Below are 72,089 nucleotides of genomic sequence, written 5' to 3'. Positions count from 1 at the left end.
GACAAGGCAAATGAGAGACAACTTGTGCTCTTTTAGGATGTAAAAGCACTAGTTGATGTAATAAATACTTTCTATTTCCATCCAAGGAGAATGCTTCCACCTCCCTTCTTTGCAACAGGCCAAAAGAGGTGCGTGTGCAGCTAATAAGTCTGGGCACATGTTTTCACATGTTCTCCTCATTTCCCCATTTCCCTGAACATAGGGTTTGTACCTTCCCAGAGTTTTACCAAGATCCTTGTACCCTGTATTTCATAAGCTTGAAGACCAGCTGTTATTCATTAAGTATTTGATGGGAAAAGAAAAGAAAGAAGCCAATAATCTGTACCAGGAGAAGATCCTTAGCCAATCTTTCAAAGTTGTCAAACTTGATTGCAAAGACATAAGTTATGGTAGAACATCTCTGGACTTGAATCCATCTTTGCCAACTAGATCTCCAGGAGAGGATCGTTCTAGAGGCCTGTGTTTGAACGCACAGTTCTAAAACTTTGTAAGAACCTGAATTTAGGCTTCCTAACTAGAATGTTCCAATCCATGGTCCTGTAACCAATTTAGAGGGTTATAATCAGAATTTTTTTAAATTAAAAAAAAATATTGGAGTGGATAAAGATAAATTATGTCTCATGAAGCTTTTGTTTTACTGTGTGTGTGTGTGTGTTTCTATATTGGGTCATATATAAAATGTATTCAACTGCGGGTCGCAGGCAAAAAGACTCGCAAGCCTCTGCCATAACCCTCAAGTTCTTTTCATTTGAAAGTAAAACAGCATTCTGCATTAAAGGGTAAGGATAGAAATAAGAAAATTCTTTTTTTCCTAGGGAATAGGTGGGGGAGGGTAACCTTGCATTTTTTGTAGTTACTAGGAGAGCTGGAGGTAGGTAAACATAAATCACAAGGAAAGCCGCAACTAGCTTCTCTCCCTGATAAGCTTCAGGTCCTTCCCTCGGAGACTTCACCCCTTAATGCCTTCTTTGGTAAACCAGAGCTAAAAAACTAATTAAGTCTTTTTATTTCTTGACTCTGTCTTTCTCCTCTGATTTGCTTTAGGTCCAAGAAATGCAGAAAATATATTTTATAGGGTTTTTTTTAACGCCTATGGTATTCAGAGGTCAGACGTTCAAACCTTGGCTCTGTCATTTACAAGCTGTGTAACTCAGCGCAGAACGCAAACGTCTCTCTGCTTTAGTTTCCACTATAAAATGGGGATAGCTGCGTTGTGAAGATTAAATGAGCATAAACATGAAAAGTGCTTAGCACAGCAGTCATCCTTGGTTATTACCCAGGCTGGCACTGCCCTACCGGCCAGGGACACAATTTTAAAAGACTCCTCTCTGGTCTCACGGAGTTGCATTCCATTTGGGAAACAGGAAGACGTGCTCCTACTAAACATATTTTGGGGAACATGATGGAATAGTGGGAGGAATATGGCCTTTGGAGCCTAGACTTGCGCTCAAACCCTTGTCATGTATTTACTCACTGAGTGACCTTGAGTGATTTCATTAACATCTGAACCCATTTCCCCCTCTCTAAAATGAATATCTAATACTTGACATGGAGATAATGCTTGTAAGGCGTTATCTAGAATGGACTGACTCCTGTTAATTTTCTCCTTTCCTCTTTCAGGACCCCTCACTGTGCATTCTAGAAGTCTGTGGTGATTACTTCAAAGTCAGGATGTTGCCCTTCTGGCTCCCACTAACACTACTCCACAGGCGAATGTCACTTGTAACAGTAAGGCAAAGTGTCCCTGTGCAATCAACTATATCCCGGATCCCCAGAACAAATTGTTACTCCCACCGGAATTGTCCTATGATCGCTGGAAACATTTTTCTTGATAAAATGATTTAAAATGCTAAAATAATTAAAAATGTTAAAAATAAAAATTTTAGAGAGCCATAATTCTCCTTCTTACTAATATATTTTTGCTATTACCTTGTAATCTTTGTTCACATGCAGGCGTGGTTTCCCCTAGTTTCTGTCAAGGACTGATGTATTTATAGTCTACTTTTTTATGTGACATTATCTTATAAAATAGCATCAGAATAGATTGCCTTGTAAATTTTTGTGATATTGAATATGAGTATTATCTGCAGGTTTATGCTACAACAAGCCTTTGTGTGAGAAGAAGAATTTTCATTTTTCTCTTTACCAGATTATATTCTTTGGAAAAATTATGAAAGTTTTGATGTTTTATGTTTGTAATGCAGTCCCCGATAAAAATGAGAATGGCCTTTTGATAACAAACAGTTAGATTCTTTAACTCATGCAGCCAGGAATTTGATCTGGGGGCTGATTTCAGGCTTGGAGATACTGGGGTGCAAATACATTCAAACAGAGCTGCCCTGAGCATCCATGTGGGCAATGCACTCATCTCGTTTTAAAATGGCCAGGAAAAGCAATGTGCGCGTTTCAGCGGTGCAGTCCCCCCACAAATCACGCAGCATTTCAGGAGATGAAAGCCACCCTGGACTCCTGGAAGTCTGCAGCAGAAGTGAAGGAATGGGGGAGGGAGGACAGGAAGGGAACAGGACGAGTAATCCGTTACACATACATTGTGTGCCCCAAGAGCAAACGGAAAGGGAGCTCAGGGCGCTTCGAGAGGTAGGATGTAAATCTGTCCTGAATGGGCATTATGTCCTATCGACGTCTATTGTTTCATGGAGCCCAGGCCTAACAATGTCCCATTGTGGCAAATGCAAAGGCCAGTTCGTTAAATCCCAGTTTTCTAGATCTCTTCCCTCATTTTCTGTCTCCGGGACTGTGCCCCTGAGGATGGCTCTGCTCTCACTGCCTGCGCTGCCACCCTGCTGGCTGTGTAAGTAAAGATGGTTTACAGGCTCCTGGGTCTGGTTGGAGGACACTAAAAATCTCTCGACCTTGCTCTGGTTTTATTGAGGACGGTAGCATGTATTTCCAGAGAGATGACATGGGGAAAACTATCTCTGAAATTGCCAACCCAGAGCAACTGCAAATCTGCAAAGTCACCTCTGGAACTGCAAGGATGCTTCACGCCGATGGAAGATGCTCTTGAGGGTTTTATGCAAATCAATGGATGGTTTGATATTTTCATTTGAAAGGGAATTGAAAGACCAGCTTCAATTGCCAGAGACTGTTTGCTTTAAATAATCCTGGAATGGGCATAAATACTAAATGGATTTTTAAGTCCCTGAGCTAAAACAAAAATATGGCTACAAAGTGTTCTTCCTGCACACTGGTTTCTCGGTCATGTGGCGTCTTGGTATTGCCACAAAGTGCACAAGAACTGAGTAACCAGCCAACTGGAAATGGGTGATAAAGAGGCATTGGGAGGATGGAGAAATGCCTGGAACTCATCCACTTCATGTTCAATACCTCCTAGATGAAGAAGGTGGTAACGGCTAATAATGGGGGTGATTTTACATCAGTTGTCGATGGTTTCTATAGAGCAGCATGCAAACGAAAACCCAAGTGTTTCAAAGAAGGGAAAATGCTGCTGTTGCCACTGTGTTCTGTGGTCATGTTCTTTGCCTTTTCCTTCCTGTCTGGGTCAGAGGACCTTGGTGCAGATTGACCTTGGTACAAGACTCCGAGACAAGAATGCCTGCTGGGCCTGGGAGTACACAGAAAGAAGGGGCTGGGTCTTGGGTCTCATAGGCTGATCCCGTTGAAAAGGGATGAGCTGCGGAGTCTAAAATGTATTCCTATGTCTGGTCAGAGAGCCTGCGAAGTGTAACAGGAAGAAAAGCATCCCAGCCCTGACACACTCTTCCCTGGGTGGCTGGATTAGCCGCTCAACCTCTCTGCTATAAAATGAGGGTGGTAACTGTCCTTGCTTCCTCCCTAGGACACTGTCGGTGAACAGCGACGCGATGCGGGTGAAAGTGCTGAATAAAAGTAAGTTACTAGTATTCAGTGCTGATTATCAAACATTTAGAGGATGATGATACTTGAGCTTGCACTAGTGTCATACTTCTTTCAGGAAGCATTAGTGACAGGTGAACCTCTTCTTAGCACCCCCCCCCCTTTTTTACACTGAGTAGTTGAGAACTGCTTTCCCTATTTGCAGAGGTTGTGTTTTCTCCTTTCCTCCATGGGGGCTGGGGTGTTGGGGTACCTGCTGGTATCTTACTCAAGCCCAGCAGCAAGCCCATGAGGTCTAAGCTCTAGGAAAAGGTGGAAGTAAGCTGAGGTAGGGGGCTTGCGTGGACATGTTGTAAATCAAACCAGGATACACATTTCTCCTGTTAGGACCATTTGATCAAACCCAATTTTGGATAAACAAGACTTAGGTGACATTTTTCTAAGTCATGGTATGATCTTCTTAACTTAAAATGTCGTTTTAATGTGTCTAGCTTTGTTACATGTCTTTAAGATTCTTTGGGTGCCAATTTCTAGATCTACACCCACTCCCCTGATTTACTAAAGTGTTATCCCTTTTCCTGTCTGACTGTAGAATACAGTGCTCTCTAGGTAAGCACTGCACTCTCCCCAGCCTCAGGGAATACTTAGATGGTGTGGGTGACTGAATGTCACATGGAACCTTTGACATGATATAATAGAAAAATAGTAAGTTATAACCCTTCCATGTGATTTATTCAAGCTCTGTTTCCCCATCTGTGATATGAGGCATTTGGATAAGATGATCTCATCGGGTTCAAAAATGAAGTGAACGATATCCTTTCTCTGTGGGGATTTTCTCTTCTGCTTCCCTTTCCTCTTCCTCCAGAGCTTAGTAAATAGTCAACCTGGGGAGGGGTGGGGGAGGCTCATGGTTCCTCTGGTCCACTTCACCCGCCCCCACCTTTCCAATATTTACCAATGGGAAAACCCAATATTTCTCTGAGCCGGTCAGTAATCATGTGGGGAGTGACTCTTATAAACAAAATCCTTGTGAGGCTTTGGGAACACAAAATAAGTGAGTGCCTGTCTTCTAAGGGTCTTTCCAGTTTAGTGAAGGAGAAAGTCAGAGAAACAATGTAATGAGGTCGGTGCTCTGCAAAGCACATGCTCAGGTGGGAGAAGCATAGACGGGGCACTAGAGGACCTAGAGCCAGTCAATTAGGTGTCACGTCAGTACACAGATCTCATAGTAGTATGGGTTCAGATTCATGGGGTTCCATGGCTAGCTTATGCCAAGTGAAGTAAATCATGAAGTGTTGGAACTCTAAGGGAAATTGAGCTACTTTCTAAACATTATAATATAACCAGATTTCATTTTACGAGGTGAGAGACCAGTGGCCAGAGATCTGGGCCTCCATTAACCTTCATACAATGGGACTGATAAAGCCCTCTCTTCAAACAATGTCTCGGTGATCACTTTATCAGATGTAATTACATTTTCTAATCTTACAGTGCCTTTCTTGCAGGTACTGAGGGTCTCAGGTTAAGGATCTTCCTAGAGGTTATCTGTTTAAATTCTGTCCAGTTGAAGGCGGCAGGTCTAAGCTTTATTAAGCATTGTCTGGCTCTACAGGTGGTATCAGAGCAAAGCAATCCCGTAAACCCAGACAGATTGACCCCCAGTGCTAGGGGCCATCTAATCAACGCAGATCTCTGAGCAGATCTCTGAACAATGTCATCGCTACACCACCCATGCCCCTCCCTTCTGCGTGTGGAGCCTGAGAATGATGCAACCTCAAAGGCATTTGGTGAAATTCTGACTGGGGAGGTGCCTGGTTTGTTCAGTGAGATCACCTGAGCTATAGTCACCTCCCGGGGAAAGTTGGGAATACACATGAGGCTCATGGTTGCTAGACCCAAAGATTTCACATACTAGGAGGCTCTCAGTGTGATGATGTGATTAAAGACAAGTGGGATTAAAACCTGCACTGGTCCGAGATTGTGTTAAAAACCTCAGGTAGATGCATGACCTAGTTGTTATATGCTTGTCCTCACCTGGCTCTTCTTGTGACTTGATTAAAGAGAGGAAAAACATGGGGTGGGTGAGTAGCGGGAAGGATTAACCTTAAATGTCTTACAGTTATCCAATACCTTCTTTTGGTGAATTCCTTTCTTCATGTGGAAGTATTCTCCTAGTAGATTTAGATGCCACCAGCTCTGATCAGGCTTCTTGCTTAGTGCTGATTTAATTACAATCCCCTTTACCATCTCAGTAAACAAAAGACATCACTATCCACCATACCTAAAGCTACAAGGTTAAAAACCTCAGAATTTCTCTCTTTTTAAGTAAGAACCTTGAATATCTGGTTAAATAAATAAATAAATAAATAAATAAATAAATCTTGCAGGTCCATTCTTTGGAAATAATTGTGCAATATTTTCATTTCTAACACATTGGTTCCTAATACTTACATTGTCAGGGCTTATCCTTAACCTTTGCACATTACACCCAAGTTCTTCAGGGGGTAGCCCTTAAGATGTGATACAGCAAAGCTTTCCTTATGAAAAAGTTGTCCTGTATTTTTGTTCAAAATTTGTCCTTTCAGAAGTGATAAATGTTTCTGACATCCAGGTAATTCAGGCACTGTAAGATGGTAAGTGGTGAGAAGGGATAAATTAGCTCCTGGTTTGGTGTGACCAGGGAAGTCATGCCCAATGCAATTTGGACACCTGGTGTCCTGGGGAAACATGGTACCCAAAAGCCAAAAATATTGTCACAGCTCTACCACTAAACCAGCTCTGCAACCAAGAGTCACTGGGCCTCTATGTAGTTTGAAATTTACATTTTCATGAGGAAGTGGGACCTGTGATGTCACTTCTAGGCCTAAAATGCAGGAGGATGGGATTTAAACTGGACAGGGGGCCTTTCTTTCTTGTACCATCTTTAATTTATGGGAACTATTAATCTAATCTATTTAAAGAAAGTGGTGCTAGTAATACCAAGATGAAGATTCTACCAGTAAAAAATAAAATCCTTGCCACTTTTTAAAAGTTACATTTATTAAATTAACATTTATTACCAAGTGCCAGGTAAGCTGTTCAAAAGGAATCACTGGGTTAAACCTCACAGCAACCTTTGGGGTAGGTACTATTATCATATCCATTTTTGAGATGAGGAAACTGGGTACAGAGATATGAGGAATATTCTCAGGATCATACACTGATAAATAGTGGAGCTGAGATTAGAATGAATTCAGACCACAGGTTCTTTACTATTATTCATATTATCTAAAATTCATAGTGATTTGAACTGTGTTTCATCTGTGAACACCAGGGATTGCACAGAGCAGTCAGTGTGTCCTACAGGGCTGGGGCTGGGACTGACTTAAAATTCTCCACTTACATGAACTTGAGTTTTTGTTTAAATTTTCTTTATAACCCTGTAAGTTAAAATCTGTAAGTTCTTGGTCTTGTGTGAATCAAAAGAAAATGTCAAAGATGCTTATGGAGGAAGAGAGAGTATGAAATATAATTAAGTAATTGAAGGAAATTATAAGTTTCAAGCTGCTTTAATCAACTGAATCTCTCTCTATTTGTTGTAGAAAGAGAACAGGATGATTCAAAGCCAATCCGTGTTCCTATCTTTGGGGAGTGACCATTGTGATTAGTACAGTTTCTGAAGATATTTTAGCAATCCCGCCCTACCTCCACTCCTCTCACCCCCAACCAGGCAAATCAGTCCTAGAGGCCTGAGGACTCCACCTCTCTGTGATATGTAGAGGTGAGAGAAAGGTTCATGTGAGCAAGCAAGCTATGCAAAGAATTTGCAGTGGACACTGAAATTCAGGAATGGAATGGCCTCCAAATTCCCCAAAGTATTTCATTTCCAATCTTCTTTTGAATTAGAGAACATGGTCTGAAACCACAGCCAGCCAGAATTAAAAGACAAAGCTCATTTTCCACGAGGGAGGGCCCTTCTCCACGGAACACCCTTCCTCTCATATTCTTACAAAATGATGATTTGCTGACCCTCTAAGTGTGGAATCTCCCTTGAATCTCCTGTTGGCCACCCTGCCCATCGGCTAACACTGAACTCTCCCATGGCCCCCTCTTGTAAGTAACATATGACCAGGTAGCCAAAAGAAGTGAGTGGGACAGGATTTTTAGGCCAAGGCAGCAGCAAAGGCCAAGAGAGGAGAGAACACTCAAGCAGCTCACAAACACTGAGCAGATGTTCTTCAACTTGGCTGCCTATTAGAATCACCTGGGGAGCTTAGGAAAGTCCCCATGCTCATGTTGCACCCCAAAGTAATGAACAGGATCTCTGGAGTCAGGACACAGACATCTGTGATTCCAGTTTGAGATGCTGTGGCCTGGATGGCAGAGAGTCGGCCCAAAGAAAGGCCAAGGAAGAGGCTTGGGCTGGCGCTGAAAACAGGATAGGGCAGGGATGAGGCTATGTGGAGGAGAGAGTGGGGCCTTCAATGAATTGTCTGGTTTTTCATCACGAGAGATGACCAGATGCTGCAGGTGAATACGAAATGAGAACAGTAAAGCAGGAAAGACAGTGAAGAGGCCGCTGTGAAGGCCAGACGGGGGTAGCAGTGACAGGCCAAGCGAAGCTCCAGACGCAGTCAGGCTCCAGAGCACACAGAAGGTGGGGCTAAGGTATTAAAGGAAGGGGCATGGGAAGCGTCAGGGAACGGGGACAGACACATGACCCAAGGGGATGACGAGTGGAGAGCGGGTCATGACTATCCAAAGCAGCCCCGTAGGCCTCTCCCGCTGCCTCTCAAGATGTACTCACAAGAACAAGCCAATGAGACCAGTAGCTTTTGGGCCTCTGCTCTGTGCTCTCACCTTGGTCACTGGAGTCACCTGCTCCTTGTTGTGGGGAAACAACCAGAAGAGCAGGAGTTATCGTCTCCAGTCTAGCAGCGACCACACCTATGTCTTAGGGCCATGACCAGCTTCCATGAGCATCATGAAAGTATCTGTAAATGACCATCTTCTCCAAACCAAAAAGTGGAACACATAAGCTGACCATAATTTTTTATAACACTTCAAGTATAATCTCAGAGACATCATTTGGATACCAAAACATTAAAATTTCTAGCTCCTTTTTCCTTTTTATGTGAATATAAAGATAAGATATTTAAAACAGGACTGTGCTAGGAAGCAGGCCATCAATGACTCTCTCAACATTGATGTTTCAATCTCTCTCTCTCCCTCTCCCTCCCTTTATATTTATTTAAAATATAAAGATATATTTTAAATAAATAAATAATAAATAAAATAAAATAGGACTATGCTAGAAAATTTGTAAGTATAATCTCCATCATCACACACTGCATGTATTGTACACTTTGTACAAAAAGGTTTTGAAAATTTTCACCAAAAATGAAGGCATTAGCACAGAAAAAATAACAAGCTTTCATGAGCTTCAATCTTCTAAAGTCATTCTAGAATCTATGCAAAGTTATTTGGAAAGAGAAAGGAGGAACCAAGAAGTAAAGGAATTTTCAAAAATGACAAAATAAAAATAAAATAAAAAGTACTTTGAATTATGAAATAAAGCTATAAGAAAGAAACTGAGCTCCATGATTGCAAATTTAAGTATTTAGCATTCAATTCATTCTTAGATTAATTTCAGTTAAGGGTACCAATAAGTTAAAGTGTGAACAAAGACTGCTAAATGGAGCACAGAGTCCCAGCCTGGAGGTGCCCTTAAACTTTCTGTGGGACCCCACAAGCCCTTCCTTTCTGCCCTTCAGATATCACATATGTCTAATGAGCCATTGAAGTAAGTGTTTCTCCATCCTGCTGCCCATTAGAATCACTTAGAGAGATTTTAAAACCCTAGAAATTTCCAGAACAATTAAATTGGACTCAGGTAGTGGGTCTTTGGCATCAATATTTTAAAAACTCCCAAGTGATTCTTCTGCATTGCCGGAGTTGAGAGTTTCTAGATGAGCTAGATGATTGCTATGTTCTCTTTAAAAAATTAGATTTCTATTTCATGGGACACTTCTCCCTCAGATTCTCATTCCAGAAACGAAAATCCAGAATAGCACAAACTTCCTTTTGTTTTCAGCTGTGATACATACACATACAAAAACACCACACATGGAGGTCAAGATCAACGTTTTAAAAGGGAATATGCTTTCAGACTTTAAGTATGACCCTCAATATCGTAATGGTTTGGTTTGTTTTAAGGAGAAATTGTAAATCGCTTCTAAAAGGTATTTGGTGCTTTCAGGTGCTGACAGGTCCTCAGGTGAGCACAAAGACAATGACAGTGGGACAGAGTCCTTTGCCAGGGGTGAGTGCCACGTGGGAAACTGGCTCATGGTGGTGTCATTTCAGCTCCTAACCTTTATGCCAGTGGAGTGAGCAGTCTCTCTAAATACAATGGAACCTCTGCCACTTTGAAGATAAGCTTGCACAGGCCGCTTAAAACAATAATTCTGTACTTTCTTTCCTGTTTCTAGATTTATTTTAAGTATTAGTATAAAATGTCAGAGCAGCTGATAGCAGCCAGATCAGTTTGTATAAAGCTCAACTGCCTGTTTGTAGTATATTACAGCTATATTTGACACAGGAAAGCACTTAATCATGCATGCTATCAGAGCACCACACCCACCTTTGTGAGGGACCCTCGGAGGCTTCGAGATTTATCACTGTGAACTTGAACTGGATGGACAGGCCCTAATGGATAATGCAAGCTACTTCTGAGAAGTTAGGGCTAAAAGTGTACCATCCACAACCCAACTGCCAAGAGAAAGGTCGGGAATGCAAGCCACCTCCCAGGCATGGCCCAAGTGTGTCTCATCTATGCCCTAGCTTTTATCTCGAGATGTTGAAATTTTATGAGAATAAATCTGATGACATTGTAAGAACCTTTCTATGCCCCATTTGTGTCCAAAACTGCCTTTTCTGAAGTTCCCTTAACCACATTTTCCTCTTTGTGCCAACTGATAAGGGACACTGCCCAGACAGAAAAGGCGAGCATTTTTCTGGTGTTTTTGCAGTTAACCAACTTCTTTTCCCTTGAATCATTTTATTGGCACTTGGGAGTGGGGGCAGGGGTCATGCTCTCCATTTTCATATTGGACATCAGAGACCCTTAGAGATAAGCCAGCTGACCAAGGAGGAGCTGTCCACAAGGGACCCCAATCCAGAAGTCCCATCCCTAAACCCTCCCCCTTAATTGGGAAGCTCTTGGGCTCTGACTCTGAGCATTGTGAAAAGAGTGATAATACACTTGCAGATCACCAGAAACCATTACTAATTGAAAAAGAAAGCCCAGAGTCTACCAAGATCTCTTAATGTCTCCATGTGACCATTGCCATAGTGAGAGGGGCTGAGGGCAGCCGCACTGGGGACGTGGGTAGAAGGAGAGACACCAAGACTCCAGCAGTGGGAGGAACATGGGCCGCCCAGACCAGGAGATGGCATCTAAGGGACTAGGAATAATGGGCCATTGCTATGGCACCTTTATTTTCTGTTCCCATCCATCCTCCAGGTAGCCTTTTGATTTAGCTTCCCTAGTAGACTTCTCTCTTGAAAAGACATGGTTCCCATTAGAAAAAAGTGCATGGCCTTCCTGTCTCAGACCAGTTTTATTAGCTTGGACAGTATAAGCCAGTTTTCCCCTAGAACCTGGTTACCCTGGAAAAGCTGAAATGACAAAGCAATATGACCAGAGCTTGGCAACTCTTCAGATATGAGGGGTTAACAATGAAGAAAGAATTTAAGACAATATCAAATTTCTAAGTGAAAGTTCCTAGAAGGATGATACGTCCCATATGGAATAGGAAAAGGTAGAATCTACCAAAGTATTATTAACCTTAAGGCCTTCCCTCACCACTGACCCTCTCTTTTAATATCTTGTGGTGAAGGGTCTGTTGGAAGCAGTATGTAATTTCAGGGGTCATATTTCACTTCCATGTTCAGTTAACACTATGTATTAAGTGCTTACTGCATGCAGGACACTGAGATGTACAAGAATGTAAGACACAACCTACCATACCCAATTCAACATAGTAGAGAATATAAACCACACATATAAGTAACTAAAAAGCCAAATGTATTGGTTATTTGTACTATATATGATTTAGGATGTTGTCAGCTGAAGATAATAGAAAATTCCAACTTTTAATTTGATTTAAAGAATAAAGTAAGTGTATTATCCGCCTTACCAGGAAGTCTAGAAATAGGGTGATTCTGAGGAGATCACCACAGACTCGGTTCTTCCCATCCTTCCCCTCTGCCATCTGGGCATGTTGGCCTTGGTCCTCAATCTCATTCCCTCACAGACACAAGAGGGCAATAGTTTCACTCACTGCCCATGGCACAACAACACTGGGTTAAAGAACAGGGTCCAATTTGTTTTTCTTTCATTTTTATGGTCAGAAACTCTTCCTTGGATCTGCCCCTCTCCCACTTCCTCTATGACTCAATTTTCAGAATATGTCACACGACCTTGCTTATATCAATCACCAGCAAAACAAATAATACTAACCTGATAGCTTGGGCCAATCAAGACTCATCACTCTGGACCTGGGGAGGGGAGCCCTGGACACCAGACACCAAAACAAAATCTGGATTTGGCTCTCCAGGTAAAAAAAAGCGGGGAGCATGGCTGTTAGGTAGACAATCAACAGGATTTACTAAAAGCTGCTTAGTTGCATCCCATAGATGTTTAGACAAATCTAAACCAGGACAATAAAATATCTGAGAATCTTTCATTGCTTTTCAAGAGACAGAAAGAAAAAAAAAATATATCATTTTCCTCCAGAACTGAGGACAGCTCCTGGGTAAATACAAGTACCATTCATGGTAGCACCCATTATGTGCCAAATACTGTGTGCCGGGTACTATGCTAAACAGTCTAGGCTCAATAAGCTCTTTGAGTTATTAACAAAATCCTGCAAAGTAAATGCCTTAGGTCCACTTATACAAATTAAATAAAACTAAAACTAAAACTTGCTTCAAGGAAGTTAAGTAACTTGCCAAAGTCACAGAGCTAAAAAGCGACAGAGGTGAGAGCCAGCCGGTCCTATTTCAGGTCAAAGCCCCTTGTCTTCCAGTATACAGCTCTACTACGTAATTCCTGAGACAGCTCGTGGGGAGCAGAGACTTCGAGGGTCTGTGTGTGACAGGGGGTACAGGGGGATAGTTTTATTCCCTCCCACAGGTACTAAAGTGCTATGGAATATGAGCCTTAGGGTTGCGGTGAAAAGAAGCCCCAGAGACCTTGTCTGGGGGAGATGCTAGTATTTGAGGACCATCTGGGAATCAGGAGTTAAGACTGGACAGGGGCATCTTTCTCTTTCTGCCCAGGAAAGGTGAATTCTCAGCATACTGATTATAATGGGAAAAATGAGGCCAACTTGTAAAACTCTCAGACAGATATGCCAAAAGAGTCAGGCTATTTCATGAAAGCTTTCTTTAGGAAATCTGGAATCTGCTCTGCATCCATCCAAATTACAAGTCAAGGCTAAAGACACATTTTGTGTTGTACTTCACAACGTACAAAGGTGTTGTTACTTCCCAGTCAGGTGATGAAACAGCCTCTAGACCAGCACCTATAAGCCACGGGCAGCTATGGAGCACATGAAAGGTGAATAGTATGGCTGAGGGACTGAATTTTTAGTTTACACTAATTTAAGTTTCATTTAAGGAGCCACATGTGGCTAGTGGCTACTGCAGTGGCTACTACAATTGTAGATACTGAGTGACTTACTCAACTTCATTGCTTTAGTAAGCTTGACCCCCCCATTTGTGGTAACAGGCTGCAACAGGAATTCTTCCTGGGTCCCCTGAGTTAATCAACAACTTGATTTAAATGCTGGGAATTAAATTCCATTGTGAAAACTTCTTAAGTATGAATCTGATAAAGGGAAGGGACCAAAAACAGTTGAAATGAACTTTCCCTTATGTCAATTAGGTCTGAATTGGTTGGGCAATGGGGGGATAACATTTATTCCATCACCTGAGTGAGGTTTTCCACTCAGGCTGTGGGTGAAAGAATGAGCTTTTGAACCCAGTAATGCAGGCAATTGCATAAGATGGCCTAGTCACCGAGGGGCATGGCCATAGCTGGCCTTCACTTTCTGGGAGAAAAAAAGAGCATGGAAGTCTCTCTTGTGAGTCACCCTGAAAACCATAAATTCTGGAAGGTTCTAGGAACCAAGCAAAAATTATTCTCTGACACTATTCTTTCTTGTCAACACTGAGGGGATATAGGGAGAGCAGGAGGAGTAGAGGAAGGGTGAGCTTTCACGAAGAAAGGGGAGAAGGGGATAAAGAATTATATAAGTCCCCAGGGCAAACATTTCATCTATTTTGAGGGTGTAAGTATATATAGTCCTCGAGTCCCTTAAACAAAGACTTCATCCTGCAGTAGGTGAGGAGGGTCATCCACTCTCTGTAAGGCCTGAGGTACCGTTTCTTTATCTGCACACTTTGCCTACTAAGGGATTTTGGAAATGGTTGGGAAAAGCTGCCAACGGCAACACCCGCAGCTCGGGCCCTCCGCGACCTTCGGGAGGCTCGGGCTGCCCTATCGCGTGAAGCTGAGGGGTTCTCAGCATGTGCGTTCCTATCGCCACAGCCTTCAGATAGGTCCCTTCCTTCCTGCAGAGATAGAAGCCTAGGCCAGCCGGGCAGGTGACCCTCACCTCCACCCCGGATTTAGTCAGAACCTTCGTTTCATCGCCATTATTAATAGCTGGGTGTGCTAATGTTTCCTGAAGGACATGATAAGAACCACAGAATCAGAAGGAAACGAGTCCATGACTCAGCACTTTCCCCCCCATCCGACAGCCGTGGAAGGTTCCTGTTTGACCTAAGGATATCTGTGAGGGCTGGGACTCTTGCCCAGTGTCTGCTTGAAGATCTAATATAGTGTAGGACACTGGTGTGCAGCCACTCAAATTCAGGAAAATAGGACATAGGCTCTGTGTAATGCCACTCTAGCCCTCTGGCTACCTGAAGGTGAGGGTAGAGCTGCCTCCTCACCTTAATTCCGGTGCTAGTTTCTCATTTCCAGTTAGCTTGCCAAGGGGAGGGAGCCTAACGTTTACTGAGAATTGTGTTCAAGGTTTTTATGTATCTCTCAGATTAGCCTCTTCACCTCCTTGTGTGATAATATCGACCTATTTTAGAGATGGGGAAGCTGAGGTTCAGAGGCAGTAAGTACCCACGATCACAAAGCTCATTAGAGGGAGAACCAAAGTCCAAACCCTGATTCTCGGTCACTTCAGACAGCGTGATCTGAATGCAAGAAGGGCACTCACTGTTACGCACTGAATCGTGTCCCCCAAGATTCAAATGTTGAAGCCCTAACCCTCAATGTGACTGTATTTAGACATATGGCCTTTAGGGAGGTAATTGAGGATAAATGAGGTCACAAGGATGGGGCCCTGATCCTACAGAACTGATATTCTTTTTTTTTTTATGGAAATTATTTTAATTTTTTTTTCTATTTTTTTCTATTTTTTCTAATTCTCACCCCAAGGATATTTTTTCCATTGCTTTTCAGAGGGAGTGGAAGGGAGAGAGAGAGAGGGAGAGGCTTCTATGTGAGAGATACACATGGATTGGTTTCCTCTTGCTCTCACCCCGACCCAGGACAGGGATCAAGCCTGCAACCGAGGTATGTGCCCTTGATCAGAATCAAACCCAGGGCCTTTCAATCCTCAGGCCAATGCTCTAACCACTGAGCCAAATTGGCTAGGGCAGAACTGATATTCTTGTAGGAAGAAGAAGAGACACCAGTTACACGAATTTAAAATGTTTGCAGGTACAGAGACAGTTTTCAGGGTTAGGTTCCTATGATTTGAAACACTAAGCTATAGCCTAAAGGTGGAAGCAACCCAAATGTCCACGGATGGATGAACGGAAAAGCAAGATGTGGTATATACATACAATGGAAAATTATTCAGCCTTAAAGTGGAATGAAATTCTGACACATGCTATAACATGGATGAACCTTGAAAACATATGCTACATGAAATAAGTCAGACACAAAAGAGCAAATATTGTGTGATACAACTTATACAAGGTATCTAGAATAGGCAAATTAATAAAGTACAATGGTGTTTACCAGGGAGGGGAGAATGGGCAGTTACTGTTTAATGGATACAGAGTGTCTGTGTAGCCCGGTGAAAAGTTCTGGAAATGGAGAGTGGTGGTGATGTCCCAATATTATGAATGTATCTAATGTCACTGAACTGTACACTCAAAAGTGGCTGTAATGGTAAATTTTAGGTTATATATATTTTACCATAATATAATAACATTACAAAGACCCTCTGAGTGAAAAAGGTGAAGATATTAAAAAGTACAAATTGGTAGTTACAGAATAGTTATGGGTTTGTAAAATACAGCATGGAGAATAGAGTCAATAATATTGTAATAACTATGTATGGTGCCAGGTGGGTACTAGACTTATCAGGGGATCACTTCATAAATTATATAAATGTCTAACCACTATGCTGTACACCTGAAACTAATATAAAATAATATTAAATGTCAACTGTAATTGACATTTAAATAAAAAATTTCCAAATAAAAAATAAGGAGAAAAAAGACCCTAAGAGAAAATTCTTCAGTTTTCAGCATAGATCCTTTCCACATTTGTCCTGAGTCAGCTATAGGTCATTACCCAGTTGGTTCCAGTGCCTTAGTCTTTTATTGATGCTATCCTAACCCCCAAATAAAATCTTTCGGCACTTACCAATCACCATTGAGCCTGTTCATGCAACGAAAAATACAGGACATGAAAAAGGAGACACAGAAAAATGGAGAGATGCAGGTGAACAGATTGTGTTGGCTGAGGAAAGACCTTCTGCTACTTTGGAAAATTTAAGGAAAATATGTTAAAAACTCAATAAGTGTCAGGGTTTTAATTTCTTTTTTTTAGTTATGAGAAAAAATTTACTTTTCCCTCTCTCCAATGCATGACTTATGAATTAATGGTGATTTTTTACTCATACTACTCATATAAGAACTATGAAGAGCCTGAGATAGTAGCATCAGACTCCTGAGTCAGAGACCAAAAAATTATTTCATCCCACATAGCAAACAACATGAGCCTCCACATATTGGCTTCAGTTCTTGCCTCCCCTACCATGAGGTGAATGCAGATGAGCCCAGATGGGCACCTGCATACACAGTGAGTTGCATTATAGAATAGAATAGGAGCCCTGAGATTAGGAAACCCAAATCTTTTATAATGAGCTACAAGTATGCCTGCCCTTTGCTCCAAAAGGAGTCACTATCTATCGTCCAAGGATATTTGCTATATAAATGCCTTAAGCATTTATATTTATATTTACATGTATATTTTTATTTATATGGAACAAAGGGAAGTCGGTGCTTCTGCAGCAAGATTTTCAGGAATTTAAGAGGCCCATGTAGAATTGTTTCTTCACAATATCCACCCATCATTTCTACACCACCTTGGTTCCTGGTAAGTTTTTCCATATGTACACAACTCTGTAATCCACTCCAATTTATTGACAAACAGAGGCAGGGACGAAACCTGTTTAATTTGTCTCATGTGGCATTTAGTTAAGGCTGCTACCTACAGGACTCTAAGCAGCAGGATGAGGCCAGCCTGCAGTACTGACCTCAACCTTGCACTTTAGGGTCTCAGATCCACCAAGCTGAATAAATCCCACAAACCATCAGAGTCCCCCTTAGAACTCTAAGTGATTTTCTCCTTAACTTTCTGTATTGATCTTTTAACTTGGCCCAAGATATTAACCCAGGTACAGAAGAAGAAAGAAAGTCTAGGGCAATTATATCAACCATAACAACCCTGGCCAATGAGTTTAGACTTACCTAAATGGTTTTCAGAGATGAGGTCATATCACTGATCACTTCAGCTAAAATCAGGGATTTATACAACAGACATCTATTTTCTCACAGTTTGGGAAGCTGGGAAGTCTATGATCAAGGTGCCAAGGTTGGTTTCTGGTGAACCCTCTCTTCCTGGCTCGCAGACAGCCACCTCTGTGTTGAGAGGGGGCAGAATCTGGTATCTCTTTCTCTTCTTATAAGTATACCAGTCCTATTGAATTAGGGGCCACCTTTACAACCTTATTTAACCTTCATTGTGTCCCTAAAGACTCCATTTTCAAATAGTCACATAGGGAGTTAGTAATTCAACATATGACTGGTGTGGGGGCCACAACTCAGTCCATCATAACATTTATTTGCTCACTTTGGCCTGTGTGAGCCACTATAGGAGGACTTGGTAAACAATTTACTCAACCTTGTGATCACTTTCTCTAGGGCCATGTTAACCCAACAAGAAAATCCAGGTAGCTGAATAAGAATTAAGTTTGAATCCCCTTTCGGCTGGGGTGCTCCCAGAGAGCTTACCACAGGCCAGCCTAGAACTGCTGTTAGGTGAAAGAAAGGAGCATCGTGCCCATTTATTATAAGGGCAGAATCCCAAATTTTCAAAATAGGTCCATATAACTATTGGGAGACAATTTCCCAGGGTCTTTTTACACACCTTGTGAGCAAAAACACTGGCTCTCTTTGTGCTAGCCTCTTTTCCCGAATGTTTGTCTAGCCTACAGTCTTGAAAGATAAGTATAATGTATCCCTCCAGAACAAAGGGCAAGCAAGTATGTTAACTTTCCAGTTTAATAATGTTTTTCTCTAGGACAAAGATCAGGCAAGCTCATAGTCCACTATTAAAGATTTGGGCTCCTTAAACTTGGGGTTCCTTTCCTGTATGCAGCCCATTGCATGCACAAATTTGACCTTCCCCTCATCATATTACCCTGTGGGAACTCTGGCTACTGCTATTGCCTTGAATGGCAAAGTCCTTTGTCTCTGACCCAGGAGTCTTGTGTCTTCTACCAGCATCACTGAAATGATGGCAGGCTAACTTGTTAGTACGCAAGTAGGACGAACACTTCACAATTCCTGATGATCACCCCACCTCTTTTGTCCTGATCGTTACCCAAGAAGCTGCTGAGAGAAGACAGTTCCTTTCTGGGGACTGCCAAATTCAGTAACAAAACTGTCTCACTAATATGTGTGGACCAGGAAAAGCTGAAGGAGTAGAGTCAGAAATTTTTTTCAGTAGATTTCTGAGCAGGCTGTTTCAGTACCCAACAATACAGGATTCTTGTGAAAGGCAGAGAGCACAGAAACTCCATCAGATACTTGACCTGCAGCACATTGTTGAGAGCGTTTTGCAATAGGAGGCTCACCATTGTCAGAATGCAAATGAGCCAGAAAGCCAAACACAAGACATGCATCAGTTTCAGGAGCCACAATGCTCTGGCAGGGGTTGCTGGCCAGACTAGAACAACACGAAAAGAATCAACAGCAGTGAGGCACCACCAACAGCCCTGAGAGAGGTCAAGGGTCCAGTGTAGTCCACCTGCCAGGAGCAGTCAAGGGCAATGTCCCATGTCACACGGCCTCTCACTTTGTGAGGAAAGGAAGGTGTGACAATTGAAGGGTGAGAGACTGCAGTGTAGTTCTGGAAAAGCTCCATTAAGGCTGACAGGGAATCCTAGAGCCAAAGAAATCTGCCATAGGCATCCCAGGAACGGGCCTCAGAATCCCTGGTGAGCTCAGCCATATGTCCTCTGTGTGAATGGAGAGATAGACAACAGAGCTCAGCAAATGCGGCCGTGTCTAGCCACACTCTTTGCAAGTAGAAAACCTAAGAGGTACATTTAATGCCAACCATAAGCGGCTCTGGTTAACGAAAAAATTCCATGATGAATCATATTAAAAGGGACTAAGACTCTAGAATAGAAAATGGAATAGCAAAAATGCTAATACATATTCAATATATATATGTATACATATATTATAAACATATAAAAGGAAAAGAATTAGTCATATGTACTGTCAATTTGTAATATATAAGTATTTACACTTTTAGAAGGGTCTATGAGAAACTAAAAGCCATCTGTAAAGCTCCAGAGAAAGGTATACTAATAGGTATAGAAATTTTTCACTGTGATAGATCGTATTTTTTTTCTTGGTAACCAAAAACAGCCTGAGGGATTTCTTTTGGTCTTTTCTCTCTCTGGGACTTGGCCAAGTAGGAGGAGGGAGTAGAGAAACACAGCTACCTCCCTTCTCACAGCCCAGCTGGAAAGGGCCTCCCTTTGGCTATCTCATGCCAGGATCTGGTGAAAGGGAGAAGAGGAGACCACGGGGAGTAGCAGGCCTAGAGAGTGCAGCTACATCAGAATGTCTCATCACCTACATACTTACCAGTCAGTTTTAAGGAGTCATTGAAATATAATTCACATATAAAATTCACCTGCTTAGAGTGTACAATTCAGTGGTTTTAGTACCTATACAGAGATGTACAACCATCTCCGTGATCTGAGTTAGGATAGTCATATTATCCCAAACAACAAACCCATTAGCAGTCCTTCATCCAACACCCCCCTTCCCACCGGCAGTCCTAGAAAACCCTTAATCTACTTCCTGTCTCTATTGATTTGCCCATTCTGGACATTCCATTTAATGGAATCACATAACACGCGGTCTTTTGTACCTGGCTTTTTCATTTAGCAGTGTTTTCAAGGTTCATCCATGGTGTACACGTATCGGTACGTTATTCCACTGTACAGCAGAATAACATTGTATGGATAGATTACATTTTGTTTATTCATTCATTAATGGGTACTTGGTGTGTGTTTTTTATATGTTTTTGGCTATTATGAATAATGATGCTTTGGACATTTATGTACAAATTTATGTGTGAGGACGTTTTCAATTTTCTTGGGCATACACCTAGGAGTAGAATTGTTGACACATACGGTAACTCTATGTTTAATGTTCTGAGGAACTGCAAAACTGCTATTCGCACCAGCCACACCAATTTACATTCCCACCAGCAATACATGAGGGTTCCAATGTCTCCACATTCTGGCCAACACTTGTTACTGTCGTCTTCTTTATTACAGTTATCCTAGTGGGCTTGCAGTTGTGTTTCACTGTGATTCTGATTTGTACTTCTCTACTGGCTAATGATGGTGAACATCTTTTCATGTGCTTATCTGGCATCTGTAAGTCTTATTTGAAGAAATGTCTGTTCAAATTTTTTTAATTGGGTGACTTGTCTTTTTGTTTTTGATTTGTCAGAGTTCTTCATATATTCCAGACACCAGTTTCTTATCAGATATGTGATTTCCAAAAATGTTCAACAGTTCTGTGGGTTGTCCTTTTACTTTATTGATATATCATTTGTAATACAAAAGGTTTACATTTTGATGTAATAAATTTATTTTTCTTTGATTGCTTATGCTTTTGATGTCATATCTGAGCAAGCACTGACTAATTAAAGGTCACAGAGATTTATGTTTTCTTCTGAAAATTTAATACAGTAGTTTTAGCTCTTACAAGTAGGTCTGGGACCTATTTTGAGTTGATTTTGCGCATGATATAAGAAAGGGGTTCGATTTCATTCTTTGGCATGTGGATATCTACATCCAGCACCATTTGCTGAAGACTGTTCTTACCCCATTGAACGGCATGTCGATTTTAAGCAAAAATGATTGTTTTTTTATGACTACAGTCTGAGAGGACAATCAGACTCGTTAACTCAGTCTTCTCATATTCCAGAATTTCTAGTACTTGGTATTTTGTAATACAAACCTCCTCTAAACACATTTATTGACTAAACAAACAGGAAAACCATACTTAATCTTGCTGAACTACCTAAAAACTTAAACTCCTTCTGTTTGCTATAAATACTCAGTCCTGTGAAAGAGGTTGCTGGTTTCTATTGAAACTCGATCCCAAAGTAAAGTATTTATCTGGGAAGCTGGGAGACTGATTTTCCTGTTTTATCCATGACCTCTCCCAATAAATGCATTTATTAATTTCCATGAATTGTTGTGGCTGGTGGGAGGTGTGTAGCAGCTGCCAGTTGTGTGGCTAGAAAATGCAGGCTGCCAACAGCAGGCCACAAAGACTATTGAATCGGACCTTCCCAACTTCATCATTGCCTTGGCCCCTATGAGTTTATGCCTTGGTCTTCCATCTTACTACACAGAGAATAATGCAGACACTTAACTATTCGTCAGGCTAAATCTATTGCAACAGTTCAAAAGCATCAAATGAGATTTCTGCCTTTAAGATGGACCAGTTCATGCAAGCCACTTGATGGGTTGGCGGTACTCAAAACACATTGGTACAGAAAATTAAAGATTTAATGCAAAACTTACATTGTTCCATGAGACTTCAGGAAAAAACGGCTATTGAAGGGGCCTTCAAAGAGCCCAGACAAAATCTCAAATGAAGGGTCATAATTATCTTGGAGAAGTCAATCCCTAATTCACCAGTACTGTTACTTTAGCCTGGTGTTGCTCATTCTAATTCTTACACTGCAGCCAGAGCCAGAAATATTCCAGGAAAAGGACACTTGCATCATATCATTCATGAGTTCTGTGCACAACCCGGAGAAACACGGTGCAGGCTCCTCACCCATTCAGAGCAGCAGGGGATGCCTGCTCTTTCCCCGAGGCAGGGGTATGAAAAGACGTCGAGTTCTAGGACTTCAAATCTGGAAGAGCCCTTAGAGATTCTTGACATGCCCTTATTTACAGGTGAGACAACTAACGCCTAGGGAAGTAAGGGATTTGGCTTGTGTCACAGAGTGAATTGCAGTTGAAGAAATATCTGTCACATATTTGAAGCATGTTAATGTTCTGAGTCAAAATCACTGATGTAAGACAGTTTCTCATTCAAAACCTGCTGCTTCAAATACTCAGTGAACATGCCACTGTCTTAACTAAACTTTGCTTTTTAAGATTTTTATTGATTTTTTTTTTTTTTTTTTTTTTTGAGAGAGAGGACGGGAAAGGGAGAGGGAGAGAGAGAGAGAAACATGGATGTGAAATTGAAGCATCGATTCGCTGCCTCCTGCACACTCCCTGCCAGGAATCAAGCCCTCAACCCAGGCATGTGCCCTGACCTTTCAGTGCATGAGCAATGCCCAACCAACTGAGCCACACTGGCCAGGGCTTACCTAAGCAATCAACATCAAGTGTTGGGCAAAAGTGGGGTGGTAGAGCAGTTACTACAACTTGAAAGAAACCAAATCTAAATATAATTCCCCACTACCTTGTTGGGATACAAAAGACATCCTCTAGTACCCTTTTCTCAGCATTAAATGCATTACAATGAGAGGTCAGTTGACCTTTGCTCCTTGTATTATTTTGACATTGTTCAGAGCCTCCCAGTTTGCATTTCACTGAGCCCAGGTGCTGGGCCACCCCTGAACATGGATCCCCAGACCTAACTGTCAAATTCAGCAGTTATTTTCTCTCTCTCTGCAGCTGCACTCAGAAGACTGCTTTTGTGGACCACCAGGAATTTCCTGTGATAGAATATCAGAAAGCTACTGGTGACTCGGAGGAGGTGACTTCACAGGGCAAAAGTTCCCTTTCTACAATAAACATTCTCAGTGTGGACATGTAGGAGACTTCCTACACAGACCCCACACCTATGAGCCACTTGTCATCTTGACACCAAATAGCCAGAGGAAGAAATATAACCATTTGTAAGAGATTATCTTTTTTAAAGTGAACTGGCATCTGGGGTCTGAACATGCTAACATCATCATAAAAACCAATGAAGCAAAAACTTACCTAAAAAACGATATTAAGAGCCCTAACCAGTTTTACTCAGTGGGTAGAGTGTTAACCAAGGGGACTGAAGGGTCTGGGGTTTGATTCTAGTCAAAGGCACGTACCTCAATTGAAGGCTCAATCCCCAGCCTGGGTCGGGGCGTGTGCAAGAAGCAACCAATTGATGTGTCTCTCTCACATTGATTTTTTTTTCTCTCTCTCTCTCCCTTCCACTTTCTCTGAAAAGCAATGGAAAAAAATATCCCCTAAGGATTAAAAAAAACCCCACAATACTAAGAGAACATAGAGGTTTTTTAAAGCAAATAGGCAAGCCATTTCACAGTTCCTAAGTAAGGGGCAGTCAAATGACTTATGTCCCTTTAGCATGTGAGGGCCCCACTTCCTGGCACACTGACGAGCCTTGTGCCCCACAGGAGACCTGGAAGCATCCAGTTGTCATGTTCCAGGAGGCTTTACCTCTCCAACAGCCATTCCAAAAGCCACCACTCATAAGAGTTGCTAAGAAGCCAGAACTGCTAGGCCATCAGCAGTGGGAGCTGACATCCAAGCCGCTAGGCCTGAGAGGGCAGTGGGCACAGGGCCCACGCTTCTACCAGCAGCGAGAGGTGGCACCACAAGCAAAACTTCTTGGACATTTCCTCTTCTGTCTTCCAAATATTGCACTGGGCTCTTCAACTCAGCCCTTGTGCCTCAATAGTGTAAAGGATTCTCACCCACAAAATCTCACCCTTAGAAGCTGCTAGTATTATCTGTAAATAAGAAAAACTGTAACAGGTGACTGACTTGCTAGAATGATAGAGGCCAGATCAATCAAAAGCTGAAGGTGAGCTTCCACCCTCTTGAGGATGTTAATAATAATAATCCAGATTCTTTGCAGGGACTCTGGCCTGCACACCTGGCTGCCCCTTCCACCCAGTTTACAGCTCTGGCCTCCCAATTTTCACTTGTGTCCATTAATTAGTGTTTCTCATTAGTATGCTTAGTTTTCCTAGGCAGCTAATAAGCTCCTCTCCTTTTTGTAAAATATGATCTAATTGTTTGATAAGGCTCACATTTTCCTAGGCTTGCTCTCTCTCTCCCTCCTTCCCCGCCCCCCCCCCCCACCACTGCAGGAGGCCTAGGGTCCTTACCAGGCTTTTAGTGAAAAGGTGATGTCCTTGCACCTGCCCCAGACTCTGTCTACCTTAGGGTCACTTAGAAAGCCAGTAGGACAAGCAGCAGAGTTATAAGCCTCTTCAGTACAATTCCTTTATCTTCATGGAGCTGGATTAACCGTAGTTCTCCTGAAGGGCTCCAAGGGTAAGAGACGCACTTCAGCCATCTCTGTCTTCTAGTCCTGGTTCTCTATGAATTGGGATTACAGGCAGAACTTTGTAGCAACATGTTGGCACCTCTTACACCTTTTCTGAGGCAAAATACAGTTTGCCTTTGGTATCACTTCTACTATCTCCATCTCAAGATTTGACAGTGACTCCTCTTTAGGCTATGGTGTGGATAACCCAGGCTCTCTCTCGGCCCTTATTCCAGGACACTCTAGTCAAGCCTGTCATTGTTTGCAGTGAGGCACATCTCCTAAGGGTGGTGACTCTAGGGGCTTGGTCTAGAAAAGGGAATTAATAGGTACCACATGTGACGGGATTTCAGATTCCATTCTTATCTGAACAGCAGCTTAAATCTTCAGAGATGCCTTAGTGTTTGAGCCCTCCATTCCAGTAACCAGCCCCAGCACCCTCCCAGCCCAGGCAGATCTGTCTCTGGTGAAGGAACAAAGTGCATATTGTAAGGTTTGGGGAAGAGGGCAGAGGCAAGCCTGTCTCCCCACTTCTCACAAGCCTACTCCTCCCATTCTGGGGTGGCAGCTCCACTCCTTTCCCAGGATGCTGGGTTCAACCTTGATTTTCACCCATTGTTCAGCTTCCTCCTAGTCAATCTCCTAACCCAGACTGAACCATTACAAATTAGCATTTACAAACACGTTTGTTTAGGTATAATAAACTGGCACTGACTTCTTTTCTATAGAATGTTCAGGAAGGATATATACAATGGGACTGAAACAGAAACCCAGGCCTGGAGAACAGAAAGTGAAGTAATCCAGGTCCCAGAGTTGACCCCCCTCCCCCGCTGTGACAAAGAACTAGGTACAGCATCTCACCAGACCTCAGCCTGCTCAGTGTATAATCAGTGGATCTCTGAGGCCCTCAAGCTCTAAAAATTTTAGGGCATTAAGATGATTTCTGAGCGCTTATCTAGTACCAGACATAAAACAGCCCAGATCCCTGCCCCATGAACATAGCATAATGGGAAAGGCAGGTATCAAACAATTAATCATAAACAATAAACTTAGACATGTCTCAATTACTGCAGAGGAAAGCTCAAAGTGCTCTCAAGGCAAGTAAGCCAATCCAGGTCTTAACTTTTACAACTACCCAGCAGCACTCACTTGTTTAAGGAAATGGCAAAAATGTGCATGGGGAGAAAAGGTACAGAAAAGGCATGAGTTTAGTTACAGTGGCAAATATGGAAGGTCCAATGGTGTCATCAAGAATGCAGAGTTTGAGAAAAAGAAAACTAGAGCCAAGGAGCCCATTTTGGCCCCCCAGTTCTTACTGCCCATGCCCACAGAGCTCATTCATTGACAACAAGCCGAAGACCCCTCACGGGCACAGTCACTTCCTGGCGAAATCTGTAGCAGCAATCATTCGATGGCTTCATCAGCGAAAGAAACTGACCTGGCTGACTCAGACAGAAAAGCGGACACTAAATTCCTCAGGCTATCTGGGAAAGCTGGAGAACTGGGTTCAGAAAATGGGCAGGAACAAAGGCAAGGCAGGCGAAGTCCAACCAGAATCACAGCACAGAGCCAGGCCGCGGTGGGCAAGGAGCACGCACCTCAGGAGTTCAGACTACAGGCCTCTGAGGCAGCCTGTTTTGTTGACATGCTATAACCGGTTAGCTGTGCAACCTTGAGCAAGTTGTTTAACCTCTCTGTGCTTCAATTCCTCATCTGTAAAATCGACCTTTAAAAATGCCATATTTCAAAACAAGTCTAAAATATTGTCAATTGCAAGATGTACTGATATATTATGAGCCACTAGGAAAGAAAAAAACAACTGCCATTTAAAATATGACACAGTCCTGTCCCATCACTTCAACTTTTTATATTTCATAAAAAATCCTTATTACACCTATTTAAATACAGGTTTTAGCATGTCACTCTTATACATAAAAATAAATTAGTTACTTCTAGGTCTTTCTCAACTCAGAGCCCAACCCTCCCTACTGGCTTGTCAGCCAGGTCATTGTTGTCCACATGTCAACACACACTGGCTGCTGTTCTCTGGACCAGCACAGCCACTGGGCAGCATTTCTTCAAAAATGGCTCCAGTCCTTTCTCCGGGACTTTCATCATGCTTTGGACACCCCTTCTCCAAGGTCTGGTGCTGCTGCTTTCTTGATCTTACCAGAAGTATCAAGGAGCTTCCAGAACACAGCCAGAGCCCTTTCCAAATGATCCTCAAGGGGTTTGTTGCCTGAAACAGGAAGGCTTAATGGTATCCTCTGATGCCATCAGGAAGGCAGCTGAACGTGTGCAGCGAGACGGGGACGGTGACTCCGGCAGGCAGTTATCATTCATTCACGATTCACCCCGGGACAGCAGTGTCTCAGAGCCCATGAACGGTGTTCCTATCAGTCCTCAAGAGAGTGTTGTGAGGCTTGAGTTGACCTATGCTACCAAAAACTTAGAGGCCTGCACATTGTCAGCACTCAATAAATGTCAGTTATTTGTTTTTGCTTTTAAGAAATACTTGTAGTAAATTATGAGTGGTTCATAAAGTTGTGCCTTTTTATATTAGTTTTGTAGATTGAGCAGGGTACCTGGAAAACAAGGTAAAATGAGCTAAACTACTCTACCATTTGCAGGCTTTCTAAAGAAATTTGAAATTTAGGGGACTATCCGGGAAGATAGATAAGCGAAACGGTTTTTCTTTAGTTCTGCCAAGTAGCCTGAGATCTTGATGACACTTAACATACATAACCCGTAGCTAGGATGCAGGCCAGCTCAAAGGAGTCACAGTAAGTGGAGGGCATTCCTTATGGTTCAACGCAAATGTCTAAAAAATGTTTTCCCGTTTTTTCCATTTCTAATTATTTCAACTTAGCTCAGTTATTATGTAGTGTACTTGGGAACCCCAAACGGCCTCATTGGTGTTCTTTGCGTTATGATAGGATTTGGAACCCTGAATTCTATTTCCAACCATGACACCTAATGCACCTTCCTCCCCTGGAGAGCTCCGTGGGAGATGGGAAAGGCTCTGGCTGTGGAGGAGCTGTCAGGATAGGGGGTGGAAGGAAGACCAGGACGCCTTCTTCCAGATCCACCCGTGGGAGTAATCAGAGAGCGGGCAGCAGGCAGTGTGGGCCAGCCGGTTGGCAGGGCTACTCTGCCCAACTGGAAAAACCTCCACTTCACAATGCTTTTCAAAAACATATAAGACATTTTAACCTTTAAATACCATCAGTCCCTTTCCATCCCATTTGCTTTTCATGCAGTTTAATATTTCTAAGGGAGATATGTGAAGAATATTTTGAAATCTTGATTTGGAAACTCATTGGCTACATGGACCAAAGTTTTGTTATCTGGTTTCATCTATAAAATTAGAATAAATAGCTTAGACCCAGGTGGCAGGCACACAGGAAAACAAAACAACGTGGCCACTGGCCTTTTCTCTGCATTGGCAGGCCAGTTTGCCAGCTGCCTAGTGTTAGAACAGCATTTCTAGCTTAGAATACAGCTTTGAGCCAAAAAGTATATGGGTATTTTTTATTTTGGCAAATACTGTCAAGCTGAACTCTAAAAGGCTGTACCAAAATATAGTCCCAGCCATGGTGTCTGAGAGAACCCAGTTCTACCTATTCTCCCCTACACTGAATTCTTTATTATTTCACCATTGGTGAGGTTGTGCAGATTCTGCATGCTAACTTCTCTGAATTTCTCATTTCTCTGTGGGGTTGTTTCATCTAACAACCGTAACCTAAGTGCTAACTGAAGGAGGACCGTGAGCTGATAAACCGGTGCCATAGAAAAGATTCCTTTAGTTTCCCAAGTGCATTTAGGCCCAATACCCACTGGAAACTTCTCTCCAAAAAGCCTGTTCCTAAAATCTGGAGGTGGAAAAGAGCACTTCAAGGAGCTACTAAAGGGTCCCCCCCCCCCCCATAAAAAGATTGAGCATTCTGTCACTGTGTGGAGACTTGAGAAGCCAGGAAAGTGCAGCCCGTGACAAAATGCTGTGTGGCCCAGGGGTGTAGGGCAACCAGCTGTTTTAAGTTCTCTCTTTTGTCACTTAGCTAAGCCTTAGAGTTCCCCGTAGCTGGTCAGCCTGAAGTCTCCATTTATATATTTCTTTGTTTATTCTAAAGGAAAGAAGCAGGAAGTTCTTTCTTACCAGTGGCCTTGACTAGATGTCTTTGATGATGAGATTTAATGGATTAAGGTTCATCATAGTTTATTTATGTCATTATGAAATGACGCCATCCTTGTTTTTAGTCTTTCACATTTCTTTATGAGTGTACTTCTTAAAATAAATAAATTATACACACACACATCCATAGTTTAAAGCAAAAATTTTCAATTTAATTTACTTATTTTACTTATGATTGTAGCTCCATCCCAACCTCTAATACAAATGTCACATCATTTTCAAATATTTACCTGGATTTTTAAAACAATACTAGTTTTAGTCTTTCTAAAATGTTTTAGACTTTTAAGAGAAATTTAAAAACATTTCTTTTCCACAATCATTCATTAACTACAACTTGTGTGTCATACATAACATTTTCGTATTATCTTTATTTTCTCTTAGTTCAAAGAGCAAAATGTTATTCCAATGGGAAAAAAAGTTGATTGCAAAAACACTAAACAGTGGTGACGCTAACGTCACACTTAAAAAGTACTATAGGAAATTTGAGGGAATGGCTCCTCTTAGTGTTCTGGGTATGGTACTGCAGTATGCAAGCACCTTGTTTCAGGCTCATCAAACTTGAATGTGCACAGAAATTATCTGTGGATCTTGTTAAAATGAGAGCTGAGATTATTCACTACTAACAAGCTCCCAGAGGATCCCAAATTCAAGGGTTTATGGACTTTTAATGAGTTAACTATAAGTCCAGTTGTCCAAATAGAATTAATAAGTTGTAATTATATGTAAAGATATTTTTAGATGTTAAAAATTCATAAGGCAAACTCCTTTTCTACAAGAGGCAATATCTTAGTTGAAACAAATGAATGTTGTTAAATTACTAATTGCAGAAAAATTGCCCTAAATTTTCTTTAATGCTCAGCCCTTAATTTTGTAACTACAACATCCAAAAATATGCCCACTTAACTTTTCTGCCCACTGCCTTACTATTAAAGCAATTCTAAGAGCAACGTTTCCATGTTCTATTTTTGTCTCCCTAGTGGCTGGTATAGGCTAAATTATAGCAGGTGTCCAGCCAATTGTTTTGGGAGATGAATCTTCCAGGTGAGAGAAAACAGGTGGGTACAAAATCACTCACCTCTGGCCACAACAGTGACAGGGACACAAGCCCAAATAGTGTTTACTTCAAGATCCTGATGCATAAGGAAAGAAGTCTGTCATTAGAGACTGTCTTTCCTGAAGTGGTCCATATAATTTCCTCATAATAATAATGAGTGTTCTTGCTTATTGGACCTCCACTCTGCCCAGCCCTTGTTAAAAGAATTATATATCTTCTCTCATACTCAGCAGCACTGCTGAGTGAAGGCATTACTGCTTTTGCCATTGGACAGGGGAAGCTGCTGAGGTTTAGAGCTTTGACAGCCCCGCTGGGTACGACGAAGCTGACTCTGGAAGTATGCCCAGGACCATCTATTAAAAAACCCAAGCTTTAGACCACTTGGCCACCACATTTAACACTAGCTTATGAGTGCTCACCTTCTGGGGTTTCTCTTTCTTAAATAGTTTGCAGCTGACTTTCAAAAGTGTATGTATAATATACAGTCTCCGTAAGTATTTATTTATTCTTTACCCTTGAGATGCAAAGAGATATTATAAATGTAAGTTTAGGAAAGTTTATATCTAAACAACTTTATAGTGTTTCTGAGAGAGTTAAGTGAAAATAAATGTAAAAGTCATGTTGCTAATTTGGATATGGTTTCCTCTTATTTATTTTTTGTCACCAACTATAACCAATGAAGGACTTGAAGAACTTGGGTTTGCCATGCTCAACTGTTTCCAATCCCTTTAAAATTAAAGGTGAATCAGTGTGCTGGTAGTAGGTTACATATAGCATCCACTACAAGGTAATTTATTTAGTTATCTGTTCCCATCTACTGGGTGTGTGCACCTGTAGGACAGAACTCTGCCTTTCTGATTTTAGTATCTCCATTGCCTGGAATTGTGTCTAGTGTACTTCATGTTTGTCGAATGTATAAATCATGAATAATTAATAACCCTAATTAAGTCCGACCAAGATCAAACCTAGAAATTCCCTAAGAAATGTTCATGTTTGGTCACTAGGTGGCAGTCTTGCCTAATTTTAGATGGCTGTGGGTGTGTGCGTGGGGGTGTGTGTGTGTGTGTGTGTGTGTGTGTGTGTCTCTCTCTCTCTCTCTCTCTCTCTCTCTCTCTCTCTCTCTACTTCTTTACTTGAAGAACTAGCATAACATTAATTAAATTAACCCAGGAAACCAATAAACAGGGAATCCCTAGTAATTATTTCTCAGGTGTTAAAGAATCTTTTTGAATGCTTATCAACTCAAGTTTTTCTGGTTTTGGACACAGACCATGTATATTGAAAACAGGCTGAAGCCACACACCAGGAAAGGACTTAGATCTAGATCGAAAGCTTCTTGCTTTCATACTTAGATTTTCAAGTGATGTGAACTCAACAAGAAAAAGTTAGTCTGCCCTTGTTCTCTCCCTCATTACCCTTGGGAATGACCAGCAGTACAAGAAGCACCTTTAGGGTCCAATGCTGTTACACAACTAAAATAAACTTGTATCTCCCTGCTATATAGCAACTTAAAGATTGCCTTTATAAAATAGAATGGACAGATCCTGTGGGACATGCCTGTTTTGGCTGAGACCTGCCTGCACAGTTATAATAGTAAAACCAGGATACAGCTGTTAATGACTAAGTCCATGCTCGGCGAGTAAGTGCTATGGAGCATTCCACGTCACCAGGCATCTGTTTCCTGTTTTCATTCTTCCCTTTATCACTCTATCCCAATTTCCTTACACCTGTAGGTCACCTAAGACAGCAATTAAGCAGCTCTGGTGTTTGCCTGTGTTCTTTCCCATCTTTAACTGCTGCTCGGGATAGCTCAGTCATTCTATTTGGAAAGGTAGGGGAAGGGAACCTAAGGTCCCTCAAAAGCACATTCTGAGACTGGAGGGCTATTGCCTGTGTCATCTACCTTGACCTAACTTTCTCCCTCATTTCCAATTAAGAACTTTCCTGTTGAGGCAATACCAGCCCCTCCAAAAGGACACTTGTAAACTGAATCACAAATGGAAAACTCCAGCAGCACAAATAAGTCAAGGCAATAACTGACCTAGAGCGATGCCCCACTGTAACAGTGGGGAATTACAACCTACCCCACCATTCTTTCAACATTGTTTCTGTAACTGCTGACTCTGACTGATGCATAGCATGTAGATAAACAGCATGTTTGTATAAGAATCCTAGGAACTTGGAAGTATCTTCAGAAGATACAGACTCTGACCTTCAGGCATTCCAGCTCTGGGAGATTTGCTGACCTTCAAACAAAAACCAGGAGGATGCACACTAGGCCATTGTTTGACCAGTTTCAAGGTCCTTATCAGAACGGACCTTGCTGGCCTGCACATAGAGAACTTTTCAAGCCCCTCCTGATTTCATTCTGCTTTTTCTCCCTCCTTGTAAAAACCTCTGCCTGCACTGAGGTAGGAAGATGGGCTTTGGAACAAGTCTCTCATCTTCTCAGGTGGCCAGCACTTAAATAAACCTTTCCTTTCTCACCAGCACCAGTCTGATGAGTTTAGCTTTCATCGTGGCAGGCAGCCAAACTTGGGTTTTGGTTACATCACTTCATGCCAGAATACAGAATAAGATGTGTTTAAATTTAAGGCACTTCATTTCTATGCAAATAGATTAATGTCAAAGTTTTCCTCAGTCCAAGGTAGTATCTTTATCATCATGGTATATTAGAATTTACAGACTTTAGGTCACTTTACACAACTCTTGTATCATACAAAGATTAGGTGTCACTGCATTTTACAGTTAAGAGAGGTTAAGTGACTTGTCTAATGGCCCCTATTTCAAATGGCTTAATAATAGGATACAAAGCTTAAATACCCTAATGAAAAATACTCAGAAAAGGTATCTTTGAAATACATTAAATGCAATAAGCAAATTCAGAATGTGCAAATCTACCCTTTTGATTGGGGAAGAGAAAAAAAAAAAAGGGCCCCTAACTAAGTGGTTTAGTCACCTCTAGGAAATGGTTCAGGCAAAAATATGGGAATATGGACTTTTACTTTTTACACTTCAATATTACATCATTTCAAAACAAACATGAACTACATTGTTTTTGTTGTTAATCCTCACCTGAGGATATTTTTTCCATTGATTTTTAGAGAGAGTGGGAGGGAGGGGGAGAGAAAGATTGACGTGAGAGAGACACTTCGACTGGCTGCCTCCTGCACATGCCCCAACTGGGGCCAGGAATCAAACCCATGACTCTTGAGTCCATGGACTGATGCTCTAACCAGTGAGCATAACAGGCCAGGACAGAATTACTTTTAAAATGATCTCAAGTTTTTCCCCAGCAGTGACTTAAAAAAAAAAATTAAATGTATTCTTCTAACTCTTAGTGACTATCACTGTCAATAAAAACATTTTCTTTGTGGCATTTTTCTTTGCAACCTATCATCTCTCTTCCTCCATACACTATATTCAAATATAACTTTAGAAAAAGGAGGCACAGAAAAAAGTGAATGATTCTTCTCAGATGGTTTCTGGTGCTATGTCATCACTCTAATTCAAAAACATTTGCTTACCAAGATTGACGAATTAACCAACTTACCGACTTTTCTAACTTACTGAACTCAGCATTCCAGGATAGTGGATATACTAAACATAAAGTTAAAAAACTCTGCATTTTTCTGTCTATTGTAAGTCAATTAACCTAAGGGTTGAAGTGTGGTCTATTCCAAATTAGGTGTCAATTTCCCTCCAGTTATGCAATACATACTCTCTTATTCACCCATCATAACAGAATTTTTAAGAATATAAGCTACCAAAGCAAAGGCTTCAGGGTGCTTTGCAGAAGAAGACTGCATCCAAGTTCTGGCCAATAGGATTTCAGCATAAGTTTTGTATGGCAGCTTTTACAAATCTTCCTTAGAAAAAGCTGAGTCCTTGTTGATTTCTATTTGGATCATGAAGACACACATCTAACTCTAGAGACGAGAGAGCTACACAGGGAGAAGCTATGGGCTCTGAGGCTTTGTGGAGTAGAGCCAGCAATCAGCCCTGAACTAGTCTCAGCACTCCGTGAGAAAAAGATAAACTTTACCTCACTCAAGCAACTGTGATTTGGGGTTCCTATCAATGGAGCCAAAACTAATCCTAACACCCCAACTCTGTCACTTAGGGTCTCAGAAAATTAAAAACATGTTTTTAAATTTGTGCCTATCCTCTGAATTCCTTAGGTGGCTATCACAGAAGATGGTCCTAATAGTGATTCTCTTAAGTTCTATATTAGGAATGGTTTAACAACAAGCCAAACTATATAATCCTAAATTAAAACTGAAATACACTCTTGGTACATAAATTACTTCTTTATACATTGAATCTCAGGTCAGCAGTATACGAGGTAAGTTAACAAAACAAAATATTGCACCATTTAGATTTTTTAATTTTTAAAGAAAATATATAGCTGAGAATCATTTTATTTCTACTGTAGTAGATATAACATACCTTTGAAAACTTAAATAAGCTTACTGACTGCTGAATCTTTTACATTAACTGTGCTTAATTTTCACATTACCAATTGTTTTTATGGCTTATATTCTCACTGAACAATTTTTCAACATCACTTAAAATGATTGAAAAACAAATGTCTCCATTATCTATGAAATAAATAAATTATATTCATAAGAATTAGAACACATTTTTTAAAAAAAGAATGTTTTTACTTCCCTTTAGTTACAGTTTTTTGTTTTTTTGTTTTTTTAATATATCTGTATTGATTTCAGAGAGAGGAAGGGAGGGAGGGGAAGAAAGAGAAAAACATCAATGATGAGTCATTGATCAACTGGGGATCGAGCCCACAACCCGGGCATGTGCCCTGACTGGGAATCGAACAGCGATCTCCTGGATCCTAGGTCGATGCTCAACCCCTGAGCCATGCCCGGCTGGGCAGAACACTACTACTTAGAAGCCATTCACCAGTCTTAAACCTTAAACTCACATCCCACATCATAATCTCCTTAAGTTGGAGGCTTACCATCTTTAATATTGGGTAGCTGGGCTTCCTTGAGGCTACTGATTAAGAGGGAGCACCAACTCACTAGCAACTGTTCTAACCTTGACTAAGCAGGCCTACAAATCAATCTCATCCCATTTACATATTCATTCTGATTTGCAACAATGATAAGACCAGACCTAGATGAAAAGATCATGAAAAAAATCAGCTAAAAGTATTTAAGATATTATAATCTTCCTATGGCATACCACCAGGGAGTTTGTATCTTTGAGATAGAGCCTACGAAATCTTAATTCCTCTATGCAGTCCTACCTTACTACATTTTAATTTTAGATAAAAAAAGATATGATTATACCGAAAACATTAAGGAAAAAAAAGGCATCTGGAGAATCACAAATTAAGAAAATACAAGGAGAAATACATGTTTCATTCCCTTTTCCAGTACTCTCTTCCAACTCTGCTTTCTTGGAAGAGAATTCATGAGCTATAATACTTGAGCAAATTCTCATCTGTAGGTTTTAGAATTTTCTTATCTGCCATATTTACCACCCATCCAGGAGCAAGACCAAAGAAAATCTGCCTTGGATCCTTCCGAGTACTAAGCATTTTGAAGAGTTCATCTTTAGTGATATCAGGTAAAATATAACCATACTTCTTGGCAAGTTCAAGTCTTGCTTCAGGAAATTTAGCAGGATCCGCCAGGTAACCACGATTCTTTGCATCTGTGTAGTATGGGACCAGGGCTTCAGGTGGAAGCATTCGTTTTGGAATGGGTTGTCCCCGCAGAAAGAATGGAACAGGTTTGCACAGAATTTCTAAAAAACATTTTTAAATTAAAAAAAGATGCAAATATTGGCTATATACATAATAATCTTCTTTAATAATAATTTTCTTTTCATTATTAATTTTTAAATATTACCAAGATCAGAAATTAATTCTAAGAACTATTTTTATAAATAAGTTTGTCTTAAGTAAGCAAACAGAAAATCTTCACTTTCAAAAGTGTGCACCTTAAAAGTCAAAGTTACTCCTGGGTTACCAATGAATAATGAATTTTTTATACGTAGGCTAACATCATATTTAAGCCTCATGTTTAAAAACAAAACCTAAACCTGTTTATGATATACTGGCTGAAATGTATTAAAAGAAGATGGAGCCCTACTAGCCACACCACTAAAAAGAAACCCTAAAACAGAAAAACCAAGGTGCCTGAACAGCAAGTTAAAGAACTATGAGGCCTTTTTTTTTTTTAATATATCTTTATTGATTTCAGAGAGAAGGGAGAGAGAGATAGAAACATCAATAATGAGAGTCATTAACTGGCTGCCCCCAAAGGGGATCGAGCGCACAACCCAGGCATGTGCCCTGACCAGGAATCAAACCATGATCTGCTAGAACATAGGTCGATGCTCGACCACTGAGCCATGCCAGCCGGGCACCATAAGGACTTTTAAAATCCTCATATGGAAGCCAGGGTGAGACAAAGAAAGGGAAGAAAATGACTGCAGAACAAGCTTACCCAGACTTCTTGGATCATAGAAGGCTGTAGTAACAACACCGCCATTTTTTTCAATTGCAGCAATGGCTAATTCTGAAGCCAACTGTACTTCAATATTAATTTTTGCCTTAAAAGTATCAGCACCCTATAATATGTCAAAACAAAGTCTGTTAGTAGATAGTCTGAATTAAAGTAAATTAGTTACGGCAAGCTTCCTTTTTACACTGTTTTCTCCTCCAAAGTGCCTACAATGTAACAGTTATCCCTACTTTATTTATTTTTAAATGTTTTTATTGATTTTAGAGAGAGAGGGAAGAAAGAAGAGGAAGAGATAGAAGCATCAATCAGCTGCCTCCTACACACCCTCCACCTGGGGATCCAGCCTGCAACCGCAGCATGTGTCCTGACAGGGAATCGAACTGGGGACCCCTCGGTGCATGGGACGATGCTCAACCAACTGGGCCACAGCGGCCAGGGCATTTCCTACTCTATTTTTTAATTTTTATTTTTTTAGTCAGTCCTACTTTAAATACCTCTGCTTTGACATCCTATCAAACAACATGAAATTCTTTTACATTTTTTTAGACCATCTTGTTTTACCAATTTTCAAGGATGACTGTACTTTCATTTGATGTATTTAGTAGACACCAATATAACTTCCCAGTACTTCATTAATTGTAGACTGCATAATCCTCGTAACAACTCTATAACAGAATTATTGCTAAACCAACGCCAGAGATGGGGACACAAAAGCAGAGAGGTTAAGTAACTTGCCCAAGATCACAAAGCTAGGTTTCTAATCCTGGGAGCTTAGTCACAAGTGTCTGTGTTCTTAACCACACTGTGCCATAAGATAGAGATAAAAATTTAACTTCCTTACCCCTAAATAAGCAAGAGGCCAACAGATGGTTTAAAAGGGGGACAAGTGGGCTGGAACCAGCAAAACAACCAAAGATCTGACAAGCATATCTTAGCTTTGGAGGGGTCAGTCCCCTCTAGGGAAAAAGACAAAAGAGTACAATAGAAATTTACTTTGCATTCACTACTAACTTTATTATAGTCTCTAAGCTATAATAATAACAACAATAATAATAATAAAATGATAGTCATCTAACTTTCCCGAAAATGGTTAACACTAAAAAATGTGGTATTAAACTTTAAAGTTCTGGTTTTGGTCACTTTAGTTAGGATGTGCTATATTTTACTTTAATTTCAAAACATTCTGACAAAAATAAAAAGGTGGTGGAATTACCTTCCCTTTTGTGGTGACAAAAATATTTAGTTAATTTGATGAGGTTGAAATAAGCTGGCTCCCAATCATGTTTCTTAATTATAAATGTTTAATGTATTTTTAAAAATATTTCATCAATTTCAAGATACATTTTCTTGCATTTTTCTTTGTATGATTCTGGTCTGCATTTGTATTATCAATGGCACCTCTGACTCAATAAAACATTTTTACCATATTATCTGTGATTTTCAATTACTATACCATAATTGCTGAACCATTTCCTTACCTTTGGGTACTGGGATTAGTTCCACTAATAGCATTTTTAGAATTATCTTTGTATCAGTTAGGGTTTTTCCATTTTTCCTTTAGGACAGAGATTTTCAACCAGTGTACCGCAGGACACTAGTGTGCCACAAAAATTTTTAAAACATGCAATACCTAGCTATTTAGTTGGGGGCACTGACCTCTTTTCCCTTAGATTGTTAAATTTCAAAATGACAACAGCCAACACAGCAATAGCCGTCTGGTGTGAATGAATCAAAATTATACCTTTTTTTGTGTGTATGTCAGATCGGCAGAATTTTAGTAATTAGTTTATGTGTGCCATGAGATGAAAAAGGTTGAAAACTGCTTTAGAACATATATTCCCAAATTGGTATTTTTGTGCTGAAGGATAGTAACAGTCTTAATAGCCACTATTTGTTGCAAATCTGAAATCCAGAAAAGGTAAACCAATTTACAAAGCTGTAAATGATGTGTAACGGTACTTATTCAACCACTGCCCTGGTGCAGTTTTCAGAATTATTTCTGCTAGATTAATAGACACTAATTTAAAAACTATCGGGTTGTACCGTTTAATGGCTGATGAAGCCATGGATTTTTCCACAGGTTAATTACATGTGTACTTCCTTATACACTCAGAGTAGCATACTGAGGCTTAGCTATGTATTTGGTATTCTCTTTTCAAATCATTTTATTTGGAACGCTTTATCCATAAGGCTTATTTTTTCAAAGGAATCTTAAAAGGTTTTTCCATAAATACATGCTTCCCTCTAGTGGACACAGCTATATTATTGACGTATAAGAAATAGGAACAGTAGATCAACACAATGTACAAGTTTATCTGCTTTTGACACTCCTGGTAAATTACTATAAATAGAAAACTTCTATACTGAAATTAGAATTGGATCTGATTTATTCCTTTCCTTCAAAAATATTAGTTGAGTGATTATCATCAGCCAATATTGAAAATATAGCAATAAATCAAAGTACCTGCTCTCAAAGAACTTACATAATAGTAAGACAATAAAAAATAAACACATTACTTGGTAATAAATGTCAGGTGTTCATATATTCAAAGAAAAATACTTCGGGCAGGAGAAGGCAGGCAAAGGATGACTGCCGGGGAGGGGGGGCCAAGGGGGAGGTGGGATGTGTGAATGCTCCCTCATAAAATAATGACATAAAAAGTCTTCCTGGTATGATCACATTTGAACAGAGAACCAAAGGAAGTGACGGAGCAAGCTGAATGGATGGATATACAGAAGAGCATTTCAGGATCAGGGACCAGAAGTCACACAATGAAAGAATGCTAGCTTTCTAAAACCACAATTCAGTATAACACAATCACTACTACATACTGGTTATGACAACTCAAAAAAATAAAAATAAAAGAAGGCGCAGTGTTGATTAAATGGAAACCAAGAATAGCTTTCTATGTAACTCCAAAAAAAAAAATCTAATCCAGATTTACCTCCTCTACCAGCTGGACACCATAATCCCTTTTATATGGCTGAATGGTCACACCTCTTCCATTGACAAGCTGGGTTAAGTCAATAGGTTGAGTAGGATCAACTCGACCCAAATCAATAAGATATTGCAGTCTGTTGAGACTCAAAGGTTGATACTGACGTCTGAAGCTACAAAACAACAAAATATAAGTTAAAAAACTCAGTCAAACTTACCTATCTGTAAGTTCTCCAGATCAACTCAAACCTTTGTCCCATGCTTTCCACCATCAATTCAGGTGGTTTAACAAAATCAAACCCTTCTGAATACAACAAAAACATGTAATACTGCTTGATTTTGGGTAACGAAACAAAACCAGTACCTCCTTTTTTTCACTAAAAGTAACTTACCTCTCTAAGCATTTCACTCATTTACACAAGTAAATAAATTTGTGGAAAATTTAACCCATTATCTGAATTATGCATTATTGGATGACTACTATGGGCCACATTTATATACATATTTTGCTAAGCCTCTGAACAAGCATGAAAGCAGGCATTACTATTTCCATTTTGCAATTCTGAGTGCAACGTGTGGGGTTTTTTCCCTATTAATCCAGGCTAAATTTCATTACCAAAAATGTTTCAGAGGAACAGAAGCAAAATTTGGTTTCAAAGTGAATTTAAATTTCTACCAAGCTATTTTTTAGGTGATTCTCAGTGAAAATTAGAGATTTTTACTTTAAAAAACAAAAGGAAACTTACCTATGTCCTTCATTAAACCCATATTTGGGGATTCGGAGGTAAAATGGGGTCTGGCCTCCCTCGAAGCCCAGTCGGGGCCGGGTTCCCCTCTGCCGTTCTCCTTTATGGCCTCTGCCACATTTTCTACCTCTTCTCCGACCTCTTGGTCGTCTTTCCTACAACGAAAGAAGAGTTTTATGATCTACAGACGCATTTTTAAACATCATGCTTTACTTTTTCACTGTCTATTTTTTATGCCACTTATTCATCCAACCAACCAGTACTAGCTAAAACTCCTAAGTGCCCAGCACAATCCTAGCTGCTCTAATGTCTACACACTCTAAATCAGTCTCTTTTCCCCTGAAGATGTAGCTGATTCTTCTCGTTCAAGTCCAAGTTGTATTTCCAAGGACGGAATGGGGATAAGATTCCATGACAGGCTGGCACTGAAAAACGCCTAGAATTAAACATCCACAACAAACAATGATACTGGATATTCAAGAAAATGTATTTTGCAATTAATTGTAAATATATAATTGTTACATATATTATTTTAAGATTAACTTACAGAGAAAAATACTGTTTCCTATCACCTCACAAAAAGCAATGTATTGAGTTTTTAAATGACAGTATATCGCCCGGCCAGGCGTGGCTCAGCACTGAGCACTGACCTAGAACCTAGGGGACCCCGCTGGATCCCGGGTCACGCACATGCCCGGGCTGCGGGCTCCATCCCCAGTAGGGGGCGCAGGAGGCGGCCAATCAGTGACTCGTCATTGATGTTTCTCCCTCCCTCTCCCTCTCCCTCCCTCTCTCTGATCCCAATAAAGATATATTTAAAATTAAAAATTAAAAATATGACAGTATGTCAACTAACAACTTTTCAGGGCTGTATTCAGTGATTTTTCAAAAAAGACATTTAACCTAACAAATCCAAATCTTTCCCATGAAGACAAAAATAAACTGGAAAAGCACTTCATTTTAAATCCAATTTTGAATAAGGCAATCGTTTTGTAGTTCTTGCGACTTCGCTCCTTCTCCCTCATTAACTTAATTACGCTTTTAAATGCAAAGCTTATTAAAAATCGGGACCGCGTGGGAAGATTTTCCTCCGAGCAGTCAAGGATCACCGGGGCTCGGCAACCCTCCGTCCCGCCCGCACCCGGGGGGAAGGGCTCTTCCAGCACCACCCGCAGCGAAAGGCCGCTTTCGCCGCCCTCCATCCCCCAGCGCTGCCGGCACCGCCACCAGCCACTTACCGGTCTCCTGGAGCCTGGATTCGGCTTTAAGTTGGCCAGGCTCACACGGGGCAGGCCCCGGAGCAAGTCCAGAGCCCTGGACCCACCGCCGCGCACAGGACCGGCCATGACCCGCACGGCCGCAACCTCCACGGGCGCCGCGGCGCACCTCGGGGCCCACGTGACCTCAGGGCGCTGCTTTACGGCCGCGGCCCCGCCCCTGTCGTACTGCAGTGTCCTCCGCGCCCGCGCGCCCCTAGAGCCTGGAGTCCGGCTTTTTTTTTTTTTTTTGGCCTTGTGATCCTAACTTGCGAGTTCTTGCGTCGACGCCGGGCTCTTGCGCCGCGCGGCGCGTTAGCGACTCTCTGAGCTGGTGTCCCGCCCGCTAGTCCTTTCGAGGCAGCGTCTTCTCTGAGCTCTTCGTGGGGCCCGGAATAAACCAACGCCCTGAGTTACTAGCTTTGCGCTTGGGTGGTCACGTAGGGCAAGATAAGAAAATAATACTGAATACGGTATGTCCAAATAGGTACGGACAACCATTGTATGTTTTTAATATTTTTAACAAATCTTTTCAAAGGCAATCCTGCGGGCCGGGCCGGTTAAACGCCCTGCTGATGCCGCCCTGAGAAGAGGAGGAAGCCGCGTTCCCGTCCGTGCTGCCCGGACCGCGTCGCTGGGCACTAACTTCGCTGAGTGTTAATGAGCGGAGGAGCCCTCCCCGGGCTTGCTGAGCGCCCGACCCTGTGCTGAGTCGGCCCCATTGGATTTCTCTCACCCAACCACCGCTGGGAGAGGCAGATGTCACCCAGCCTTCCAAGGCTCGGAAAGGCGGGCCGGCAGCTTGCCCAAGGCCTCCCAACCATCGGCCGAGCCAGATTCAAACTTACACTGCCTCCTGGGGTAAAACTAGTTCATGTTGGCCCTGAGAAGTTGATGTGGAGAATATACATAGTTCCAGACTGTTCTTGACTTTTAGAAAAGCTAAGGCAACGTGAGTGAACCCGAGCAACCTGAAATCTTGGGTAGGGAGAAGGAGCTCATTTTTCTAGCTCTGTAAACGAGGCGAACACTATTTCCTTAGTCTCAGAGGGACGGGATGGCAGCAAGGCTGGGGAAGGCTCTCGAAGCCCTCCTGTTTCTATTGCACGCCTGCCAGAGGGACCAGACCTAACACTGCTGGCTTTACACAGCTGTGGAACTCTTGCCACTTCCAAGCATGTGTCTATAGCTCTCCTCCCTTTTCATTGTCCCTTGTGAATATGAAGGACTATGGTAGAATCAGATATTTCTGATTCTCTGCCTTCTGGGACATGGTGGGATTGCATTTCCTAGATTTTTTGTTTGGGTGGGGTCTTGTGAGTAGTTCTGGTCCATGAGCTGTAGGTGGAAGAGTTGTGTAATTTCCAGATTAGCTTTTCATTGCTGGCTGAGACTCTCCAGAATCCCCTTTCCATTTGCCACAGCAACCTACAAGTGTCAAGATGGTGGTTACTCTTTCAACCTGCACCCTAGAAGATAAGCAGCAGAGTTCCTCAGTGGGATTATGATGTCATTGAGAAATAAACCTTTGTTTAGAAAATGCTAAAAATCCCTTTGTAGGATTCAGTTCAAACGTCCTTTCAGAGAGGCAATCCTTGACCACTCAGTCTAAAAAACAGCACAAATATGAGTAACTTTCTAACATATTGCCTGTTTGTCTTCATGGTACTCCTTACTCTCAGAGGTGATTTTATTATTTTTATGTTTTAAATGTTTTTATTGACTTTTAGGGAGAGAGGAAGGGAGAGGGATAGATAGAAAGATGGATGAGAAACATCTGCCACCAGCTGCCTCCTGCACGCCCCCTACTGGGGATCAAGCCCACAACCCAGGCATGTGCCCTGACCTGAAATCAAACCAGTGACCTCTGGGTTCCTGAGTCGATGCTCAACCCCTGAGCCACACTGGCCGAGCTATTTTTTTTAATTTGTACTTATTGTATACATCACCGCCCCCCTCAAAAAGAACTCAGAAAACTCCATTAGAGTAGAAGACCTGCCTATCACTCACTGCAGTATGACCAGACAAAAGAAAAGGGTTTTGAGGTTCTAATTCTTCCATGTTTATGAAGTTTAGGATTATTTTATCAAATTAAAAAAATCTTATTAAGATATTCAAAAATAATTTTCATTAAAGTATAAGTTATTGGGATTTTAATTGGGTGAAAATTGTATTAGTTAATTAATTCTCAGGAAATTGATAACCTTATAATATTGAATCTTCCTATCCAATTATTTGTCTTTTCTGTATCATGACAGCTTCATACTTTTCCTGATATAGGTCTGGTACATTCTTAAGTTTAGCCAAAACACATATTTTAAATTTTCTATTGTGAATATTTTTTTCTTCCATTAGATAATCTAACCAGCCATTGTTTGTAATTAGAAAAAACATTCATTTTTGTATATTGATTTAGTAATTGGCTATATTTCTAAATTTTCTTGTAATTTTTAAATTGCTTTTATTAAACTTTCCCTTTGTATAATCATCTGAAAATAATGATAATTTTATATTTTTCAATTATTATATTTATTTCATTCTCTTTCCTGGGGAAGAGAGAAATAAATTATAGTGGGGCCTTGAACAACACAGAGGTTGGGGGAATGCCCCCCCACCCCAGTAGAAAAATCCACATATAACTATTGACTCCCTCAGAACTTAACAGAAGTCTCTCATCCCTCAGTATCCCATGGGATTAGCTCCAGGACCCCTGTGTATACCAAAATTCCGGGATCCTCAAGTTCCTTATATAGGAACAATGCATAAGGTCAGCCCACCTCATCTGTGCATTCCTGAACAGTATTTTCCATCTCTAGCTAGTTGAATTCTCAGATGCTAAAACTGGAAACACAGAAAGCCAATACAATATTTATTGGGGGGAAAAAATCTGTGTATAAGTAGACCTACCAATTCAAACCCCTGTTCCTCAGTGGTGAATTGTAATTAGAACAATGAGACTGCGTAAAGAATGTAGAACTTAGACGAGCCTTGCAGGAATAGTAGCATTTGGACTTGGAAAGAGGGGAGATGACTGAAACACATCAAACTGAGCTGTTCTACTTCCCACTAATGGAAGTGAATTGATAGAACCGATTGGTGGCTCCTGATATTACATCATAGAAAAATTCATATACAAGTGATCTGGAACATGCTGTTATTTTCTGTATTAACATCACAACTGTCAGCTAAAGACTGTCATTGCCAATTTAACACAAGAACCCCCAATTTGGGGTGCGGTGAGGGCAGAGAGACTATTCAATGCAAACAGCTCTATTGTGAAACAGCACAACTGGGGAACAGCTTGCATGTGGAACATTTCTGCTGAAGAACAGGTCAATTGTGATACAGCACAGCTGTGAGGCAGCCAGAGCCAGGCAGCCCCAGTGTTACAGCTCTGGTATTACAGCTCCGGGGTCACAGTTCCAGTAAAACAGCACAATCAATATTTCAGCTTCATCCAGAGAAACCAGTCTTTGATGGAAATTGAAAGTGCACTTCACCAAGACAGAGGGGAATCTGGCTTATATAGGGAAAAGTTCTTCCCCTGGGCCCCTAATTGATCTGTTCTCATGCAAATGAGGACTCCAAATCCTCACAGTTAGATTGGTCCAAAAAGCACTGTCTTGATTGGCTGCAATGGAGCCTCTGATTGGTTGGTGAAGATGTAAATGAGGATGTAGCTGCACAGCTATCCAATTGGACCCGGAAGCCTCAGTCCTATTGGTTGAATTACAATTCCTGGAACTTCTTTATAAGGGTTGGCTCAGGTGGAAGGGACACAATGCAGGCAGGAATTTCAGTGCAGGAGGCAGGCAGTTTAATTCAAGAGAAGCATGGCTTGGGTGAGAGGCCTGTTTAGCAATGGCTACTAGGCTCCGTTAGACACCAGGAAATCCATTAGCCACCAGGAGCCCTTCTCAACAGGTACATTCAGGGTCAACACAACCAAGTACTTAAAAGCCTAAGTGTACACTCAGATGTGAAATGTGAGTCACATAATTTTCAATAAATCAGTAACTCCAAATTTAAAATCTCTGAGAGTCCACAAAATTCTCAGTACTCAAATCCAAGATAAGAATGATAAGACATGAATGAAACCCCCTGCCCCCAATCCTTCAGCATTCTGGTTATCATGTGAATTTAAATGGAGTGGTTTTGGTTTTGTTTTTTAAGTCTTTATGTTCACCAGCTTCTTTCTGTATCTTGCACTGTACTACCTAAGAATTGTATATATCCTTTAAATTTCTCCAGGGAATTGTAAACTCCTAAAGGTCAGAGTGATTCCGTTGTAATTAGCTAATTATTAATAATAGGAAAGGAGCAAAGGGAAAGCCAGATGGTATAGGCATGTTGTTTGGACAGCTTCACCACAGGAGGCTGAAACTTTGCATGCCCCAGGGTACATCAGCCTATTCCATGCAAAACACTGGGGGAAGGGATCCAGCAAAGGGAAGATAGACACGCATGGGCAGTCAAGATGGGGTGACATAGGGAAGGTACTTGCATATCAGTCACACCTGGGAACAAAGATCATTGGCTAGAATGGGTGTGTCCACCTCAAGTGCCCCCAAATTTGGAAATACATAATCTCCTAAACAAAAGAGTTCAATATCTTAGCTCTCTTGTGCTCTTGCCTCACTCTTGACTTCTCTGCACTTGGCAGTATGCCCCAGGGCCGTAAGAACTCCACACACAATGGACAAATGGAATGCAGCAGGAAACACAAGCTAAGCTAGCCTGAGGATGGACTGGACACTGGCTCTGATTTTAGCTCTACTGAAGCCCCAGGTACACTTCTATGCTGAACTGAAGGAAATGGGACTTTGGAAACTCAGGGATTTAAATCTGCAGAAATAAAAATCACTCATTCTGTACAAGTCTCAGGAAATTCTTTTTCTTGGGATATCACCAGGATTCCACATCCACTAGCAGCCAGGGAAGATGAGGCCCTCTTCCCTCCATTATGAGCATTTGGCACCCTGGCAGATGTGGCTTAGTTGGTTGAGCACCCTTCCCATGCACCAAAAGGTGGCAGGTTTGATTCCCAGGGCACATGGCAGGGGGTGTGCAGAGGCATCTGACCAGTTTCTCTCTCAAGCGGATGTTTCTCTCTTTCCCTCTCCCTTCCTCTCTCTCTAAAATCAATAAAAACATTTTTTTAAAAAGCATTTGTCTGTAGGTATTTCTATCTCAGATCCCACAGTGTATTTAATATGCATTGAGATATCCATGCAGAAAAGGGACAGCTAGTCTCACACTTAAATTAGCAGTCATTATCCACCAATCATTAAGTTGTGGAATCTCAGTGACAACTGGATGTTTTCTTTTCCAGCTTAAGTTTTTGTTTCTATGTTTTTATTGATTTTTAGAGAGAGGAAGAAGGAAGGAGAGAGGGGGGAGAGAGAGAGAAACACTGATCGGTTGCCTGCTGCACAGACCTGGACCAAACCCACACCCTGGGCATGTGCCCTGATGGGGAATCAAACTGGCCACCTTTTGGTGCACAAGACAGTGCTCAACCTACTGAGCCACACCAGCCAAGGCTCCAGCTTGGTTTTTAAGAGGCCAGTCAGCTCCCAAACTATACATTGGTGTAGCCCCAAATGGAAATATAGCAAAAGTTCGACCAGCTTCACTTTTCGAAATGAGTACACCCTGGCTTTAGGAAACAAAGGAGTATGTGCAGTTGGGTACGGGTGGCTTTGGGACTCATTCTTTTCACTTCATTACAGTGATCTAAGCGCGGGAGACGACGCCAGGCTGCCGGGACCGCGCTCCCCGCCCGGGCCTGCGCGCGCCTCCCGGGGGTGGCCGGGGCGTCGGGCGGGAAGCGGCGCCGCGGGGCGCTGCGCACGGAGCCTGCGGGCGCGGAGGAGTGCAGGCGGCGGGGAGAGAAGGTCAGCTCAGGCCGGGGCTCCGTCACAGCCAATCGGGCGGATGGAGAAGCAGGACACTGTGACGCGCGGCGCGGGGGCGGGCGGCGCACGACGGGTCCTTCGGGCCCGGGCGCGCGGGGCTGGGGGCGGCGCGGCGCCGCGTGTGCGCGCAGGCGCCTGAGCGCGCGCTCGGCGGGGCGGGCGGGGACTCGCTGCTCTCACGCCCTTGGGCCACGGCCGGGCGCCAGCGCTCCTTTCCGCTTCCGATGCGCGTTGTCAGTCCCGCGCAGCCGGTGTATGTGCGGCAATAGCATGTCGGCTCCGGTTCCCGCCATCGTGCCGGCCGCCCGGAAGGCCACCGCTGCGGTGAGTGGCGGCGGCCGGAGCTCGGAGGGTCCCGCTCGGCCCTCGGCCGGTGACTGCCCCTCGGGCGGGGTCGCCTTCGCCGGCGGGGCGGGGACCCGCTCTTGGGGACGTCCGCCCTGACGGGATGAGATGGAAAGGGGGCCACGTCCCGGGCCCCTGCTGTGTGGCGAGAGCGCTGGGTCCGAGGCCGGGGCAGGGTCCGCCCCGCCACCCCAGCCCCGAGCCCGAGCCCTCTGCATTGCGCACCGAGCGCGGCCCCCGGGCCCCGGCCCCGGCCCCGGCCCCGGCCCCGGCCCCGGCCGGGAGTGACCGGCGTCGCTGCAGAGGCGTCCTCATCGCGGCGGCTTTGTGGCACGTTCCTGTCTTGGTTGTGGATGCGGGAAGTTAGGAAGACTTTATTTTCTTACCTTGCGTTCTTATTCTAAATTAAAGAAGTTTGGAGATTTAGTGTCGTATGAGACCAGAGGTGCTGTTTTTTTTGTTTTTTTTCGGACGCTGGACCTAAGGATCTCAAACTTATTTTTATGTCCGGAAGTCCTTCTTGTGGAAAAATTCTACAGGATGAGTGAGACCTTTCGGGGTTTGACTTGAGACCTTGTCTTAGAATCTGATCACTGCACTTAATGTCTGAGTGGGGACCCCTTTCTGTGCTGAAACCCCACATTAATTAGCGTAGGAACTACAGAGAGAGAAGTTAACTGTTTTCGCCATTTAAGAGATGTCTGTAGAGATTAATTAACTTGCTGAAGGAAGTGTTCTGTAGTTCTGGCATCCACCCTAGCCACGGCTACAGTGTGGAACAATTCCCCGCGGGTGTGTCTAGGTACAGCTTATTAATTTTCCCTCTTTCCCTCTAGGTGATTTTCCTTCATGGATTGGGAGATACAGGGTAGGTACCATTATTTTAGCAACAGTAATAAAATTGGGTCATGCAACTACCTAAGCAATCAATGGTGTCATATTTAGGAACTCTAGGGTTGTATAAAAAAAGATTGCTGGTATTTCTTACAGTCCAGCAATAAGATACAATCTTTTCATTTTGGAAAAGCCCCAGAATGTCTCCGTCATTATCTTGGATTTGTCATTTTTCAATTCCTGTTTTTGGAACATATTAAAACTGCAAACTCCTCGAGTTGCTGTGGGTATTGGATAGCAGAGATGGGTGGAATGTTTGAGCTTTCTAGAGGGTTAAAATTTCAGGGCAGGTTTAGAAGAACTGGTTGATTTTGATAAGAGAGACAATAGCAATGTACAGCCCACAGCATTCTGAATGAGAGCTTAGATGTTCCCTTAAAAGAAAAAAAATCAGTTGAAGGGCAAGGGAGGCAAGTCAAAGATTTGTTTGGAGGCTTATCAAACAAATTTTGTTGTGCTAACTTTAGATAAATGGTTTATCTTTCACTTAGGCTTTTTCTATATTGAGAGGTTTTGTTTTTAATTTAAATCAATGATTATCTGTTTGAAACTTAGGTAAAGTTGTTTTTATAGAATTGTTACAAAATTGTAGAATTGGCAGAAAACTGAAGATAGATAAATTTTGATAAATTAGCCAAAAAACGGTTAAATCTTCTTTACAGGGAGGTGTTGGATTAGAATAATTTTTTTCTTCTTTTTTTTTTTTAGATTAAGTTTTTTGGTTTTTGTGGGGGTTTTTTCCCTCAACCCCTTAAAACCCCTTAGCCTAGCCCACTGAGCAAGATGGTTTGGGCCACTATTAGGTCCCCCATCTTCTTGGTTGGCGCCTTCTCCACTAATAAATATTTCCTTACTCCAGATTCTGACATTTTGAGTTTTGGCCTTTTGAAGCATTGAGCTCATGAACTTGGGTTCGGTGACACTTGGAAATAGACATCAGAAAGAGACTGGCTAAATAATTACGATCTGTCCCTGCATGGAATGCTGTGGAACCATTGTAAAAGTGTTCCAACCTGCAGAGAATTTTAATTTTTTTTGATAAATTATGAAATTTATTTATATTTCACCTTTTGAAAGCCAGAACGTAACAAATTTCACTTTCTGGAAAGTAATCTTATTAGAAAGACATGACGTGCACTTAATACAAAGAAATCGGTTTCCTGGTACCACCAGTGACACATACATGCTTTATTTGAGCCAAACAGGATATGCCTGGAAGCAAGAGCTCAGCAAACTGAGAAATGACAGTTTGCCTAGATTAAGTTTTAAAGGTGATTCCTAATATTATTTTATGCTTACTAAGTAGAGGTAATGTGACACATACTTAAAGGTCTCTAATTCTGAAAGTACTTTGTGAGATAACACTAAAGAAAAGCTGATTCTAGTTTGGTTCCATGGATACATAGTGAAATTCAGAACAAACCAATCTAACAAGTCACAGTTTATTGTTTAAGATACTTTTGGAGAACTAAAGTACATTTGTCAGGTTAACTTGGAGGATGTTGGATTAAGCAATTCAGTTTTGTCCTGTGGTTGGGCAAAGTTATAATGGCCACCGTAGTGAGAAGGTATTTTAAGACCTACAAGTGAAGCAGGCAACTTCATAGATTATGACAGAATTTATTATAAGTAATTTACTAACTGGAAGATTGGGTCAGAGCAGAAAAGATGACCCAGCAGTCTGCCCAGATTGTGCTCCATTAACAGACGTCTGCCTGTTACAGTACTTTTTAAATAGTATAACTGGGGTACTGGTGACTGATAGGACAAAGAGACAAAGAATCCAATAGTGACAGAGACCATACCTCCTAGTGGTCTTGTGACTCAGTACTATCACCAGTTTGATATTTATCTCGGTTGTCATCTCATTCTGGTTGTTACTAACAAAAATATTTATGGCTACATTTTAAGGAACACAAATAATGATGAACTAGAAAGCTTTGATATGCTTGCTGGGGACAGAAGGTGGTCAAAGGTCACAGCATGAAACTTAAATCTGGGTCACAGATGAAGTTGGTTTTGTTTACATCTATATCTATACAAGTTCGTTGCTATAAAAATGGGCAGCTTTTGTCCTATTTTGTTGAGGTTCTTTGCAGAACCAGCCATAAGGCAGTTCCATTTTTAATATTTTGAGAATACATATAAACAGCAGAAAAGCTCATGTTAAGAGGGAGGCGGAAATTAGAAATACATTGCTACAAGCCAAGGAATGCCAGGAGCTATCACAAATGAAAAGGCAAAGGATTAACCCTTAGAGTTCTCTGAAGCAGTGTATGTAGCCCTTCTGATACCTTGGTTTTGGACTTCCAGCCTCTTGAACTGTGAGAATACACTTCTGTTGTTCTAAGCCATCTATTTTGTAGTTATCTGTTATGGCAGCCCTGGGAAACTAATACACTTCGTGACTGATGCCTGTTATATGTTTTGCCCTTTGATTCATTTATTTATTCAACAAATACTTAGTGCTGCTACATATCCAGTACTCTTCAAATCCTGGAAATATGGTACTAATTTAAAGAGAGAAAAAAACCCTCACCGGTGTACTCAGTGGTTAGAGCGTCAGCCCATGCACTGAAGGGCTCAAGTGATTCCACTTCTGTGTGTATATTGGAAGAAACCCAAAACACTTATTTGAAAGAATATATGTACCCTTGTGTTCATTGCAGCATTATTTGCAATAACCCAGATATGGAAGCAATCCAAGTGGCCATCCATAGATGAGTAGATAAGAGAAAAAAAGCTATGGTACATATATACGGTGGAATGTTCCTCGGCCATAAAATGAAGGCAGCCTTACCATTTGCAATAGCATGGATGAACCTAGAAGGTATTATGCTAAGTGAAATAAGTTAGTCAAAGGCAAATACCATATGATTTCACTTATACGTGGCATCTAAAGAACAAAGTAAAGGAACAAAATTCAAACAGACCCATAGATACAGAGAACAGACTGGGGACTGGGTGAAAAAGGTGAAGGGGTTAAGAAGTACAAATTGGTAGTTACAGAGTAGTTATGGGTTTTGTATAGCATAGGGAATATAGTCAATAATATTATAACAACTATGTATGGTGCCAGGTGGATAGTGGAAATATCAGGGGGGAGCACTATGTGAAGTGTATGATTGACTATGCTGTACACATGAAACTAATACAAAATAATATTGACTATAAAGTATAAATGAAAAATGAAATTTTTAAAAATATGTGTTGTTTGGGGGTCAATATCCAAAATATATAAAGAACTCAGTAGCAAAAACCAAATTCAATTAAAAAACGGGCAGAGGAACTGAATAGACATTTTTCCAAAAACGTACAAATGGACAGCTGATATATGAAAATGTGCTCAACATGACTAATCATGTAGGAAAATGCAAATCAGAATCATCATGAGGTATCATCTCACACCTGTCTGAATGGCTATTATTAAAAAACAAATAAGTGTTGGTGAGGAAGTGGAAAAAGGGAACCCTTGGGCACTGCTGGTGGTAATGTAAATTGGCATAGCCACTGTGGTAAACAGTATGGAGGTTCCTCAGGATATTAAAAATAGAACTATATGATTGAGCAATTCCACTTCTGTGTATATATCTGAAGGAAATGAAATCACTCCCACAAAAGGATATTTGCACCCCCAGGTTCATTGCAGCAGCATTTATAATTACCAAGACATGGAAACCACCTAATTGTCCATCATTGGACTCCTCATTCCCTATCGATTTCTTTGGATATCCTTTTCGGAAATAAGTTGACCATAAATGTAAAGGTTTGTTTGTGTATTTTCAAATCTATTCCATTGATTTATTTCAGTACCACACTGTCTTTATTACTGTTGCTTGTAGTAACTTTTGAAATTGGGAATTGTGAGTCCTTCAACCTTATTGGTTTTCAAGATTGTTTTGGCTATTTTGGGTCTCTTGAGTGTCCAAATCAATTTTAGAATTGGCTTGTCTGCAAAGCCAGCTGAGATTTTGATAGAGATTGCATTGACTGTATATCAGTTTGGAGAGTACTGCCATCTTAAGAATATTAAGTCTTCCAGTCCATGAACATGGGATGTTCATTTATGTAGATCTTTAATTTGTTTCAACATGTTTCGTAGTTTTCACTGTAAAGTCTTACACATATATACAAACAACAAACACACATGCACTCACATATGTGCACACCTATACAACTCCTAGAGTAATGCCTTGCTCATAGTGTTATATAATTGTTAGTATTAATACTGTTATTAATTTTTCCATGTGTTCTTAACACTTGGGGAAGATGCATTTAAAAATAGAGAGTTAACAGAAAAGCACTTAATGTTTATTTTCAGACTATTTTACACAAGCTTAAGTTACTTTTACTTTATCCTTTAATAGAGGTGACCTGTAAAAAGAATTAGTTATAAGGTCATGTATAAACAAGCAAGAAACTGTACATATGTATAGTATGATCCCATTTTTGTAAAAATCTGTATTTCTTAAGTGATATGCATAGAAAAAATTGGAAGGAAATACATAGATTAACTGTTTATTTCTGGTTGGAAGCATTATGAAGATTTATAATTTTTCTCATTCTATATACACACACACACATATACACACAAAAAAAGAATGCTAGTTAAATTTATTTTTTATAGTGTAATAACCATGTGGAGATATCAGACAACTGATTTACTTTACTCCTTTGATGCTTTTTGAAAATATAAAATGTGAATGATCTTTCTTGCCTGATCTGTTAGGTATGTTATAAAGTTATAAAGAGATAAAAATACATTTTGTAAATCCTAAAAATATATTTTGTAAATTCTGTGGAAATACATGAAAGAAAACACAATTCTCTTCAGAAATCTCAAGAAATCATCTTTATCCATAGGTAAAGTTGAAACAGTAGTCTTTGGGTTGTTTCTAGGTTGGTGCTGTTATTTTAATAGCATTGATTGCCCATACTTTTAAGATATTTTAAGGGGCTAACATTTATTCTTACAAACTTTAATAATACTATTCTGTTACTAGTTTATTGGGAATTAAAACAATATCTAATGGCATTGTTCAAATAATTTCTCTACCAGGCATGGATGGGCAGAAACCTTTGCAGGTATCAGAAGTTCACATATCAAATATATCTGCCCGCATGCGTAAGTATTTTTAATCTTTAGGCTTGTGACTTAGAATCTGGAGAGGAATGTTTTTACAGCTTTACTTTTCTAGAAAAGCATTTGAATATAATTAATTTTTATCTTGTAAATATTCAGTTTAAAAATAAAGATTAGAGTACACCTGAAACTAACACAAAATAATATTGAATGTAAGCTGTAATTGAAAAATAAAATTTTAAAAAAGTAAAAAAAATGAAGATTATTTCCCAGCCAGGGTGGCTCAATTGGTTAGAGAGTTGTCTCAGAAGTTGTGTGTTCGATTCCCGGTCAAGGCACATTCCTAGGTTGTGGAGTCAATCCCTGGTCTAGTCAGTCCCCAGTCAGGGCACATACAGCAGGCATAGGCAACCGATCAATATTTCTCTCCCTCCCCCTCCCCTGTCCCCCTCTTCCTCTCTATCTCTACTTCTGCCTCTACCTCTAGCCCTAGCCCTCCCTCCCTCTCTTCCTTCCTTTCTCTCTAAAAAGTCAATAAACATATCCCTGGGTAAGGATTAAAAAATAATAATAAAAAGATTAGTAAATTCTTTAAAACTAAAATAATATGTTGTGGACTTTTTTCTTTTTTTTTTTCTGGTGAGAAACTTAAAATAATGCTCTCTTGGAGGTAAGTTGAATTCACAGCCAGAAAAATCCTGTTAGATATATAAATATCTATTAAGCTCTAAGAATATCCATGATGTCTGAAGGGGATGGCTGCTTTGTGAGAAATCTTTACTATGTTGTACACTCTCCTAAATTTTATTGATTAGAGGCAATGTGTGATGTGCTGTGGAAAGAACACAGACTTTGGAGTCTGATAGATTTGGTTTAGAATTCTGAAAATGTTTGCGGCTGTTAAAGAACCTAGGAAGTTTTGAGCAAACTCAGAAAATCAATAAGTTAGGCAAGTTTTTAGGTCAAAGGCTACTAAGAAGCAATAGCCATGGAGAAGACAAATGGAATTAAGTACATGCTCGTAGGTTAGTAATTCATCCTCAGAAGTGGTGGTAGCAGTAGAGGTGATAAATATGAAATTGGAAATGGGTAAAGGAAAAATACCTGAGATTAAGTAAGAAAACAGCCCTCCATTTCCAAGAAACAGAATTGTTGATTATATTGGAATTTATGCTATATTGTTACTGGCCCCAGAACTGAATTTGGTTTGAGGCTGTTTCCCAACCTAGGAAAGTTTTATTTCTCAAATCTTGGTAAGATTTCGTTACATCTGAGGTATATGTGTTTCATGACTCGGGAAAATAGTGGTGAGATGTAGTTATAGTGCATTTATTTTTCTTTCCTTTTGTACCTAGTTACATTCAGGTTGTCCAGCAAATTTTTCATCGCAAACTTGAACTGGCTATAATGAACACTTAAACAAAATTCACATTTCTCTTATTTAATGCTCTCAAACAAGCAGATATATAGCTAAGAACTAGAAAATAAGCAAAAAAATGTAATCTGATCATACGGGAATTGATGCTATAGTATCTGTTCAATAAATTGCTCATATCCTTAGCCCCTTAGCCAGAGTTTCATGTTTTATACATTTCCAATTTGTCTTGGTTACTGGTTTTCCTTCTCATGTTTGTTTTGAGAGTGTTAAGGATGTTGAGAAAGGAAAATGTGTTTTATTTGTCAAACTTAGTTCTTTCCAGCTGCTGCTCTGTTTTCAGAACACACTTGAAGAGTATGCAAAACCGAATTATACAGGTGTGGATATAGTGAAACACCTCCTATATTAAAATCGTAGCATAGTTTTACATTAGCCTCAAGTAATTATCTTTAATGGATTTTATCAGGTTTTATGCTTTGTTACATTATTCTTATTTTGCTGCTTTTTTTCTTTTCATGTAGACCAGTTATGCCTGTAACATTAAATATGAACATGGTTATGCCTTCTTGGTAAGTAAGAATTTACTTATTCAATAAGAACTTTTTATTTTACTTAGTTTTCTTGATCAGGAGTACTTTTGTGTATAACAATTTTTAATTAGCTATTTTTAAGTTACAAAGTTATATAATTCACTTTAAATTTAACCTTTATTTAATTATTTAAGTTTTTATATTTTAGATTCAGGGGTAAACTTCAGGAGCTGCACCAACAGGTAGAGAAATAGTAGAGAATGAGCAAATAGAAATACTGCAGAAAATACCTCCTACCTTTGTTGATTTCAGTAACCAGACATTTGAATGGCCCCAGGTGGCAATTACTCTGATTAAGCCACAGCATCTTTACCCTTTAACTTCTTCCCTTTCTGGAGAGTTGATGAGTTTTTAAGGAAACCATTTCCTCTTGGACCCTCTTAAGATACTTTTGCATTTTACATATGCTGTATAGTCAGAAAGTAGAGTAAGTTCTTCATTCTACTGAACCACTTCTAAGCTATGATTTTGTTTCCTGCTGTTCTCTGAGACTCCTGCCACAGATCTTTTCAAAAATGGTGACTATGATACCTGATCAATATTTTCCTTTCTACTCTATTTCATGCCACCATTTTATCTTTTGGGTGACTACAGGATCCAATGTAAATGACTTGTTCACAACCTTGGCTGGCTTGTTATTTCCTTGGCTCTTCCGCAGTGACGTTTCCTTCTCTCACCTTTGGTCATCCACAGTCATTCCTTGGGCCTTGTCATCTTGAACTGTACCATCTCTGAAGACACTTAATTCAAACCTGATATTAAGAATAATTACTCATCCCTTGAGTTTGCTTCCCTGTTTTTATACTATTTGTTCTTAGACCTCGTAGGACTTACAGTCTTCTGTCTTCCTCTCTACTTGTTCCCAACCATCTCTAACCCACCCCTGCACTTTTTTTATGTACTTTAGATTCGTTGGCAATTTTTACAGGTTCCTGCCTACCTTGGTCTTTGGTTCTTTCATCTTCCCTCTCTGGCAAAATTCCTGTTCAGAACCAAAATTTTGACCTAATATCTCTAGTAGAGACCATAATGAAAGCATATAACCTGATGGAGAAGTAGAAGGGGCCAAAGGAAAGCTTCTCTTGGTCTCTGGTTTGAGGTGTCCACAATATGTGATGAAAAAGTTTTGCAGAATATGGATAAAAATCAGTATAAATAACTGTGTTCAATAGGTATTAGGTAGTGCATGCAAGAGTGACATCATAAAGTAGCTCTATTCCATTAGGTTGACTTACGATGCAACAGAAGAGGAAATGAGTAACTGAAATTTATTGCAAACTTCTTAGGAATGTGGGTTGAGATTCCTACTTGGGTGTAAGATTGGACTAGATAATCTCTTAGATATTCTTATCCTAAAATTATGTGGCACTGTGACTTTTTAACATTAGAATCTGTATCTAGTTGGGATAAAAGGTACTAACAGAATGTTAGATTCACGCATTTAAGTTCGTTGTTTCCCCTCTGAAGACATTTTAATTGAGTTTCATGTTCTAGAAAGTATGTTTGTCAGCCCTTTTTATGCCAACTACCATGAGTTTAGTAAAACATACTTACCAAGAGTAGATAGTCTTAGAATCAAATGGTTCTTTTAAGATTTTGCCTTATTTTTCAGGTTTGATATTATTGGACTTAGAGTAGATTCACAGGAGGATGAACCTGGAATTAAACAGGCAGCAGAAAGTGGTAAGTACAGAAAAGTTTTATAAGCAAAAGCATTTTTAATATTTTTAATAGGTTGAATAGTTTTATTGATATTGATGAAATATTACACAATTATCTGAACCCAGGAAGGGGGGTGCTGTTTCCTTCCTTTCTCATCATTCTCTAACTTGTTTGCCGTGATGGCCACATGGACTCACTTAACTATGCTCAGTGAAGGTGAGGTGGACAGGGAGGAATGGCAGTTATTAAACTGTCAGATAATTAATTTTGCTTTGAGTTACATATCAAATGGACAAAATAACAAAATGTTTAATAGTTGTGGCCAGTTATCTTCATTAAGGAGACTTGAAATAAGGATGGAAATAATGATATAATAATGTAATGACATATAATGAAAATTATATTAATAGTTAATTTTAGTGTGGTAATATTAAACAAGCTAGATAATTCTTATAAACCATCTCATTTAACAGTCCTATGAAATAAGTATTGGCCCTACTTTACAGAATCTCCAAAATCCGTTCTCTGGTTAGTATTCCATGCTCCCTTATGAACATGTTAATTTTGCTTATTTTTTGGGTGAAAGCATAAAGAACATGGACTTATTGGGAGAAATCTGGGTTTAGAAAATGCACAGAAACATCCTTTGGTTTTACATATATGTACTGAAATATTTACAAATAGACAATGTGGTGATTGGGATTGACTTCAGAATAATCTGGGTGGTGTCACGCTGGGATTGATGAAACAATCTTGGCTCTGAATTGATAATTGCAGAAGTGAGATAATGTGTACCCAGGGAGTCATTGCACACTTTTTCTATTTTTATGTTTATTTGAAATTTTCCAACATAACTTAAAAATCCAAAACCAAAACCAGTAGGATCCTTTAAAAAAATCTTTAAAAGAAATTTTTTTGAACTCTTAAGAACTTCAAAACAGGAAAGAAGTTACATTCAAAACACATTAGATATTTAGAAATATCAAACTAAGAACACTGACTTTTAGGACCATCAAAAAGTCAGTGTTATAGCTTTTATCTATAACACTAAAGCTATAATCCTATAGCTAGGTATTTATAAAAAAAATAATAATAATAGATGACAAAAACAGGTGTTGGGTATGGGAATGAGTTGTGAGACCCTGTGAGAGGTAGGAGCTGGGCTTTGTGGAGAAGACAGGTGGGCCTGTTGAGTTCCAATGTGAAAAAAGTTCTGTCCTAATGATAGAATTGGCCTATGACATACTTGAGATTTCTTTCCTCTCCAAGGTGATGTAATATTGGAGAGATTAGGCTCAGACTCAGAGCTGGGAAAGAAAGGAGTCTCTGTTTGAGGGCTGAGAGACTGTGCTATTGAAGAGAGAGTGCTCAGGTTAGGTTGAGGGTAAGGTTCCCTTACCCTCATGCAGAAATTAGAACCTACTACTCCACAACTAGCTGCTGCCATTGTAGTCTGTTAAGTTTATCTCAGCAATTGGTGTAACCATGGCATGTAAAGCTTTATGAAACTGAGGGAAAATACTCCCAATAGCACCTGACTGGCTAGCACCTAACATTCACCAAACCCCAACTGCAGTCTCCCCTAAGTAAATCCCTCATAATTCTCAACAGTTCTTTTATTTCTTAATTCTTTACTGTTCTCTAGTCCATTTTCCCATGCCCTAATCAAGGTACCTCTAGCTTTTCATACTAATTCTAATGAAGAACTAAACTTTATACAAAAGCAAAACAATTTTTAATTTGGGCATTTGGGTTTTTTTGCAGTGTTCTAATAAACGTATTTTTGGTTTTTGGTAAAAAGGAAATGTAAAGGTGGAAATTTTAATCTTAAAAAAAATGAAAGTCTTACATATATGTCAAAAATGAAAGAAGATAAATTTTTTAAAGGTGCAGTTTTTCCCAAACTCAGTACTGATTATAAAGAAAAGGAAATTTGAGGAGGTATCAAGTCTTATATTTAATGATGTGTGCCTATAAGAACGTATTTAGCAGAAAGAAAATAACTCATTTGTTTCTTTTACTGGCTATAGGAAAATATAATACTGTTGTTTTTTTAAAAAAATAATAGAATGAACTGTTTAAATACTATAAATCACAAATCATGCAACTTGCTTAACTACTTAAAATTTAAAATTTTTAAATTTTAAACTACTTTTAGGTACAAATGCCTATGGCTCCTTGAAGAGAGAAATAGAAAATGTATATGAACAGAATTGGCCATACATAAAAGAATATTCTTATATTGAGAGAAGTAACTTGTTTACAAATTATATAACAAGAAACAATTGAACAGTGTAAGCAGTACATGTAAAATCTGAGTTTTAAAATGATATTGAATTCTAATTCTGCATTTTAATAGAATGCTTCAAGTTTTTCACTTGTTTTGACCTTTAATATACATGGTATTTTTCTGTCATTAATTTATTTTCTGTTTAAATTGTATCAGTAGCCTTAACTTTGAAAGTGTTAGTAATTTAACTTTCATGTTATTTTTAGTTAAAGCTTTGATAGAGCAAGAGGTGAAGAATGGCATTCCTTCAAATAGAATCATTTTGGGAGGATTTTCTCAGGTAAGATGAAGTTCGGGGTGGTATGTCAGTACCATTAGTACATTTATCTAGAAGTCAGTGGTTTCAATCCTTTTCTGTGGAGGAGTCCTTTTTCTAGAAGATATTATAGAAACTGATATACTACTTACCTTTAATGCTGAATTTGGTTCGAATGGACTAGAAATAATTATTAATTGAGAAAGTACTTCATACTCTTTTGCTTTTGTAGTTTTCTCTTTTTCAGCAATAGCTTTACCGTATAGATTATGTCTTAAAAATCAATTTATTAAGTAAATTGATTGGAATCTGGAATGTTGACACTATGTAGCCCTTTAAACAAAACTCTGTGTATAGGTATAAGTCCCCTAATATGCGCAATGAGGTAGAAGACAAGGCAGTTTCTTCCCTCTTTTTGTCACAGATTCCCACTGGTTGAGCCCTGCAGATTCTCTTGCAATTCCTGTTGGGCAAGATCAGAGTAGGGGCTTCCACAAAGCAACCTACAATGCTGAGGGCGCTGGTTGTCTCACCTAGGCTCTGTTTTCCCACTAGAGGAACTGGATGCTCAGGGAAGGCCTCTCCATGTGGTGGTACACTAGTCTCGAGGAGAGGCGATGAGGCCAACATGTAGCTGCTTCTCTGACCCTTCTAATGCAGTCTGTCACGTTCTCTGTGGTACATCAGCCTCACCCCCACGCCCAAGGATTCTCTCAGTGGTGTCTTGTTCTTGAATAGTTATTAGTTGTTTTTGTGAAGGGTAACAAAGTTAGGAACAACCTTTGTTGCCATCTTGGTGAGTTCATACTATCCTCTTTCTGTCATGTAAAATAGGTTTTAGATATAAATATGTGATGTTTATTTTTGGCATCTTCTCTTTACTCTTTCTTCTACCTCCTATCCTTTCTCTATAGGCACAGTTACCCCATGTTCACCTTATATCCTTATTTCAGCTTCTCATCGTTTGCCATGTCACCCATCCCCAAATTGCTATGGCTTCTAATCTGTAAATTTTCTAAATCAACAACTTAGTGTCAGACAACATGAATTAGGGCAATGTCAGAATTAGGGAATGATTTAGGAGTTAGAATTCAATAGAAAGGTAGGTTGTTGATATAATACAGTAAAAAAATAAGTTACTAATTTCATATTTGTTGAAATTCACAGATAATATACCTTATGATACACAGTGTGACCTAAATATCGGTACAGAAATGAATGCTTGTTTTAAATAGGAAATGAACATAAGAGTCTGTAGATTTGAGACTTGTTGACCACAGTTTACAAAAACCAACTCCTAATACCTTAAGCAAGAAAATGTTATGAGTCTGTGGGATCACATCAAGGAAACCAAAGATGAGAATGAAGCAAGGCCTCCTCGGGAAATAGTTTTGACTTGGAAAGCCGCCGTCACTTCTTCTCTCCATCTTCATCTCTGTTTTTCTTCTCATCTGCTTCATTTGCCTCTCCATCTATAGTTGGCTATCTTAGCTTTTGCAGCCTGTAGTGTTTCCAGTTCTTGAGTTTACATATTACGGTTCCAGCCACACAAAGAAACAGACTGACAGTCACTGATTCCCAATTTCAGAATCCTGGGAGAAAGAGCATGACTATCTCAGATGAGAAAGGGTCTCAGGTCTTCATGTGGCCCAGTGACTGATGGGAATGCATTTCCCAGAATGCAGGGTGTTGTGAGCTGGCTAGGCAGATCCTCTAAAGGTGTCTGCTACATAGTCTTCATTATCTTGAATTACTGTTTTGGAAAATAATACCAGTTTAAGATGAGGTTTGATTTTATACTAAGACACTTCAGAGGAGAAAATAGTAACTATAAATTCATAATGTTCCTAAGGCAGTTGTAAGTGCAGCAGTTAACTCTACTGTTATCTATGTCTTGACTTACTGGACAGTTGCTATGTTCTCACAGTGGTCTTCAGTGTAGAGAATCACGTGCTTTAGGACACAGTGGGGTGTGTTTGTATTTCGATTTGTTTGCCTGATTTGATTTGACATCAACCACCCAGTTTGATTTTTTTATGGACATCATTAATAACAAGAAATCTCATAAGTTGCTGTTAGCAAAGAATGTGTTCCATTGACTTTCCCTGTTTGTCTTTCCAGGGAGGAGCTTTATCTTTATACACTGCTCTTACCACACATCAGAAACTGGCAGGTGTCACTGCACTCAGTTGCTGGCTTCCACTGCGGACTTCATTTCCAGAGGTAGTCTGATTGATACATGCAACATTAAATTACTGAGCTAAATGATAGCAGATAATGTTGCGGGAAGGGTCATTTTTTAAATAAACTTTATATTTTTAGGGCAGTTTTAGGTTCACAGCAAAATTGAGTGGAAAGTACAGAAAGTTCCCACATACCCACTGTCTCCATACATGCAAAGCCTCCCCACCATTGACATTCTGCAGCACAATGGTAGATTGGTTACAATCGATGAATCTACATTGACATATCATCACCCAAAACCCATAGTTTACATCAGTCATCCTTCTTCAAAAAGAATTTTCTTAGACTTTTGTGATGTATTACTATGCTTTATGGGTACACTACATTGTCCTCATTATTGATTACATAGAGTGAAGTAAGAAATAAGTTCTGTTGTCATAAATCTTATATTTAAAGTGTTTGATACATTTTAAGATATATATAAAAATTAGGGCTATTTTTCACACATAGAAATAATATTTTGAATGTTCAGTGTGCTCACTGCTTGATAGCAGATTTCGATATAAAATATAATTTGTATTTTTTTTAATGTTTTTATTGATTTTAGAGAGAGAGGAAGGGAGATGAATAGAGAGATAAAAATATCAATGAGAGAAACATCGATCAGCTGCCTCCTGCACACCCCCTATCAGGGATCAAGCCTGCAATCTGGGCACATGCCCTGACTGGGAATTGAATGAGCAACCTCTTGAGTCATGGGTCAGTGCTCAATCGCTGAGCCATAATGTCCAGGCCTAAAGTATAATTTCTAAGTACCCAACAGTATAGAGCAGTATAGTATATAGTACACATGGGAGATGTAGACTTTATTTTCAAATTCATCTTTAGGGTTTTTTCTTTTCTCTGTATAGTAACTCTTTGGTTACATAGTAAGTGCTGTTTATTAATCATATTTATTTATTTATTTAGATGAAGCGTGGGGAGAGAGAGAGAAACATTGATTTGTTGTTCCACTTATGCATTCATTGGTTGATTCTTGTATGTGCCCTGACCTGGGATCAAACTGACAACCTTGGCTTATTGGGACTGATGCTCTAACCAACTGAGCTACCCAGCCAGGGCTTAACCATCTTATTTAAATCAATTAAATAAGAACTGACAAGAACATGGTTCAGCTAAAACATACTTCTCATGTCAGGACAATGTGAACAGATAAACAGTAGAATCTGCTTCAAGGAACCAATTCACTGGGAAAACATATGACTGGGTAATCATGTGTCCTGTAACAGTTAGCAAAGATATGAGGAGAGTATATGGATGGAAGGAATTTTATTTCTGTGGCCAAATATAACCTGTAATGTAAGTAATAACATGTTGTATGCATATATCTATCTATAGTTTTAAATGCCTGACATAATGCTCTACACATTTGAATAAATAATACTAGTTTTGTTTTGTTTTTGCAGGGTCCTATCAGTGGTGTTAATAGAGATATTTCTATTATTCAGTGCCATGGAGAATCTGACACTTTAGTTCCCCTAATGTTTGGCACTCTTACTGCTGAAAAGCTAAAAACATTGGTAAATCCAGCCAATGTAACCTTCAAAACCTATGAAGGCATGATGCATTGTTCATGTCAACAGGTAAATGTTTGGAAATAGTGATTATAGAGACGTAATTTGCTTATTTTTCCATGTAATGTTTTAAAATAACATTTGATTGTTGGGCCTTTAAAGGAGTTAGTGAATTCACACTGAGTCATAGGTTATCAGGACATAGATCAAAGTTTGTTCAATTTAATGCAATAAACATTCACTGATTTCCTATTACATGCAAACATTGTACATAATTCTAAGACAAAAAACATTCCCTTTTTATTAAAATTTAGAAAGGATTAATTAAAATTAAAAATTTAGTAGGAGGGAAGGATATATATCCAAGTAACTGTATAGAAAGCAAATGTGATATGTGTTAGAAGTTTTTAAGTCCTTAGAAAAACTCAGGAGAGTGAGATTAATTTTATCTTGGGAGGCACTGAGATCATGGTGAAAGAGCTAGATTTTGAACACTGGGTAGGATTTAGATAGCAAGTGTGCAGAGAAAAGACTGTAGAACAGGAAAAGCAAGCTGTCCAGTTGGGCTGTAGTCTTATGAAAAGCTAGGCATCATAGAATAGAGACAGAGGAGAGATTCGATTGTAGAGAGCTTTTATGTTGTGCTGAGAATGGGCTTGTTCTCTAGGCAGAAGACAGCCATTGACTTTTTTTAAAATATATTTTTATTGATTTTAGAGAGAGGAAGGGAGAGGGAGAGAGAGATGGAAACATCAGTGATGAAAGAGAGTCATGGATCGGCAGCCTGCTGCATGTCCCCTACTGGGGATCAAGCCTGCAATCCAGGCATGTGCCCTGACTGGGAATCCAACCAGGATATCCTGGATCCTAGGTCAATGCTCAACCACTGAGCACACTGGCTGGGCCACTTTTTTTTTTTAATCATCAAAGCAAGATGTAATCTACATTCTAGAAACAAATGAAGCAGAATCCATTAGAATTTAGTGACTAATTCTATGGAATAGGAAAGGTGTCAACGAGGCCTATATTTCTAGCTCAGATGATTAAGATGATACCATTCATAAAGAAGGCAGTACAAGCCTGGCCTGGCGTGGCTCAGCGGTTAAGCATCGACCTAGGATCCAGGCGATCAGGGTTCGATTCCCGGTCAGGGCACATGCCCGGGTTGTGGGCTGCAGCCGATCAATGACTCTCTCATCGTTGATATTTCTAGCTCTCTCTCTCCCTCTCCTTTCCTCTCTCTGAAATCAATAAAGATATATTTTTTAAAAAAAAAGGCAGTACAAGGAACAGTTTTAGGGTAACAGGAAGGAGATATCCTGAATTTAGTGAACATATAGTGATTGATGTGCCCCCATATCAGGATGGGATATTGGAAATACTTGTCTGAAGCCCAAGCCTGTAATAGAGATTTAGAATAGTTACCAGTATTATTGATCAGTAAAGAGTCACCATGGAAGAATATCATGAGGAAAAAAAGCCAAGGGATAGAACTTTGGGGAAGTTAAAAGGAGTTACGTGTAGAATTGAGAGTACAGGAGAGACTTTCTGAGTGGATGGGAACAGTAACCCATGAGTCAGAGGATGATTAAGGAGAAATAGGCCAGGAAGAAGCTATCCAATAATAAGGCACCTCAGATGTTTGGGGAGATAGAGCCAAACTGCAGTGGATTGTGTGAAGTAGACAGGGAAATGAGGAAGTAGAGGCAACATGTATAAACCTTTAAAGGTTTTGGTAAAGGGAAAAGAGAGTAGGAAGGTTCTTTTTAATAGGATGGAAGAAAGAGACCCGTAGAGGTAGGGAGGAAAGAGGAAGAAGATGCCATAAAGAGAAGGTAATTCATAGGGGGAAGTCTTAGAGGGATCATATAATTAAGTCCTGAAATGGGTAGCGGTTGCCTTAGAAGAGGTGAACAGCACTTTTGAATCAAGATAGAAGGGGATGGATGGATGTGAACAGAGTGTTGAGGTAGAGAAGAGAGCAGTTGAGAGCCCATGTTAGATCCTCTTAATCTTTTCAGTAAAGTAGGGGAGATGCGGTCGCTTAATAAGAATGAAGGATGCCTGGGTAGATTTGGAGGCTTAGAAAGGCCTACAATAAAAATTGGTGGCGAAGCATTGAGGCAGTTTATGTGAACATTGCAGCTAACTGCTCAACCTGGCTAAATCATTTGCTTTAGGGCAGAGACAGCAGGTCGTTAATATGATTTATCCAGACAGACAAGGGGCAAGGGTGTTACTGAGAACATAGTTGAAACTGTCATAGTGGTTCCTTATTTTTGTACTTGTTGGTCTACAGACTTTCTGTAGAGTTATTGAACAGGTAGCATACCCTACAATTTTCTAGAAGTTCTTCTTTTAAAATAACCTTTTGTTTTTATAAAATCAATAAAAGAAAGGAACTGTCTGAAGTATTGAATCCAAAAATGGAGGTAGCACTCGGAGCCTCCAGGAGGGACTGAGGGTCTAGAGCAGGGGTTTTCCAAGTAGACTTTGTATCACAAGGACCCCAGAGCTTAATAAACATACAGACCCTCCCCCCCCCAACTCAGTGATTCTGATTCAGTACATTGGGGGTTGGGGATTGAACTTAGGCACCTGTGTTTATATGGAGATGTTTTTAAAATAAAAGCTCCTTAGATGATTCTTTGTGCAATCACATTGGAGGACACTGGATTGATAATTAGGAGTGGAAACTGAGAAGAGGTAGGACAGTAGGAGGTGGTGTCACAGGAAACTTACAGGACTTTAGAGTGTTGTAAAATAGACCACTTTCGTGCTGTGGCTTTTTTTTCTGATTGACTATAAGGTTGAAGGTTCTCTGCATTGCTGATTTGTCGGTCTGAGGCTAAGCCTTGAAATACTAGAGATGATAGGAAATGAAATGTGTTTGGAGGAAGTGAGACACCTGTGAACCAGAAGTAGGGGTCTTCTAGGAAAGGTTTTTCTGTAGTAAATACTTGGTTATATTAATTTTCATATCTTTCCAGTCCTATCTTAGGTACGCTTTCTTTCTAATGGATTTAGCATTTCAGACTCATAAGAGAATGTTAAAAGCTAGGCTTTTCCACATATGTAGTTGGCATTCATTGTATACTTCCTGATACTTCTTGGTACAGGTATTATCACTTCTAAACCCCCTTCATCCCTCCTCACCCGTTTTATTTGTTCAAGTGTAGCAAAATGCAGACCATTTTCATGGGAGTAGATATTAGATGTGAGCCATCATTGAATGTACAATAATAATCATAGGAAATGATCTGAGCCTCCTTTCTCTGTTATAACTTTTAATTTTATTGTAGTAGTAAAAATGTTGTTTCACCTTATGTACACACACCACAGATTTAGTTAGTGGTATTTTAGTGGGGATTTAATTTCTGATTTGTGTAACTGCTCATTAAATCACTTTATTCCAAACAGGAAATGATGGATATCAAGCAATTCATCGATAAACTCCTACCTCCAGTTGATTGACATCACTAAGGGGCCTTGTGTAGAAGTACACACCAGCATCATTGTAGTAGAGTATAAACCTTTTCCTGTGCCCGATCTTAAAAATTACAATGTTTGCAGTGTTAAAATATTTTGCAAATACACACCAATGACACAGACTAAATATCTTCTTGTAGGAAATTTATGATCTTTCAAATTTCAATACATGTATTTGTATAATATGATCCAGAATATACTAGCATTAAAATAGGTGAAGCAGCTGGCTTCTTTTTCCCAAATTTAATTTGGCAAAATAATAAAATACTGCAACCAGATTTTCTATCACATCATTTGAAAATTTTTAGTATGCTTAATGAAAACTTGTTCAGGTATAAATGAGCAGTTAAGACATAAACTATTTATTAATACTGTGACTTAGTCTATGGACTTATTCCAAAATTACTTAGTCACCATGCAGTATGTGTATTTTTATATATGTATTCAGATATACTTAATGATTATAATACAGAAAAAGAATATGGTGTTATTACACTATACCTAACAGTAGGGATACTGCTTCTAAGTGTCAATAAAGAGGAATATTGCTCTCTTCAGTGAATGGCCCTTTTATTTGGGGGACCAGGCTTTTCTTTCCCTATTACAATTTCTTTAAAATTGTATTTATTTATTGATTTTAGAGAGAGAGGAAGGGAGAAAGAGAAAAAGAAACATCAGTTTGTTGTTCCACTTATTTTATGCACTCATTGGTTGATTCTTGAATGTGCCCTGACTGGGAATCAAACCCGCAACCTTGGTGTATCAGGATGATGCTCTAACCAATTGAGCTACTTGACCAAGGCACCGTTTCTTAATATTCTATTTTCCTCTCTAGAAAAGAAATTAATCTTTTCTTTTTATCCTTCATAACAGACCAAATGTTGCCTCCTTGCCGTAGACATCTGCTGTCAACACATGCTGTAAATTGACATTCTGAATCATAGACATGGTGGTATTTAAGATGTATTTAAACTTATATAAAGAAACCAAACATCACTTCAAACTTCCTACATTACTTAGTTTTTAAACTGTACTTTAGTCCAAAGTTAAGCCTATACAGTTATTAGAATCTTCAGTCCAGGTAGGGAATCATCCTTTGATTGTATTTTTCTGTAATTAACTCAGAGAATTATTATGTCATATTCTAGTATGTTCTGGAAAACTTAAGACTGATCTTAAAAACTGTAATTTCTAAGGTGATTTGCTCTAGGATGATTCTCCTTGTAGCGTAGAGTTTTAGTTTATGTATGTTTGAAATCAGCTACTGTGGGAAATGAACAGTCCCTTATAAAAACGTGCTTCACTTTTATCTGCCAGTGGACTTATTTGAAAATTTCACTTTAATCAGATGATTTTTAAAAAAATTTTTGTGCAAACATAAAAGTAGCAACTATTTGATTTTAAATAGTTCGAATTTTTAGATTATTGGTAAAACTATTTGAAAACAAATTTATCGGCTATAAAGGTTAATCAGAACTCAATACTATGGTATAGTTACCACACAGTTTAATATGTAGCAGAAATGTATGCTTCATATTTCTGAACTGTTAATTTTCCTTCTGTATTCCAACTGACAAAAACAATGTTGAGAATGCATCTTTATAAATGGGTGCTAATTGGTAATGGAAATAATTTAGTAATGGACCATATAGAATGTTAATAATGAAGCCATATGTTTATGTCTGGATTTAAAATTTTTAAACAATAATTTAATGTCATTTTGATTTGCCTTGATGAATATTAACTTGTTTCAGTTATACAAATCAGCAAGATATGATTTATGGCAAAAGATACTCTGTTGAAATGTGCTGTAATGTGGGAAAATGTAAATCTTTTCCACAGTTTCTATCAATGTGAAATAAAAGTTAATGCTCACTTTTCTGTGACTGCCCTTTTGAGTATTACTTTTAACATTTGGGTTTGCCTTGGAGTGACTGTCTATAATGAAAAGGAGGAAAATGACAATGTAATCACAAGAATATACATTGAGAGAGAGAAATGGAATGGAACCAGGCATGAGAAAAGCTGTTCTTGCTATGCAATTTTAATAAGCTAAAAAAAAAATTCTTAAATTTTTAGCATTCCTAAGCTATTTAAGAAATTTTGTTTAGTGTTTCCTTTTGTCTCATTTTATATAATATTCGTGGAATTTTTAAATTAGTGTCATAAATCAGTTATCCAAATAATTTTTTTTTAAAGAATGTTTTTCAATTACAGTTGACATTCAATATTATATTAGTTCCAGGTGTACAACATGGTTAGATATTTATATATAATTTACGAAATGATGCCCCCAATAAGTCTTGCACCCACCTGACATCAAACATAGTTATGATGATACTGACTATATTCCCTAAACTGTACTGTATACTGCATGACTATTTTGTAACTGCAAATTTGTATTTCTTAATCCCTTCACCTTTTTCCACACAGCCCTCCAGTCCACCTCCCATCTGGCAACCTATGTTTGTTCTCTGTATCTATGAGTTGGTTTCTGTTCTGTTTACTTATTTAATCCTCACCTGAGGATATTTTTTCCATTGATTTTCTTTGGAGAGAATGGGGGGGGGGGAGCAGGAGAGAGAGAGAGAAACATCAATGTGACAGAGACACATCGATTGGTTGCCTCCCACCTGAGCCCCGACCAGGGCTGGGGATCAAGCCCTTGACCGGAAATTCAACCCAGGACTCTTTGGTCCATGGACCGATGCTCTAACTCCTGAGCCTAAATGGCCAGGGCTGTTTGTTCATTTATTTTGTTTTTTATATCCCACATATAGATGAAATTACATGTTTGTCTTTCTCTGTCTTATTTCACTTACCATAATGTACCTTCTAGGCCCATCCATGTTGTTGCGAATGGTATGATTTCATTCTTTTTTTTTGTGGTCAAATAATATCCTATTGTATATAGGTACCACATCATCTTTATCCATTCTACTTTAAATTTTGATTAAATTCATTGAGCTGATATTGGTTAATAAAATTATATAGGTTTCACGTGTACAGTTCTGAAGTACATCATCTGTTTATTGCACTGTGTGTTCACCATCCGAAGTCAAATCTTCAGTTACCATATTTTTTTGTAACAGCTTTATTGGGATATAATGAACATACTATGCAGTGCATTTAAATTGTACATTTAAATTTAAATTGTACATTTAACATGTACAATTCAGTGGCTTTTTCTATATTCATAGAGTTACATACCATCACAATAAGAATTTTCATCACCCTAAAAAGTAACCCTGTGCCCTTTATCCACCACCCTGTGCCAGTTTCCAATTCCCCACTCTTCCTAGCCCTAGGGAAAGGTTAATGGAAACAACCCACATGCCCATCGATGAATACAGAAAACTTGGTATATCCATACAATGCAATATTATTCAGACATAAAATGGAATGAAGTACAACACAGATAAACCTTGAAAGCATTATATTCACTGAGAGAAGTCAGTCACAAAAGGTCAGATATATAATTCCATTTATATGAAATGATCAAAATATTCAAGTCCATAGAAACAAAGCAAATTTGTGGGGGCAGTAGTTAATGCTTAAAGGGTACAGGGTTTCTTATTGAGGTGATGAAAATTTTAAAAAATTATCTGGAATATTAACCCAAAAATAAAAGGCCTTTCAAAGTGAGAGGCAACAAGCATTTATTTGAGATAAAAAGAATAGCCAATTTGGAATCATGATTCAGGCAGAAATCCAAATAGTAATCTGGTTAAGAGACAAAGGTGGAGTTATTTAAGAGAAAGGGCCAGTTTCATCAACGGAAGGCACTTTTATTGGTGCAGATAAGTTAATGTTATGCTAATTCTAAACAATGTTTGCAGTTTTCTTTATGATAGTCATTAGTCTTGAAATCGTATTTGCTTTCTTGTCTTTGCAAACTTCTTTGGGGCATAAGGTTGCTTTAGGCCTAGTCCAAAGGTTACTTTAACATCCCAAAGGTTTGAGGCCTAAGATGTGCAAGGCACTTCCTCTGGGATAGCAGCCTGAGCTCCATTTTAAAGTGACTCTTCTGTTATTTTTATAGGAACTAGATAGTGGTAATGGTTGTGCAACATTGTGACTGTACTAGGCGCTACTTAATTGTACATTTTAAAATGGTAAATTTTATGTCGATGGAGTTAATTATATCAGAGCCCACAAATTGGAGGTCACTCCAGTGGGCCAGCCCGTCACAAATCTAAACCTGTCAGCCTGCATGAATGGGAAGCACCTGTCAAAAAACCTAACTTACACGAATCACAATGCTCCAATTCCGCTTTAGCTAGCCTACCCTAGAAAACATGACCTGCTAAGGTTGCCTCTCCTCACCTCTATAGGACTTGTTCTTGCCTAAAATCCCTCAAAAAAGTGCTGTCCTGCTTGTGAGGCACTGAACCCTACAATCCATGCGTTGCTTTCCTTTGGGTAAAGGACATTAAACTCATTACTGAATTGTTTTAGTTTTTTCACATGACAGTGTTATGTGTATTTTTATCATATAAGTATAATAAAATTCATTGTAAAAAACAAAAATGACAGTTACTAGAGTAAATGTATGTGGACATAAACATCCAAACCTGTGGAGAATTTATTTATTTTTTTCAATCCTTACCCGAGGGCATGCTTTTTGATTTTAGAGAGAGAGGGAGAGGGGGAGAGAGAGAGAGAGAAGCATCAATATGAGAGCATGATCAGTTGAGGGATCGAACTGGGGATCAGGAATGGAAACCGTGACCCTTCCTTGTACAGAAGGACGCTCTGCAGCCAGGGCTGTAGAGGATTTTTAAATATGCGTATTTGAGCCAAAGTGACAACATGCTTGGCAGCAAGATCTCAAATGCTGCAGAGAATGAGTTTTGCAGTGTCTTTATACATTGGGATTGAAGAGGGAGTGTAAGGACGAATGCGTGCAGGTGGGAGAAGGCAAGGGGGGACTGCAGGACAGTTACCATCGTGCTCTCTGGAGGGTGGCTTCTCCTCCCAGGGG

General features: G+C 39.9%; 2 protein-coding genes across 2 annotated transcripts; one reads left to right on the top strand and one right to left on the bottom strand.

Annotated features, from left to right (window-relative positions):
- Positions 1-34,147: 34,147 nt before the first annotated feature.
- On the bottom strand, positions 34,148-41,558 carry MRPL15 (mitochondrial ribosomal protein L15). The gene is made up of 5 exons (XM_016207743.2): positions 41,425-41,558; positions 40,187-40,341; positions 39,448-39,613; positions 36,485-36,608; positions 34,148-35,780 (listed from the first exon to the last, which is right to left on the bottom strand). The coding sequence occupies exons 1-5, from the start codon at positions 41,530-41,532 to the stop codon at positions 35,443-35,445; spliced, it is 891 nt and encodes a 296-aa protein (XP_016063229.1). The 5' UTR covers positions 41,533-41,558; the 3' UTR covers positions 34,148-35,442.
- Positions 41,559-47,583: 6,025 nt separating this feature from the next.
- LYPLA1 (lysophospholipase 1) lies at positions 47,584-68,984 on the top strand. Its single transcript, XM_087825381.1, has 9 exons — positions 47,584-47,684; positions 48,542-48,573; positions 53,659-53,724; positions 55,582-55,629; positions 57,263-57,333; positions 59,809-59,882; positions 61,980-62,081; positions 63,509-63,685; positions 67,037-68,984. The coding sequence occupies exons 1-9, from the start codon at positions 47,616-47,618 to the stop codon at positions 67,088-67,090; spliced, it is 693 nt and encodes a 230-aa protein (XP_087681507.1). The 5' UTR covers positions 47,584-47,615; the 3' UTR covers positions 67,091-68,984.
- Positions 68,985-72,089: the final 3,105 nt, after the last annotated feature.

The sequence above is a fragment of the Miniopterus natalensis genome, chromosome 16, assembly GCF_054644295.1.
Source record: "Miniopterus natalensis isolate mMinNat1 chromosome 16, mMinNat1.hap1, whole genome shotgun sequence".
Classification (NCBI taxonomy): domain Eukaryota; kingdom Metazoa; phylum Chordata; class Mammalia; order Chiroptera; family Miniopteridae; genus Miniopterus; species Miniopterus natalensis.
The sequence above is the reverse complement of the archived record's forward strand: the minus strand, read 5'-3'. Positions and strand labels throughout refer to the sequence as shown.

Bases quoted from the DNA above. Each gene is read 5' to 3' on its own strand.
- MRPL15 (XM_016207743.2), bottom strand. From the start codon at position 41,532: ATGGCCGGTCCTGTGCGCGGCGGTGGGTCCAGGGCTCTGGACTTGCTC. The intron at 39,614-40,186 runs GTAAGTTTCCTT...GTTGTTTTGTAG, and splicing joins GGGTTTAATGAAGGACATAG to CTTCAGACGTCAGTATCAAC. The intron at 36,609-39,447 runs GTAAATCTGGAT...GACATATTATAG, and splicing joins GTGTCCAGCTGGTAGAGGAG to GGTGCTGATACTTTTAAGGC.
- LYPLA1 (XM_087825381.1), top strand. From the start codon at position 47,616: ATGTGCGGCAATAGCATGTCGGCTCCGGTTCCCGCCATCGTGCCGGCC. The intron at 59,883-61,979 runs GTAAGATGAAGT...TTGTCTTTCCAG, and splicing joins TTTTGGGAGGATTTTCTCAG to GGAGGAGCTTTATCTTTATA. The intron at 63,686-67,036 runs GTAAATGTTTGG...TATTCCAAACAG, and splicing joins TGCATTGTTCATGTCAACAG to GAAATGATGGATATCAAGCA.